Genomic DNA, 72,089 nt, shown 5'->3' with positions numbered 1-72,089 from the left:
GTCTTTTAACAAATTTGTTGTAGTGATTCCTAGTAAATTGTCTCCAGTTTGCAGAAATCTACAGGAAGATGGTCATTAGTGAAGATCAAGAAAGCTGAATTCAAATTCCTGGATTTTGAAGTGCAGGAACTGAACTTAAGTTTTTATCATCTCAGTGCCAAATGAAACCCTGTTTTAAGCTTTTGACACAAATTTCTAGTCAGTTAAACCTGCAATCATTATATTTACATTTGTTGTTCCTTCCTTTCAAAATATGCAACTTCAATGGATTGGTTTACTAAAACTAATCAGTTCCAAGAAATCAGTAAGTAGTTGGTTAAGGAAGGGTGGCATTGGAGGTGTTTCCTTGCAACAATGATAAGGAAATAAATCAAGATACAGTGGTACAGAATTCTAGATTGTTACTTTGGAAGTTGAACTGAGTTGTCCTTGTGGAGCTTCACTGCTGTAAAGTCTAGCTGGATTTAAGTCTCTGAGTTCAGAAATTGATAGGAGATTGAGAACCAGAATTTGGAACTTGCTGGAATTTTTAAGAAACAAATGCTGGTAAATTCCTTGCCTGCCCAATTTAGTTATGAAATTCAGAAATGGAAAGCTGAATTTGTTTAGAGATCAAAGCTGTTCGGATTCAAATGAAAAATGGAAATTCAAAGTGTAACCTCTCTCAAACCATTAGAGAACATGTGTAGAAGGGAAGAATTGGGAATGATAATTAAGCTAAGGAAGTTTACAGGATGAACATGTAAATCATTTTAAGTTGAAGTGGGAAAGGGAAGTGAAGATGATGTGAAATTGCGTATCAAATGAGTACCAAAATTTTACAGCAGCACTGAGATTGAAGTGTATTAACTGGTATCACTGAATTTCGTTAATCAGTTGGTGAGGAGATGTAGAGTTCTGAATTTCAGTGTTGTATAGTTATGGGTGTTACATTGGCTTCATTTGAATATACATTAGCTAGCACATTATAAAGATCCTGTTCTTGATTGATTTTTGAATTTGAGTAGATGATAAATTGTGGGCTGTTGTGTGCCAATTTGATCTGCACGTTTCTGTCAGAAACAGATTCAAATTAAATTGTCTCTAGTCCATTGTCAATTGATATCACTTCCTTTCCAAATATGCTTCGCTTAAGAATTATTTCCGATTGATGAGAAGATGATTGTGATTTAGTGGACTTGATTTCTGGCACTGTCTAGCTTCTAGATTTTCTGATAAGTGAACATACTGGAATCTGTTTCCAGAAATCAAAACTGGAACTTAATTTCTCAAACTTGATTCTATTGCTGAAGTTACAGTTTTGGAATTTAATTCTGAATCATGCTCAACTGACCTTCAATTCTAATTGCAGTTCTCAAACAAAGTGGAAAGGTTAATTGCTGAATTGTGTAAGAAATTAGCAAGGTTGGCAGAACACTATGTGATATCGGACCAGAATCTAGAATTCAAGTTTCAACAACCATGCATTGTGCCAATTCTGATTTTGACCAATAACAACATGAAATTGTTTTCCTGTCAATTTCTGAATTGATAACTATAGTCGTAATGATCTGCTGAACTTGAGAATTTTTTTTTTCAAAATGCATTTCTTGGAATTTGAAGCTGTGTTCTGCAAATAGAACTTTGATTCTGATTTCTGCTGAATTTCAAAATTGTTGCATTGCCAAACGATATTTTTTTTCCTAAGTTATATCTTTCAAATCTTAACTAGAAGTACAATAGCAACATGGATCCCATCTCTTGAAGTTGCAGCAGTTGATGATAGTTTATGCTAAGCCGAATTGTTCAATCAACAAGCTGAAATCAACAAGTATGGGGATTTTAAAACTCCATTTTAGCAGATATGCAACTGAGATGTTTATGACCAAAATCTGGATCAATGACATGTTTGATACAGAAATGGAAAGCTGAAGAAATTGCAGGAGCAGAAAAGAAAACAAATTCAGCTAGTGTGGAGATAATAGTGTATCAAAAATTCAAAACAGGAATTCTTATTACAAGGATTGATGGAAACAATTTTATTTGGCTTCATGAAGTTCACTTTTTCATGACTAAATGCTTACAGAATTACCTGAGGGAACAGAGAAAAGGAGGAATTCTGATAGTAGGCTGATAACGTCAATTCTAGAATTTTGTTAACTGAGCTTATAGAGTATAATTTGTTGTTGATTGTTGATGTATTGTTGAATAGCTAAATATGGAAACTGAAGTATATCAGTGAGGTGTTGTAATTGTGAGGATCTTGTAAATGCAAAATACCACAGAAACATGGGGAGAAAAAGAACTGAATCTGCAGGATAAAGAATGCAAATAGTGGTTAAAGGAATATCAAGTTGTTGGATACATGATATGTTTTAATTGTCCGAGACGGCCAAAGTTTAAGTGTGAGGGAGGGTGTTCTTCTCCATTAGTTGATTTGGGATTATTTGAGCTTTCAAAGTGATGGAATGAAGTGGAAAAATAGTAAAAATAGTGAAGAAAGGAAAAAATGGCACATTCAAGAGAGTATCAAAGTTGGAGATAGATTATCAAGATTCTATGTTTGCATTCAAATTAAAGGAGAGGTTAGCTTGATACTTTGAAGTGGTAATAACAAATGGTATTCATCTCTTTATACATCAAATTGGTCAACTCATCAAGTATATTCCTCCAATACTCTTATCTTCTCAATTTTTCATGGAATTCTTTTCTTTTGCCATTTCATTCACTTTACTTGTTCTTTTTTATTCCATTTCAATTCTTTATGATAAAATCCTTTTGATTTATGTATGCTATGGTTATAGTGGTGGAGAATTAGAAAATAAGCAAGCTTATGGTAGTGAAATGTTGTGAGTGACATTGAGTGAACTCCACTAATTGCATTTTTGAGTGTGAGGGCTAGAATAGGTGAATACATTGTGAGTTTGCAACTTGCTTAATTTTTCAATTGAATTAAAACTACCAACCTACTGATTATTGTTTGAATTGTATTCATGAATATTTGTGATCTTTAAGATGATTTTAGTTAATTTTTTTTTACTATCTTCTAGGTATTGCTAGGGGAATTTGTGTGGAGATGATTTTAGGTTTTCTTGACTTGAATGGGACATCCAAGATTAAGTGTGGGGGATTTGATAACCATGATTTTGGCTATATTATCTTGATTCATAATGCGTGTTTTTAATGATATTTTCATTGCTTAAAGTCATATTTACTCTACATTTCATAATTTCATTTTATCTTGGACTTAATTACAAATTAGCTTATTATCATGGTATTTGGTGCTAATATTTGATTCTTATTTTGTAGACATCAAAAGGGTCATGGACCCGATCAAATCAGACTCACTTGGGCTCAAATCTAGGGTTAAACGAGGTGATCAAGCTTTGGAGTGTTTTGGACCGTCCATTGAAGATCAAGCAGATCTGAGCCATCTGTTGAAGATCCAGCTCATCCGACCTAATGAGGAAGCATATCTGAGCCATTGATGAAGATCCAGAGGTTTTTATTCCGATCTGAGATATCTCCACCGTTGATCAAGATCAGAGAATTTTTGGCCGTCCGATCGGTTCTGAGGAGGATATAAAAAGCTTCGTGTGAGAAGCTACAGTTGGACTCGGCGTTTTCGCGACTACAGTACCTTCGTCTTCCTTCTTCCGCGACGCCGAGCTTCCCATTCCTCAATTCCATATCCGAGAGCGAGCTTCTTCATCGGCGACGATTGCGAGCTGTGACGTCCATCTCCCGAGATCAGTGAGTGCCAAAGGGAGGTTTCTCTGGTGCGATTTTGGATTTGTTCACTGCCGTGATTCTGAAAGAGGGAGGTTTCTCAATCAGCGATCTTCGCGTCCACCAGAGCTTCGAGGGAGGTTTCTTGGAGTTTCTGATCATCTTTCCGATCGTCATTCCATAGCAAGATTGGCTCGATCTGATCAATCGGATTGGTTTGCAAACCACAAATTCATTCTCTGTTCTTCGGCTATTTGGGGTTGCCAGATGATTGCGAGTTTGAGGGGAGGTTTCCAAAGACTGTGAGCGATCCCTGGTGATAGCTGTAAGCTTGTACATTGCTCGTTGGGTGTTGAGGGGAGGTTTCCGATTCACCTCTGTTTCACAACAGATTGTGGAGGTTTGAGCTTGGATTCGGATGAGGAATGTTTAGGATTTGTTTTTCTTTATCTTGTCTTTGAATTGTGTTCAAACTTTGCTCAGATCTTCAGATCTGATACCTACCTTTGCAATTTCAATTTCTGTTTGAGATTTTATGTTTATGATTTCGAATTCTTGCTTTTAAACCCGGATTATTGACCTGATACTGATACTGATATTGACCTTAGTGTTGTTAGGTTTATTCTGCTACTAATGCTGATGGTTGTAGGCTCTTGTGATATAGTTAGTAATTCTTTGCTCTGATTTTGGTCTTTGAACTTGTAATCTTGCTTAAATGAAGATGGATCAACTTTAGTTTTGATTGTTACCTCTGTTTAAGGAGTTTATGAGTTCATCTATTTCTGTGAATGAGCTTAGTTGTAGAAAACTTAACTTGAGATTTGATTGTGTACCTTGTTACTGAGATTGTAGATTGTGGAGATAGGAATTGAACCATTTGATTCAATGATGCATAAAAATCCTCATTTAAGTGATGTTCATTTGGTTGGAAGGAAGGTGATCAAGTTATGAAGAGAGTGATATGTAGAGAAGAATAAACCTTATTTGATTTTAGTTTCAATTGAAGAAGAACTCAATTTGCTATGTGAATCAATTCTAGAATACTCACACATTTATTAGTTACCCTTGGAAAAAAAATATGACTTGGGACTCGTTACTACAACACTTGTCTATATTTTAATGAGTTTCAACTTTAATTAATTTGGAGCGCCTTGTGACATGCAAAAAGGCCGACACCAGACGTCCGATCCTTGACTCGACCAGTCTTCCTGTATGATACGACAAATTAAATATAAGTGTTATTGGAGAAATAATCTTATTAAATTTTTTGAGAATTTTTTAGAAATTTTTCAAGATTTAAACAGAGGTCATATGAGATGTTTAAGGGGATGAATCGATTGGGCTCTGGGAAAGCCTATTTGGAATAATCAATTAATTGGGAGTTGATTGAACATTTAACTTAGAGTTTAATTAAGTTAACCTAAGTATAAAAGCTAAGGTTACTGTGCCCTAACCGAAGCTTCTTCTCCCCTCTCGATTCTTCTCTCTGCCGACGCCATCTCTTCCTCTTTCTCGATCCCGTCACCTTCTCTCTTGCGACTTCACTCGATCATCGGTCGCCGCCACCCCTCTCCCTCATCCATCTCCGTATCTGCTACTGCCACCATCGCTTTGCGTCACTGATGACGGAAGGAAAAAAAGCCGACAAAGGGGTTAGGGTGACCAACCCTTGCTTCCAGATCCAAGTGGAGCAGTAGCGATTTCATCAAGGAGGTTCATCACTTCTTGCTCTCCACCAGATTTTGATTCCTTGTCCTCACAGTAATAGATCTAAAGCCAATCCTTTAAGAGGGACGGATTGGCCATCTTCTTCTCTGTTTTCTCGATCTCCCCATTCCACTGTCGGTTCCTTCTTCACCTATCTCTTCAGTTACCTTTAGTTTAGTCTCCGGCAAAGAGGAAGTGGCCAACACCAATTTGGGTAAGGCATATTTGGTATTTGGAATGGTGAAGTCCTCAATTCCATTTTATGTTTGGGATTTCAAGGACTTCTCTAGGGCGTGACAATTTATTGGTATAAGAGCCATAGGTTTACGAGGCTTATTTCTTGTGTTTATCTTTTATATTTTATTTTCTTGATGTAACTTTTGTCCCGTACCTCTTTTATTCATTGTTTTTGTAAAGTGTTTGTCTTATTCAAAGATGTAAAGCCAAGAAAGGTGTCTGTTTGTTTTATATTGTGTAAGGTAATTCACCCCCTTTTGTCGACCGCCATAGGACCAACAAATTGGATGATACCCCTTGTAGGATTGTAAATACACTAGAAAGGGGGGGGGGGAGTGAATAGCATTTTTAAAAAATTGAGAGCGAATTAAAGCGAAGTATGCAGCAAAATAAAGAAAGCAACTAGAAGAAAGATAATCACATGCTATGACAAGTAATTTTACTTGGTTCAGAGCTTTTAACGACTCCTACTCCAAGACCCGCACTCGTTGAGTGCTTTCGTTGGGTAATCACTATCAGTTCATAAATGTATTACAAAAATTGAGTACAAGAACTAAAAATAACAAAGTTACCGACAAACAAAAAGGAAATCTGAAAAACCTAATTCTTTGAACTTCGGAGCAGCCTTTCGGTGTCGTTAGAGTCTTTTTACAGTAGCGCACAGGAATGAAAGTTATAGCAATTATTATTGTGAAGCTACTGGTCGAAGGCATTTATATAGACCCATTCTGGGCGTTTGGAACCCCTCTGGGCGCCTGTACTATACTAACGTAGCTTGGCTAGTCGACGTGCTCCAACTCAGCTCCTAGATAAATTTTCTGGTCCAGGCTCCCGGACTGCCAATGGACGGCCGGACCACCTCTGGGTGCCCGGACTCCCCATTTATGCACTTCTCCTTCCTACTAAAAAGAGTTAGTCCATACAAATAAAAATATATTTATCTTACAAAATAGAGTTATAACAACATTAATAAAGTAGGAGTAATAATTATATCCTATCACTCTAAGACCAGGATCTAGTCAAGGTCTCAGCTTAGGTTTCCCAAACGGACCTAAGCTGGACTGACACCTACAGTTCCTCAATGGAGAATGTGCCCTCACTAGATATCTCCTCTAGTTACTTACCTCCACTTACCAACTATAGTCGCTTGACTTGCCTTTGACCCACCAAGTCTTCCCGCCAGTTATCAGGTCTGTAGACCTAATTGGACTTCGACCAATTGTCAGGTCTCGTGAACCCAACCGAACTTCCTGCTAGATATCGGGTCCCGTGGACTTATCTTGACTTCGCACCAGCTATCGGGTCCCGCGAACCTAGATGGATTTCAACTTAATGTCAGGTCCTTTAGATCAGTCAACTCCTATACACTTGGTAGAAAGGTTAAACAAACAACACATCTAACTTTAATCTATTTATCATATATCAAAATTAGATTATTAGTGCAACCTGCACCAACACCCCCTAGTGACAATATGAGAAATAATCGATATCAAATCTCTTAAAGACAACACAAAAAATTAAAAATGATAATGCATGTGTATGTGAGCATATTCAAAATCCAATACAAAAAGAAACTATAACCATAAGAAACAGAAAAAAAATAAAATGAAGTCACTCAACATAAATCCAACTCGACCGGGATTGGTAGTCAGGACCTCTGAGTGACACACATCTTCTATTTGCTAACCTGAAAGTCAAAGGAAAGGTAAAGGGTAGTGAGTACAACAACTCAGTGGATAGAAGAAGATAGTGCATAAATAATATACTGTTAGGAGATCAGAGGATGGAGTTTTAGGTAAAATGCTTACTAACCAATGTAAGTATCCCAACGAAATCACCAGCTAACCAAAAGTATAACAAATTGTAGGACCGTTGGGCCGGCTAGAAGGGGGGTTGAATAGCCCTGAATAAAACACAACTCTTTCTCGAACAATTAAGCTAACACTTGAAAAATAGATTAAGCAGAAGATAAGGCATAAAAACGAGGCACCGGATTTGACTTGGTTACAACCGGGGAGGTTGTTAATCCAAGGAAGATGGTTGCACTAAGAACTCCTTCAGGCGGAGAAGCCTCGTTTACAGCAGTGTAGGCACAAAAAGAAAGAAGCTAATCAAAGCAATGGAAGCACACAAGTGTTGTTACAATTTCTGAATGGATGAAAAGCTTCTGGACTAAGGCTATATTTATAGCTTTGGTCGGGGCGCCTGAAAGGGTTCCGGGCGCCCAGGGGGGAGATAAAATTTATCCCCCAACGGTTGGATCAAGTCAAAGCTCGATCCTGTGAAAAAGTCACTTCCGGGCGCACGGAAGGGTTCCGGGCGCCCCGGACAGCTCCGGGCGCCCCGGAGCCAAAAGTCAACCCAGTTGACTTTTGGTCCATGCTCTCTTCTCCGGTTCAGCTCACCTCTGGTCCGGGTCTTTCTACTCCGGCTCCGCTTTGCTTGGGTGATCTCTAACATCCAGAATAGGGCTCACCCAAACCCAACTTCCGGTCTTCTCGAGCGGGCTTCCCTCCGGCTTCTCATCCCTCGGAATCGCCACGTGTTTCCTTCTCATCCGCCGGCGTACTCATCCGCAGTCTTCGTCCCTCGGACGCATCGCGATCCGTCCTTCTCGCTAGCTGCGTCTCTTGCTCCCCGAGCAATCTTCCGCTCCGGCTTTCGTCCTTCGAAACCACTGCACGCTTCCTTCTCGTCCACCGATGTACTCTTCCGCAGCATCTCGTCCCTCGGACTGCCGTCCTTCTCGCTAGCTGCGTCTTCCGCTCGACTACCTGTGTTCCTAAGCTCCTGCACACTTAGACACAAGGTTAAAACAAACAGGACCTACCTTAACTTGTTGATCACGCCAAAACAACATTGGGGTTCCAACAATCTCCCCCTTTTTGGTGTGATCAACCCAAGTTAAGCTAGGGTTAAAATAGACATAAAATAGAATTAAGTAAATTAACTTAAATTGTAATTTAAGTGCAAAAAGATAGAAAACATTAAATCTATCTACCTTCTCCCCCTAGACTTATACTTTCCCTTCTCCCCCTTTGATCACAAAAAAAATGGGGTTCCAAAAAAAATAATCTAAGGGTTAAAAACTTAGAAAAAATATTTCTAGAAAAGTTTTAAGTTTTTAAGAAATTTTAAAAAAATTTCTAAGTTTCAGAAAAAAAATTTTAACTTAGGAGAAAATGATTTGACAATTTTTTTAATAAAAAATCCTAAGTAACAAAATTAAAAAAATCTAACATGAATTTTTGAGAATTTTTAAGCACACATTTTTTTAAAGCAAATGACTTAGGCAATTAAAAAAAAGTAAGTAAATTGAAATAAAATATTTTGAATAACCTTTTTAAAGCACTAATTAATGCTTCATTAGTAAGTTAATTAAACATTTATTTCAATATTTTGGCTTCCAGGTCGTGGCGAGGCACTAGGCCTTCTTGGTTATTGGAGCAACAACCACTTCCTTGACAAAGCTTCATAAAGAAGTTCTTTGTTTAATTTTCTCAATTAAAGCGCTAATTTTAATTTATCTAATTCTTCTAAGGGACAAGACTTAGCTAGAATTACTTTTAAAATTTTATTTTCACTTTCTAATTTGCAGCAGTCTTTTATTAAAAGTTTAACAAACTTAAACATTTTATCGGGAGGAAGAGATCGTACCTGACTTACCTTTTCGATCTCGTTGTCCGTTTCTCCCCCTGAACTGCTGCTTTCTTCCGACGTGTCTCCCCCTTTATCGATGCTCTCGATGCTCATTTCAGAAGAGCTTGAATCGTAGTCGTCGTCTTGATGACTCGCCATCAGTGCGAGTCTGGAGAATGCTTCGACTTCCAATTCGGACGACGTATCGTCCCACGTCGCCTTCAGGGCCTTTCTTTTCTAGATAGGCTTCTTACCCTTCTCCTTGTCTTTGTTCTTCAGCTTGGGACAGTTGTCCTTGACGTGCCCTTCTTCGTTGCAGTAGTAGCAGCGGATCGTCCTTTTCTTCTTCCCCTGCGGATGGTTAGTAGATCTAGATTTACAAAGTTTCTTGAATCTTCTTACCATCATTACCATTTCCTCGTCGTCGAGAGAGGATTCCGACTCAGGTTCGTCTCTCGAAGCTTTGAGGGCGACGTTGTTCTTGGGCTCCTTCATTCCTGCACATCTTGACTCATGGACTTCAAATGTTGAAAAAAATTCTTCTAATGAAATTTTTTCTAAGTCCTTAGAAATGTAAAAAGCATCTACTAGTGATGCCCATTTTGAATTTCTCGGAAATGAATTTAACGCGTACCTGAGCGAATCTCGGTTACTTACCTTTTCTCCGAGATTCGTGAGTCCGGTGATGATTTCTTTTATTCTTGAGTGCAGATGTGCGACTGTCTCGTCTTCCCCAAGTCGCAGGCTGGTGAGCTGATTGCGAAGCAGATCTCTTCTAGCGAGCTTGGCTTCGGACGTCCCTTCGTGCAGCTCAAGGAACTTCTCCCAAAGTTCCTTTGCGGAGTTGTATTTACCGATCCTGTTGACTTCTTGAGGCGGAAGAACGCTTAGCAGATGGTACTCTGCTTTGTCGTTCGCCACGAAGTCGGCCTGCTCCTTTTTTGTCCATTTATCTATTTCCTTGTCCTCTGGAGCTTCAAAGCCAGATTTCATTGTTAAAAATAATTCAATATCTGTTGTAAGAAATACTTGCATCAATTTTTCCAGGTAGCGAAGTCCCCTTCATATTTCGGTGGGTGGATGCTTGGTCCGGCCATCGCGTTGCTTCGTTCGGTGGCTAGTCCTCTTGAAGCGCCTCGGCTCTGATACCACTTGTAGGACCGTTGGGCCGGCTAGAAGGGGGGTTGAATAGCCCTGAATAAAACACAACCCTTTCTCGAACAATTAAGCTAACACTTGAAAAATAGATTAAGCAGAAGATAAGGTATAAAAACGAGGCACCGGATTTGACTTGGTTACAACCGGGGAGGTTGTTAATCCAAGGAAGAAGGTTGCACTAAGAACTCCTTCAGGCAGAGAAGCCTCGTTTACAGCAGTGTAGGCACAAAAAGAAAGAAGCTAATCAAAGCAATGGAAGCACACAAGTGTTGTTACAATTTCTGAATGGATGAAAAGCTTCTGGACCAAGGCTATATTTATAGCCTTGGTTGGGGCACCTGGAAGGGTTCCGGGCGCCCTGGGGGGATAAAATTTATCCCCTAATGGTTGGATCGAGTCAAAGCTCGATCCTGTGAAAAAGTCACTTCCGGGCGCCCGGAAGGGCTCCGGGCGCCCCGGAGCCAAAAGTCAACCCAGTTGACTTTTGGTCCGTGCTCTCTTCTCCGGTTCAGCTCACCTCTGGTCCGGGTCTTTCTGCTCCGGCTTCGCTTTGCTTGGGTGATCTCTGACATCCGGAATAGGGCTCACCCGAACCCAACTTCCGGTCTTCTCGAGCGGGCTTCCCTCCGGCTTCTCGTCCCTCGGAATCGCCACGTGTTTCCTTCTCGTCCGCCGGCGTACTCATCCGCAGTCTTCGTCCCTCGGACGCACCGCATGCCGTCCTTCTCGCTAGCTGCGTCTCTTGCTCCCCGAGCAATCTTCCGCTCCGGCTTTCGTCCCTCGAAACCACTGCACGCTTCCTTCTCGTCCACCGATGTACTCTTCCGCAGCATCTCGTCCCTCGGACTGCCGTCCTTCTCGCTAGCTGCGTCTTCCACTCGACTACCTATGTTCCTAAGCTCCTGCACACTTAGACACAAGGTTAAAACAAACAGGACCGACATTAACTTGTTGATTACGCCAAAACAACCTTGGGGTTCCAACAATCTCCCCTTTTTGGTGTGATCAACCCAAGTTAAGCTAGGGTTAAAATAGATATAAAATAGAATTAAGTAAATTAACTTAAATTGCAATTTAAGTGCAAAAAGATAGAAAAAATTAAATCTATCTACCTTCTCCCTCTAGACTTATACTTTCCCTTCTCCCCCTTTGATCACAAAAAAAATGGGGATCCAAGAAAAATAATCTAAGGGTTAAAGACTTAGAAAAAATATTTCTAGAAAAGTTTTAAGTTTTTAAGAAATTTAAAAAAAATTTCTAAGTTTCAGAAAAAAAATTTTAACTTAGGAGAAAATGATTTGACAATTTTTTTAATAAAAAATCCTAAGTAACAAAATTAAAAAAATCTAACTTGAATTTTTGAGAATTTTTAAGCACACATTTTTTTAAAGCAAATGACTTAGGCAATTAAAAAAAAAGTAAGTAAATTGAAATAAAATGTTTTGAATAACCTTTTTAAAGCACTAATTAATGCTTCATTAGTAATTTAATTAAACATTTATTTCAATATTTTGGCTTCCAGGTCGTGGCGAGGCACTAGGCCTTCTTGGTTATTGGAGCAACAACCACTTCCTTGACAAAGCCTCATAAAGAAGTTCTTTGTTTAATTTTCTCAATTAAAGCGCTAATTTTAATTTATCTAATTCTTCTAAGGGACAAGACTTAGCTAGAATTACTTTTAAAATTTTATTTTCACTTTCTAATTTGCAGCAGTCTTTTATTAAAAGTTTAACAAACTTAAACATTTTATCGGGAGGAAGAGATCGTACCTGACTTACCTTTTCGATCTCGTTGTCCGTTTCTCCCCCTGAACTGCTGCTTTCTTCCGACGTGTCTCCCCCTTCATTGATGCTCTCGATGCTCATTTCAGAAGAGCTTGAATCGCAGTCGTCGTCTTGATGACTCGCCATCAGTGCGAGTCCGGAGAATGCTTCGACTTCCAATTCGGACGACGTATCGTCCCACGTCGCCTTCAGGGCCTTTCTTTTCTAGATAGGCTTCTTACCCTTCTCCTTGTCTTTGTTCTTCAGCTTGGGGCAGTTGTCCTTGACGTGCCCTTCTTCGTTGCAGTAGTAGCAGCGGATCGTCCTTTTCTTCTTCCCCTGCGGATGGTTAGTAGATCTAGATTTACAAAGTTTCTTGAATCTTCTTACCATCATTACCATTTCCTCGTCGTCGAGAGAGGATTCCGACTCAGGTTCGTCTCTCGAAGCTTTGAGGGCGACGTTGTTCTTGGGCTCCTTCATTCCTGCACATCTTGACTCATGGACTTCAAATGTTGAAAAAAAATTCTTCTAATGAAATTTTTTCTAAGTCCTTAGAAATGTAAAAAGCATCTACTAGTGATGCCCATTTTGAATTTCTCAGAAATGAATTTAACGCGTACCTGAGCGAATCTCGGTTACTTACCTTTTCTCCGAGATTCGTGAGTCCGGTGATGATTTCTTTTATTCTGGAGTGCAGATGTGCGACTGTCTCGTCTTCCCTAAGTCGCAGGTTGGTGAGCTGATTGCGAAGCAGATCTCGTCTAGCGAGCTTAGCTTCTGACGTCCTTCGTGCAGCTCAAGGAACTTCTCCCAAAGTTCCTTTGCGGAGTTGTATTTACCGATCCTGTTGACTTCTTGAGGCGGAAGAACGCTTAGCAGATGGTACTCTGCTTTGTCGTTCGCCACGAAGTCGGCCTGCTCCTTTTTTGTCCATTTATCTATTTCCTTGTCCTCTGGAGCTTCAAAGCCAGATTTCATTGTTAAAAATAATTCAATATCTGTTGTAAGAAATACTTGCATCAATTTTTCCAGGTAGCGAAGTCCCCTTCATATTTCGGTGGGTGGATGCTTGGTCCGGCCATCGCGTTGCTTCGTTCGGCGGTTAGTCCTCTTGAAGCGCCTCGGCTCTGATACCACTTGTAGGACCGTTGGGCCGGCTAGAAGGAGGGGTTGAATAGCCCTGAATAAAACACAACCCTTTCTCGAACAATTAAGCTAACTCTTGAAAAATAGATTAAGCAGAAGATAAGGTATAAAAACGAGGCACCGGATTTGACTTGGTTACAACCGGGGAGGTTGTTAATCCAAGGAAGAAGGTTGCACTAAGAACTCCTTCAGGCGGAGAAGCCTCGTTTACAGCAGTGTAGGCACAAAAAGAAAAAAGCTAATCAAAGCAATGGAAGCACACAAGTGTTGTTACAATTTCTGAATGGATGAAAAGCTTCTCGACCATGGTTATATTTATAGCCTTGGTTGGGGCGCCTGGAAGGGTTCCGGGAGCCCTGGGGGGATAAAATTTATCCCCCAACGGTTGGATCGAGTCAAAGCTCGATCCTGTGAAAAAGTCACTTCCGGGCGCCCCGGACAGCCCCGGGCGCCCCGGAGCCAAAAGTCAACCCAGTTGACTTTTGGTCCGTGCTCTCTTCTCCGGTTCAGCTCGCCTCTGGTCCGGGTCTTTCTGCTCCGGCTCCGCTTTGCTTGGGTGATCTCTGACATCCGGAATAGGGCTCACCCGAACCCAACTTCCGGTCTTCTCGAGCGGGCTTCCCTCCGGCTTCTCGTCCCTCGGAATCGCCACGTGTTTCCTTCTCGTCCGCCGGCGTACTCATCCGCAGTCTTCGTCCCTCGGACGCACCGCGTGTCGTCCTTCTCGCTAGCTGCGTCTCTTGCTCCCCGAGCAATCTTCCCTCCGGCTTTCGTCCCTCGAAACCACTGCACACTTCCTTCTCGTCCACCGATGTACTCTTCCGCAGCATCTCATCCCTCGGACTGCCGTCCTTCTCGCTAGCTGCGTCTTCCGCTCGACTACCTGTGTTCCTAAGCTCCTGCACACTTAGACACAAGGTTAAAACAAACAGGACCTACCTTAACTTGTTGATCACGCCAAAACAACCTTGGGGTTCCAACACAAATAACATGACACTTGACTAACCTACTCAATTCAGTATAACCAATAAATCGGGAGTACATACAGTACATCTAAACCTGCATGAACAAATACAGGACCAACATATAATAAGCACATAACAAATACTGACTGTAAGAGAATTTTTACCACGAATGGTCCCATGGACAGTTAGGATATGTAACTAGTCACTATCTATGGAAGAACACTCTACCACATATAGTCTCCTGAGCAGATAGGGTAAATAACTAGTCACTGTTTATAGGAGAACGCTCTACCACAGATGATCCCGTAGGCAGACAAGGTATATATCAATAATCACTAACAATTTTCTCGACCATGAATGAGAGATAATGATCATTAGTACATAACAATGTAACGATAAGTAGAAAAAGTATAATCACATTCGATATAATACTCTATAGTCATACATTGGTCTAACCTCACTAATGTATAGGCATAGGCTTAAAAAACAATAAGGGTCTATTAGGATACTCAATACCCTACACTATGGTATGAAATAATAAACAAAAGTTTAGCAAGATGCTCGATATCCTATGCTATGGTATGATCGTCCTAACCCTATGTACAAACTCAAATCATCTACCAAGGGATCTAGCAGAATATCCAACATCCTACACTATGGTATGGTAATATCATGCAAACATATAAACATAATTATGAATAACAAACATAACTAAATAGATATCAATAATATGGCAACATATAAGGACAAACAATAATGTATCAAAGTCAGGAACAACATAGGGCAGTTGTAAGGTAAGCGAGTAACTGTGACCTTATCAAAATATGATAGTAAATAAACATGCACTATGATCAAAACTACCCATCTCAAATGTAGAGTATCCAAATCACCTTCTAGTCAGAGGGTTTGCTTCAAACTCAAATCCTACAAACATAGGATATGAACTAAAACTAAGTGTTAACATAATTCTAATAATCATAAATAACCAATGTATGTTAATCAACTGTTCTCATTTTTCTAGTGATTGTTTAACCTTCTTACATGTGGTGTAATAAATTCTTGATTGATTGAATAATGATAATTATTATTCATTTAATCAATCTTAGCTCAATTAATTCATCTTTAAAGTCATTGTTGAATAAATTCAACACTCAATTACTAAACTTATTAATGACTCAATTAATCATTGTTGAATTTAATAATTTATCAAGTGAAAAATCTGTTGATTCTTTAATCAAAGTAATAAATTAACTATTTAATTAATTGATTATTTAAACACAATAATCATATTTTAATTGGCCTAATTAATCCATTAAATCAACCAATTAATCACTCTACAACTTATTATTAGTTAATAAGTCAATTAACTGACTCATCAATAAATTATCCAAATTAATTAATTTGTTAACAAGTTAATTTGTAAATTAATCAAACTATCTTTAATTAAACATTAACCTTAATTAATGGAAAACCACTTTATTAATCAACAAGCTAATTATTAATTAACCCACTCATTAACCTAAATGTCATTTGGATTAATTAATTAATCTCCATTTAAATGTTTGATTAAATTTACTGTTAGGATGCATGCATCTATGAACTTTAATTAACTTGTTAACCTAACACCCAATTAATCAATCCTAATCAACACAATCTGATTTTTAATTAACATTGTTAATGAAATCGATTACCCAACTGGGCTAGCGGCTCCCTCTTCGGCAACTCACGATAGAGTCTAGAGGTTGGCAGCGGGGAGGGGCAAGGCAGTGACCATCGACAGCTATAACATGTGGCAGAGGGAAAAACAAGAAAGCCCAACAGGCGGCGGGGATGCGACAACAAGAACAATGACGCTCCATGTACGCGGTGGCTCATCGCTGAGAGGAGAGGTCAGCAACAAAGGTTGCTCTCTAACGTCGTCTCGGCTCTTCGGCGATGACCCATAGCATTCGACGGCGATCTACTGTCCAAGACATGGAAGAAGTATGACGGGATGGCAATGGGTAGGATTTGGACAGGATTTCATATCCTCCGTACTCATCCCCATTTATTATATCTATACCCATACCCATCCCCATATCCATCGGGTATTTAACTTTCATACCCATCCCCATACCCGTCGGAGTTTCAGGTACCCATATCCTACCCATCATCCCATTATTCCCTACCATTCTCATTTAAAAAAAAATATTTCAATATACTTGTCAGCTCTTCCTCGTCTCGCGCTCCTTCGATCAGGTGAACATTTTCCGTCGAAAAGAAGATGAGATGCGTGTTGATAACAGGATAAAGAGACAAACTAAGTTTTTTTTTCTAAGACGGAAAGTGAGCTAAAGTTTTTTCTTTTCCAATAAAAAATGAGGCTTATAAATAAATAAATAAATATATATATCGGGTATCGGGTAGGGTATGGGTAGGATTTTACCACATCCGCCTCCATACCCATACCCGAAATACCCATACCCGAAATACCCATACCCGAATACCCATTTACTATAATCGGGTACAAAAATTCCCTCCATATCCTCCTCCATTCGGGTCGGATGTCAGATTATCCATCGGATTCGGGTGAAATTGTCATCCCTAGAGTATGTGCGGCGCCACCGGCTGGGTTGAGGGCAGTGGCGCGCGGACGCGCAGACGAGAGAGGAAAGGTGGCGACAAAGACGTCTCGGCAGGGGTCGGGTCTCTCTTTCGGAAGACTGCCAGGGGTACCAAGTCCTTGGCGACGACCATAGTAGTGTCCTGCTTAGATTGCCAGGACGATGATGAATGGGGAAGGAGTTGGGAATACATCATGCATTGGGTAAGGGAAGTGGCAGCAAGCTTGTGCGGGCAGCGACGACGACGAAGGTGGTTCGCGTCGCCGCATCGACACTTGGGTGGGAGGAACAGCGACAGAGGAGACACATTTAAAACTTAAAACTTAGGTTAACTAATTAAAACCTAAATTTATATTTCAATCAACTCCCACGTATTTCTAAACAAACTTTTATCTTACCCATTTATTCCCCTTAAAACCTAAAAAGATTCCTGTAAAATCAAACAAATTTATAATAAATTTCATAAATTCATATAAACTTAATTCTTAATAAATTATCTCTAAAATATATTTATTCCCCTTAATAAAATTTAATTATGTCATATTTTAATTATTTTCATCTTTATCTACATTTTTGGTATATTACATTCTCCTCCACTAATAAAAATTTGGTTCATAAATTTACCACTTGGGTTGTAATACTACGATATCCTCATCTAAGGTGACAACTATGCAATACACCCTTCTACTCATCTATTCTAATAGCATGAGAGGTCTTAACTATTAGAGAATAAGGGTCTCTTATAGTTATTTGATGATCTATTCCAAAGTGGAGAATCATTACTCTATGGGTTATGAGCACACCTACTGCAGCTACACCCATATTATCATCTAGTTAACTATTATAGATAAAATTCACTAGGTATAAATGATCTTCTAGTTGCCTTCGATGTTTATCTTGCATGCTTGAAGTAAGTTCTCCAGTTAGTGAATGGTGCACTCCGTCCATCTGAAATTATTCACAAAATAAAGTTTTGTGCACATGACTCATTGGACAATCCACTAAGTAATTCAAAGAGTCGGTCTAGTGGGTCAATAGGAAATGGTTAAACTTTGTTAATCAATCAACGATCACCCAATTTGAATTATGTACCCTCATTGTACTATGCTTCTTCATCCTACGTTGGTACAAGAATATTCCAAAGTAAGTCTACTAATTGTTAATGCTCTTTGTGGGTTATGTGCCCACCACGCTTCCGCTGTGCAACTTTGATATTCTGCTTTCACTTGTTGACACACAAAGCATCGAGCTGCAAAGTTCACAATATCTTTCTTCCTACCCTTGTACTAGTAGGAGCACTTTAGGTCTTGATACCTACAAGTATCTCCCATGATCCATGAATCATGAACAATGTGTTTCTCGGTGTAGATCTTCTTTAATCGGGTGTGTCTCGGGACTACACAAGCTTTTTTGAAAATCAAGAAGAGTCTCATTTACATCTCTAAAATTAGTGTTTAGTCATGAATCTCATTTACTATTTCAGAATTTGAGGTGTTGATCACCAACTGGTTCTTCCTTGATGCATGCGACCAAAAAGGTAGCTAAGCAACCATAGACACTCGTCGGTGCTTTAACTTCCCAACTTGTCATAGCTTCTTCTACGATCTTGCATATATCACAATGTCCTCTATGAATGAAAATAAATTGATCCAAATACTCTACAGACATCATATTCATCAAATCCATGAAAGTGGCTAGAGTATCGGTAACCCCACACAGCATCACCAAGGACTCACAATGCTCGTACTGTATGAAGAGCATCATCTTCTATATGTATATAACCTTTACTTTAAGTTGATGACCGCTAAATCTTAATACAATCTAGGGCATACCTATGTGTCCTTGAGTTGATCAACAAATCCTATACCCGTGGCTAAGGGTATTTGTTCCTGATGGTCTTTGTATTAAGTTGTCGTGGTTGAGAGAGGAGATCATTTTGGATATATGCTAAGAAACTAAAATCAAATATTTGAAGGTATGCATCAATAGAGCAATACATCAGCTCTAACAACCATATAAATGGTAGGTTGGAATGAGGAATTGACGATGGAATGAAACTAGAGGAAGCAAGAGTATTCCTCGATAGAAATAATGACAATCGAGACAAAATCAAACTATGTGCTAGTAGAGGATTCAATTAGTGGAAGCAACTTAGGACAACATGTGCATTATGGAGGGGATAACCAAGTGGGGCCCGTACTTGTTGAGTGTTTCATTGGGAAATCACTATCAGTTCATAAATGTATTACAAAAGTTGAGAACAAGAACTGAAAATAACAAAGTTATCAACAAACAAAAAGGAAATTTGAAAAGCCTTCGTTCTTCAAACTTCGGAGCAGCCTTTCGGTGTCATGGGAGTCTTTTTACAATAGTGCACAGGAATGAAAGTCATAGCAATTATTGTTGCGAAGCTGCTGATCGAAGGCATTTATATAGGCCCATTCCAGGCACTTGGAACCCCTTCGAGTGCCTAGACTATGCTGACGTGGCTTGGCTAGTCGGCGCGCTCCAACTCAGCTCCTAAATAGATCTTCTGGTCCAGGCTCCCGGACCGCCTACGGGCGCTCGGACCGCCTCCGGATGCCCGGACTCCCCATTTTTGCACTTCTCCTTCCTACTTAAAAGAGTTAGTCTATACAAATAAAATATGTTTATCCTACAAAATAGAATTATCACAACATTAATAAAATAGGAGTAATAATTATATCCTATCTCTCTGAGACCAGGATCTAGTAAAAGTCTCAGCTTAGGTTTCCCAAATGGACCTAAACTGTGTTGGTGCAACATCCCTCAGGTCAAGGTTGACCTGGTTGACCAAGCTGAGTCTTGGTTTGAGTTTAGATGTTTGACAATAAGAATTTGATTGAGGAAGAGTCAAGTAGGTCAAGGTTGACCGGATGCTTGACTGGGAAGTCCTAACTGGGATGTTAGGTAGAATGAAAGTCCTGGTGAGTGAAGCCAGGCAGAAGGAAAGTCCTAGTGAGTGAAGCTAGGCAGATGGAAAACCCTAGTGAGTGAAGCTAGGTGAAAGTCCTGGTGAGTGAAGCCAGGTGAAAGACCTAGTGAGTGAAGCTAGGCAGATGGAAAACCCTAGTGAGTGAAGCTAGGTGAAAGTCCTGGTGAGTGAAGCCAGGCAAGGGAAAATCCAGATGGATCAAAGATGATCGGACATCTGGTATTGGAAAGTCCAAGTAGGTCAAAGGATTGACTGGATACTTGGCACGAGGAAATACAGATAGGTCAAAGGGATTGACCAGACATCTGATGGAAGTCCAAGTAGGTCAAGGGAGTGACCAGATACTTGGCATGAATAGAAAAGTCCAAGTGGGTCAAAGGGATTGACCAGACACTTGGTGGGAAGTCCTAGCAGGTCAAAGGAGTGACCAGATGCTAGGCATGATGTACCAACATGTCAAGGTTGACCGGATGTTGGTTTGAGAGGCTTGGGACTTGGTTTTGGGCAAAAACCAAGTGCTGGATCGATCAATGGATCGATCCAGGAGATGGATCGATCAGTGGATCGATCCAGGAGATGGATCGATCAGTGGATCGATCTAGGCCTTTCCTAAGCGAACAGAGAGCCTCTGGATCGATCCGTGGATCGATCCAGATGTCCCAATCGATCAGTGGATCGATTGGGACGCGGCTGCTTCGCGCGATAAGCGCTGGATCGATCCATGGATCGATCCAGGCGTTTTTCCCAGAGCACAGAGGCGCTCTGGATCGATCCGTGGATCGATCCAAAGCCTCCCCGATCGATTGAGAACATTCGAATCGATCGGGATCCGACCGTTGCGTTGGCTTTATAGCCGCAGGCGAACGTTGTCTTCGCAATCTCTTCTCCGATTCACTCCAGATCTCTCGCCAGCTCCTCCACAGCACTCACAAAGCTCAGATCGCCAGTTCTTGAAGGATCTTGGAAGTTCTCCAAGTCAAGAGGCGGATCAAAGCCAAGAAGAGAAGCTAGGGTTAGAGTTTATACTCATTGTAAGCTTGTATTTCTTGTATCCTTTCCCTCTCTTCTTGTATTGAGTCTTGTAGGGCTTCTCCGCCCTTGGTAGTTACCATAAAGGAGAGTTTTATTTAGTGGAGGGTGTGTGTGTTGGTGTGGATCCTTGGATTAGTCACCTCTTGTGAGGTGGATACCAAGTAAACCAACCGTGTTAGCGTTGTGTGATTGTTTCTTTGTATTTCCGCTGCACATCTTTGAAGAAACAAGCAACGCCGAGCAACGAGCGAACGCGACGAGCTATTCACCCCCCCCACCCTCTAGCTACTTTTGGTCCTAACAAGTGGTATCAGAGCAAGGTTGCTCTTCACCGGAATCATCGCCGGAAGGGTCAAGCATAACAAGAAAAGCTAGAGGGTGAAGAAGTTGAAGCAAATTCATCAAAAGTCAAAGATTTCAAGAAGCTCAACTTCAAGATGCAATTCCAAGATGGACTTCGATTTGACACAAGGGTGGCTCCACCATACACTTCCACGAGCTTCGATTCTTGGAAATCAAGAATCGAAAACTTTCTTATGATGGAGATAGAGCAATGGTTTGCTCTAATGGAAGGATTTGAAGTTCCAACAAACTCCAAGGGCAAGCTTCTCAAGAAAAGCAAATGGAGCTCGGAGCAAGTCCAAAGGTGCGATGCAAATGACAAAGTGACCAAGCTTTTGGTCAATTTATTGCCAAGCACCATCCTTTGCAAAATTGGAGAATTTGAAGATGCAAAGGAATTATGGAGCAAATTGGCCAAGCTTCATGAAGAGATTGTTGGTGCAATATCCCTCAGGTCAAGGGTGACCTGGTTAACCAAGCTGAGTCTTGGTTAGGGTTTAGATGTTTGACAATAAGATATTGATCGAAGAAGAGTCAAGTAGGTCAAGGTTGACTGGATACTTGACTGGGAAGTCCTAACTGGCATGTTAGGCAGAAGGAAGTCCTAGTGAGTGAAGCTAGGCAGAAGGAAATCCTGGTGAGTGAAGCCAGGTGAAAGTCCTAGTGAGTGAAGCTAGGCAGAAGGAAATCCTGGTGAGTGAAGCCAGGTGAAAGTCCTAGTGAGTGAAGCTAGGCAGAAGGAAATCCTGGTGAGTGAAGCCAGGTGAAAGTCCTAGTGAGTGAAGCTAGGCAGATGGAAAACCCTAGTGAGTGAAGCTAGGTGAAAGTCCTGGTGAGTGAAGCCAGGCAAGGAGTAAAAGTCCAAGTGGGTCAAAGGGATTGACCGGACACTTGGTGGAAGTCCAAGTAGGTCAATGGGATGATTAAGTTAGTTGAGTAAAAGTCAAGTAGGTCAAAGGGATTGACCGGACACTTGGTGGGGAGTCCTGGCAGGTCAAGGGTGACCGGATGCGAGGCATGATGTACCAACAGGTCAAGGATCACCAGGTGAGTCCGTGGAAAGTCCTAGTGGTGAAGCTAGGCGAAGGAAATGCTGGTGAGGCAGTGGAAAGTCCTAGTGAGTGAAGCTAGGCAGATGGAAAACCCTAGTGAGTGAAGCTAGGTGAAAGTCCTGGTGAGTGAAGCCAGGCAAGGAGTAAAAGTCCAAGTGGGTCAAAGGGATTGACCGGACACTTGGTGGAAGTCCAAGTAGGTCAATGGAGTGACCGGATACTTGGCACGACGAGTAAAAGTCCAAGTGGGTCAAAGGGATTGACCGGACACTTGGTGGGGAGTCCTGGCAGGTCAAGGGAGTGACCAGATGCGAGGCATGATGTACCAACAGGTCAAGGTTGACCGGATGTTGGTTAGGGAGGTTTGGGACTTGGTTTGGGCAAAACCAAGTGCTGGATCGATCCGTGGATCGATCAGATCGATCGATCGGTGGATCGATCCATTCTTCCAGTGACGAAGCTCGGATCGATCCGTGGATCGATCAGAGGTCCCGATCGATCACCGATCGATCGGACGATCGTCCAGTGAAAGCTACTGGATCGATCCGTGGATCGATCCGGTAGTTCCGAAATCAGGCGCTCGGATCGATCCGTGGATCGATCAGCCTCGATCGATTCGGAACATTCGAATCGATCGGGATCCGACCGTCGGCGTGTTTAAAGGAAGCGTGGTCTTCGGCATCTCTTCACGAGCTCTTCTCAGATTCATTCCAGCTCCTTCACAGCTCTCTACAAGCACGTGATCGCCAGTTCTTGAAGGTTCTTGGAAGCTTTCCAAGTCAAGAGGCGGATCTATTGCAAGAGGAAGAAGTTAGGGTTAGGGTTTTTACTGCACATCTTGTAAGCTTTTGCTTAACTTGTATTTCCCTTTCTTCTTCTTGTACTGAGAGTCTTGTAGGGCTTCTCCGCCCTCGGTAGTTACCGAAAAGGAGTGTTTCATAGTGGAGGGTGCGTGCGTGGTGTGGATCCTTGGATTAGTCACCTCCTTTGGAGGTGGATACCAAGTAAAATCCTAGTGTTAGCGTGGTTGTATTTGTTTCTGTATTTTCCCCTGCATATTCTTGAAGAACCAAGCAACGCCAAGCACCGAGCGAACGCGACGAGCTATTCACCCCCCCCTTTAGCTACTTTTGGTCCTAACAAGTGGTATCAGAGCAAGGCCGCTCTTCACCGGAATCATCGCCGGAAGGGTCAAGCTCAACAAGAAAAGCTAGAGGGTGAAGAAGTTGGAGCAAATTCATCAAAGTCAAAGAATTTAAGAAGCTCAACTTCAAGATGCAATTCCAAGATGGACTTGGATTTGACACAAGGGTGGCTCCACCATACACATCTACAAGCTTCGATTCTTGGAAATCAAGAATCGAAAATTTTCTTATGATGGAGATAGAGCAATGGTTTGCTCTAATGGAAGGCTTCGAAGCTCCAACAAACTCCAAGGGCAAGCTCCTCAAGAAAAGCAAATGGAGCTCGGAGCAAATTCAAAGGTGCGAGGCAAATGACAAAGTGACCAAGCTTTTGGTCAATTTATTGCCAAGCACCATCCTTTGCAAAATTGGAGAATTTGAAGATGCAAAGGATTTATGGAGCAAATTAGCCAAGCTTCATGATGAGATCCCCTCCACTGTACCAAATCATGAAGAATCCAAAGAGGGCGACTCATTGGAGCGAGATCAAGAGGAGGACTCCGAGGTTGAGAGATGCTCAACATCCGAAGAAGAGGAAATCCAAGAAGCTTCATCCTCAAGGGAATGCAACGAAGGGAACAAGGAGGGAGCATACTCCTTGTTTCATATTCAAGATGATGAAGCCTCCACCTCTAGGATTGAGGGGGAGCAATCCTTGGTGACGCCGGATCAAGAAGAAGGAGAATCCTCCACATCCGGGTCAAGAGAAGAAGAGGATGAAGAAGCTTCTACCTCCACAAGTCAAGAAAAATCAAATGGAGGAGAATCAAGATCGAATCAAAGGGAAGCTTCTACCTCCGGATCCAAAGGAGAAAGTGTCATCCCTACACATAAAGGTATAAACATTTCAATAAATAATAAAAATCATATAATATGTTTTGAGTGTAGGGAAAGCGGGCACTACAAGAGCAAGTGCCCTAAATTGGCCAAGAAGAAGGGTCAAGTGGCACAAAAGGGCAAGGTGAAGCCCAAGGAGACCATCCCCAACACAAAGAAGAGCAAGGAGCATATTATATGCTTCTCTTGCAATCAAAAGGGGCATTATCGTAGTCAATGCCCCAAGGGGAAGAAGAAGGTCAAGGCTCAAGGAGGCACTAGTCAAGGGGGAGCCTCCAAGGTAAAAAGGAAGGTAACTTTCATTGAGCCTATTCCTTTGCAAAATGGTAAAAAGCATGATAGTTCTAATTTTTATCATTTTAATGCAATTTACCATAAGAATAGAAAGCATGAGGGCTTTAAGGAAAAGCATGTGGCCCTACATGCTAAGACTATCACTCCTAGGGTTAGGAATGTAGATAAAAGTCTAGGCAATAACTCTAAGGATTTTAGATACAAGCCTAGAAACCAAAATGCTCATGGACTTAATGAAAAACCAAATTCTAAGGATTTAATGATAGAAAATCAAGTCTTGAGATCAAGACTTGATAAAATGGAAAAGACCCTAAAAAGGATGGAAAATATCCTAAAAGGGCAAAATGAGCAAAACCTAGGGCTAGGAAAGTCAAAGTCATCAAATAGCCATAGAGGTTTGGGATACAAACCAAAGGCTAAGAAGGATGTGCCTAGTTATCATAGGGTTCCATATAGTTATGGAACAAACCCTAGGTTTAGTGGTCAAGTCAAGGATACTAGGGAAGTCATCCCTAAGAGTATTTTTACAACCAAAGTGACTAAGACTTCTAAGAAGTCTAAGAAAGTCACTAACAAGGTCACAAGGGAGGCTATCCCTAGGGTTGACCTAGAAAATGTGACCAAGGCTTCTAAGAAGCCCAACAAGGTCACTAGGAAGGTATCTAGGGAAGTTATCCCTAGTGAGTACCTAGAGCATCCAAGGAGCACCAATAGGTGTTGGGTTCCTAGGAGCATCTTCTCTACCCCATAAATGGGTTAGAGAGTGTCAACTCCAATTAGAAGGGTAGTTAACCCAACTTTGAGGAAATTGACACTCAAGGAGCATTTTCAAGGTTTTTGTTAACCTTTGAAAATGAAATGGAACTATTATTTACTCCTTGAAAGAGTAAAATGTGCCTAGTGGTGAAAATTTGATTTTAATCTTAAAAGGCACATATTGGGAAATTCATAAGAGCTACCAAGTTGGGATTTTGGTATGTTCTTAGGAAATTTAAGGCATCCGGGCCTTAACTTTAAAGTGCTACTCTTGTGGAAAATGAAATATGCCAACATTTGAGGAATATGCTTAATTTCAATTGGCATAAATTAATCAAGGGAATTAGAAATGCCAATTTAGGTTTTGGCGTTTTCTTGACGCACTTAAGGGCAATCTAGGTTTAAGTTGTAAGTTTAGCTAAGGTTTTAAGGATACTTAGATAGTTAATCTAGGTATATTTTATTTATGCTAAATCTTGCCATGATTGTTTGCCCATCATATGCCATGACATCATGTCTACTTTTGCATTCATGACTTATTATGAAAAATACAAAAATACCATGTCATGACATTCATACATCATGTAGTTATAGGATATTTTCTTTTGAAAATTATTTCCTTTTGATGTATGCCATAACATTATCATGCATTAGTTTAATTTCTTATAATTAAGGATAAATGGCATTTAACAACACTTATTAACAAGTGACATCGTAGGTGGATGTCTAATATCTTTGAAATGCCTAGATAGATATGCATGATCCCTAGAATAGGGCAAAACCAAAATCTTACATCTCACAAGGACTATAAGATGACTTGTATGTGTTTTAGTGCACATTAGATACAAGTGAGATGTTAGGAAGATGAACAAAACTCAAAATGTTGATTTAGTGCATTCTTTTGAGTTTTAGGTTCATCAAAACACATAGTTATGTGTTTTCCCATCATTGGGAAAGCTAATGTACAAGTCATGTGCATTATGCCCAAGGAACATGATGGGATATTGGTTTTGAAAATGTTTTGAAAATGTTTTTGGAAAACCTTGGTGAAGGCTATCTTTTGATAGTAATCACCATTGAATAGTTAGACACAAACTTGAAGAAAACACTAAAGTTTTTGCAAGTTTTCAAGTTTGTGTCAATCTTTGAAAATATGATGTATTTTCATAGAAAACTATTTTCCTTGATAATATATGCCCTAAACAATGTCTACACGAAATTTCATAATTTTTGGATTTTGTAGAATTTTCTAGGGTTTCGAAGTTGACTGAAATGGAATTTCAGCAACTATCGAGCTCGATCGATCCATGGATCGATTGAGTGCTGAATCGATCCATGGATCGATTCGGAAGGCAAATCTCGTGAGCAGTAGCTCACTGGATCGATCAGCCGATCGATCCGGGTAGTCTGAATCGATCGGTGGATCGATTCAGAAGGTTCAATCGATTGGAACCCAACTCCAATCGATCCAAGTTGCTGATTTTGGCTGGGAAAGCCTGATTTCAACACTTTGAACCTATTTTAGTCTAGGTAACCATTCCAAACCCTTAAAATACATTTGTATACATTAAAAGGGTGTTTTCGTGTTGAAAACAAGGATGGAATGGTAAAGGAAGACTTCATTGAAGTTTAGGTTGAGTTTGTTTCAAATTTTGAACATTTGAACCTCAAAACTTCTAAATCTGGGTTTCCTAAAGGTTTAGGGATTCCAAGTCATTGTTGGTGCAATGACAGAAGTTACCACCATGTCTTTAGGGGGAGGGACTCTTTAAAGACATGAAAATTATTTTTCATGAACCTTGGAAGGTGGTTAACCTTCTGTTGTGAACTTGCTCAAGGTTGAGCATTTAAACTTGAAATGGGGGTAAATGGGGAGTGGATATCCTCATCATTTCAAGTGGCAACTCAAGTGGTTGAAAATGCTCAAGGTTGGGTATTTGTCAACATTGGGGGAGAAGTTAAAGATAATGAAGGGTATGGGACCTTCAATATTGAGTTGATCACAATGAGTGAAATTGTGATCACGATGAGCAACTCTTCAGGGGGAGAGTCTTCAACAAATGGAGTTGTTGAAGTGTGCCCAAAATTGGAGCATAGGTTGATGTGTGTCCAAAGACGGGTTGATGTTTTTTGTAGTGGGTTGATGTGTGCCAATAGGGGGAGAATGAAAGGAAGTAAGTTAGGTTTTCATTACCTAGAGGGAGTTTGCCCTCTTAGGGGGAGAATGAAAAGCTTAATTTATGGGTTCATTACCTAGTGGCATGAAGAAGGAGGCTATAGGATTAGCCTAACTTACATGTGGGATTGTAAGTGTTATTGTGGTATTGTCAAACATCAAAAAGGGGGAGATTGTTGGTGCAATATCCCTCAGGTCAAGGGTGACCTGGTTAACCAAGCTGAGTCTTGGTTAGGGTTTAGATGTTTGACAATAAGATATTGATTGAAGAAGAGTCAAGTAGGTCAAGGTTGACTGGATACTTGACTGGGAAGTCCTAGTGAGTGAAGCTAGGCAGAAGGAAATCCTGGTGAGTGAAGCCAGGTGAAAGTCCTAGTGAGTGAAGCTAGGCAGAAGGAAATCCTGGTGAGTGAAGCCAGGTGAAAGTCCTAGTGAGTGAAGCTAGGCAGATGGAAAACCCTAGTGAGTGAAGCTAGGTGAAAGTCCTGGTGAGTGAAGCCAGGCAAGGAGTAAAAGTCCAAGTGGGTCAAAGGGATTGACCGGACACTTGGTGGAAGTCCAAGTAGGTCAATGGAGTGACCAGATACTTGGCACGACGAGTAAAAGTCCAAGTAGGTCAAAGGGATTGACCGGACACTTGGTGGGGAGTCCTGGCAGGTCAAGGGAGTGACCAGATGCGAGGCATGATGTACCAACAGGTCAAGGAAATCCTGGTGAGTGAAGCCAGGTGAAAGTCCTAGTGAGTGAAGCTAGGCAGAAGGAAATCCTGGTGAGTGAAGCCAGGTGAAAGTCCTAGTGAGTGAAGCTAGGCAGATGGAAAACCCTAGTGAGTGAAGCTAGGTGAAAGTCCTGGTGAGTGAAGCCAGGCAAGGAGTAAAAGTCCAAGTGGGTCAAAGGGATTGACCGGACACTTGGTGGAAGTCCAAGTAGGTCAATGGAGTGACCGGATACTTGGCACGACGAGTAAAAGTCCAAGTGGGTCAAAGGGATTGACCGGACACTTGGTGGGGAGTCCTGGCAGGTCAAGGGAGTGACCAGATGCGAGGCATGATGTACCAACAGGTCAAGGTTGACCGGATGTTGGTTAGGGAGGTTTGGGACTTGGTTTTGGGCAAAACTCTTTGGATCGATCCGTGGATCGATCAGGGATCGATCGGTGGATCGATCGATTCTTCCCCAATCAGAAGCTCGGATCGATCCGTGGATCGATCGGAGGTCCTCGATCATCCGGACGTCTTCGGTCGCGAACAGAAGCGTACGGATCGATCCGTGGATCGATCCAGCGCTTTCGCTCGGAGTGCCCGGATCGATCCGTGGATCGATCCAAAGCCTCCCCGATCGATTCGGAACATTCGAATCGATCGGGATCCGACCGTTGCGTCGTGTTTAAAGCCGCAGGCGAGCGTGGTCTTCGGCATCTCTTCACGAGCTCTTCTCAGATTCATTCCAGCTCCTTCACAGCTCTCTACAAGCACGTGATCGCCAGTTCTTGAAGGTTCTTGGAAGCTTTCCAAGTCAAGAGGCGGATCTATTGCAAGAGGAAGAAGTTAGGGTTAGGGTTTTTACTGCACATCTTGTAAGCTTTTGCTTAACTTGTATTTCCCTTTCTTCTTCTTGTACTGAGAGTCTTGTAGGGCTTCTCCGCCCTCGGTAGTTACCGAAAAGGAGTGTTTCATAGTGGAGGGTGCGTGCGTGGTGTGGATCCTTGGATTAGTCACCTCCTTTGGAGGTGGATACCAAGAAAAATCCTAGTGTTAGCGTGGTTGTATTTGTTTCTGTATTTTCCGCTGCACATCCAAGAAGAAACAAGCAACGCCAAGCAACGAAGCGCACCGAGCGAACGCGACGAGCTATTCACCCCCCCTCTAGCTACTTTTGGTCCTAACAGAGATCCCCTCCACTGTACAAGAGCAAGAAGTATCCAGAGAGGGTGACTCTTTGGAGCAAGACCAAGAGGAGGACTCCGAGCTTGAGAGATGCTCAACCTCCGAAGAAGAGGAAATCCAAGAAGCTTCATCCTCAAGGGAATGCAACGAAGGGAACAAGGAGGGAGCATACTCCTTGTTTCATATTCAAGATGATGAAGCCTCCACCTCTAGGATTGAGGGGGAGCAATTCTTGGTGACGCCGGATCAAGAAGAAGGAGAAGCTTCTACATCCGGGTCAAGAGACAAAGAGGAGGAAGAAGATTCTACCTCCACAAGTCAAGAAAAATCAATTGGAGGAGAATCAAGGTCCGATCAAGAGGAAGCTTCTACCTCCGGATCCAAAGAAAATGCCACTCCTACAAGCAAAGGTATAAATATTTCAATTAATAATAAAAATCATATTATATGCTTTGAGTGTAGGGAACATGGGCACTACAAGAGCAAGTGCCCTAAATTGGCCAAGAAGAAGGGCCAAGTGGCACAAAAAGGCAAGGTGAAGCCCAAGGATATCATCCCCAACACAAAGAAGAGCAAGGAGCATATTATATGCTTCTCTTGCAATCAAAAGGGGCATTACCGAAGTCAATGCCCCAAGGGGAAGAAGGTGGTCAAGGCTCAAGGAGGCACTAGTCAAGGGGGAGCCTCCAAGGTAAAGAAGAAGGTATCTTTTATTGAGCCTACCCCTTTACATTATGGTAAAAAGCATGATAGTTCTAATTTTTATCATTTTAATGCGATTTACCATAAGAATAGGAAGCATGAGGGCTTTAAGGAAAAGCATGTGGCCCTACATGCCAAAACTACCCAACCTAAGGTTAGGAAGGTAGATGGACACTTGGGCAAGAACACTAAGGATAATAGATACAAGCCCAAAAACAAAAATGCTCATGGGTGTAATGAAAAATCAAAATCTAAGGATTTAATGATAGAAAATCAAGTCTTGAGATCAAGACTTGACAAAATGGAAAAGACCCTAAAAAGGATGGAAAATATCCTAAAAGGGCAAAATGAGCATAACCTAGGTTTAGGGGTACAAAAGCCATCCAATGGCCATAGAGGTTTGGGATACAAACCCAAAGCTAAAAAGGATGCTCCCTCTTACCATAGAGTTCCATACAGTTATGGAACAAACCCTAGGTCTAGTGGTCAAGTCAAAAATACTAGGGAGGTCATCCCTAAGAGTGTTTTTGCAATAAAAGTGACTAAGGCTTCTAAGAAGTCTAAGAAAGTCACCAACAAGGTCACAAGGGAGGATATCCCTAGAAATGACCTAGAAAATGTGACCAAGGCTTTTAAGAAGCCCAACAAAGTCACTAGGAAGGTATCTAGGGAAGTAACCCCTAGTGAATACCTAGAGTACCCAAGGAGCACCAATAGGTGTTGGGTTCCTAGGAGCATTTTCTCTACCCCATAGATGGGTTAGAGAGTGTCAACTCCGATTAGAAGGGTAGTTAACCCAACTTTGAGGAAATTGACACTCAAGGAGCATTTTCAAGGTTTTGTCAACCTTTGAAAATGAAATGGGCTTATTATTTACTCCTTGAAAGAGTAAAATGTGCCTAATGGTAGAAGAATTGATTTTAATCTTAAATGGCACATATTGGGAAATTCATAAGAACTACCAAGTTGGGATTTTGGTATGTTCTTAGGAAATTTAAGGTGATCCGGGTCTTAATTTAAAGGTGCTACTCTTGTGGAAAAATGAAATATGCCAACATTTGAGGATATGCTTATTTTCAATTGGCATGCATTAATCAAGGGAATTAGAAATGTCAATTTAGGCTTTGGCATTTTCATGAAGCACTTTAGGGCAATCTAGGTTTAAGTTGTAAGTTTAGCTAAGATCTTAAGGATACTTAGATAGTTAATCTAGGTATATTTTATTTATGCTAAATCTTGCCATGATTGTTTGCCCATCATATGCCATGACATCATGTCTATTTTTGCATTCATGTTTTATTATGCAAAATCCAAAAATACCATGTCATGACATTCATACATCATATAGTTATAGGAATCTTTCTTTTGAAAGTTATTTTATTTTGATGTATGCCATAACATTATCATGCATTAGTTTAATTCCTTGTAATTAAGGACAAATGGCATTTAACAACACTTATTAACAAGTGACATCCTAGGTGGATGTCTAATATCTGTAAAATGCCTAGATAGATATGCATGATCCCTAGATTAGGGCAAAACCAAAATCTACATCTCACAAAGACTATAAGGTGACTTGTATGTGCTTTAGTGCACATTAGATACAAGTGAGATGTTAGGATGATGAACAAAGCTCAAGATGTTGATTGAGTGCATTCTTTTGAGTTTTCAGGTTCATCAAAACACATAGTTATGTGTTTTCCCATTATTGGGAAAGCTAATGTACAAGTCATGTGCATTATGCCCAAGGAACATGATGGGATATTGGTTTTGAAAATATTTTTAAAATGCTTTTGGAAAACCATGGTGAAGGTTATCTTTTGATAGTAATCACCACTGGATAGTTAGACACAAACTTGAAGAAAACGCTAAAGTTTTAGCAAGTTTTCAAGCTTGTGTCAATCTTTGAAAATATGATGTATTTCATAGAAAACTATTTTTCCATGATTAAGTATGCCCTAAATAATGTCTACACGAAATTTTATGATTTTTGGATTTTTGTAGAATTTTCTAGGGGTTTCTGAAGTTGACTGAAATGGAATTTCAGCAACTATCAGAGCTTCGATCGATCCATGGATCGATTGGAGTGCCTGAATCGATCCGTGGATCGATTGAAAAGTCTCCAGCAGAAGCTCGCTGGATCGATCACCGATCGATCCAAGTAGTCTGAATCGATCGGTGGATCGATTCAAAAGGTTCAATCGATTGGAACCCAACTCAATCGATCCAAGTTGCTGATTTTGGCTGGGTTCAGCATCTTTGAACCTCTTTGAGTCTAGGTAACCATTCCAAACCCCTAAAATACATTTGTATACATACAAAGGGTGTTTTCGTGTGGAAAACAAGGATGGATTGGTTAAGGAAGGCTTTATTGAAGTTTAGGTTGAGGTTTGTTTCAAATTTTGAGTATGTGAACCTCAAAACTTCTAAATTGGGTTTCCTAAAGTTTTAGGGATTCCAAGTCATTGTTGGTGCAATGACAGAAGTTTACAACCATGTCTTTAGGGGGAGGGACTCTTTAAAGACATGAAAAATTTATTTTTCATGAACCTTGGAAGGTGGTTAACCTTCTTTAAAGAAAATGCTCATGTATGAGCTTTTGAACTTGAAATGGGGAGTGGATATCCTCATTATTTCAAGTAGGAACTCAAGTGGTTAGAAAATGCTCAGGGTTGGGTACTTGTCTACATTGAGGGAGAAGTAAGGATAATGAAGGGTATGGGACCTTCATTATCGTGTTGATCACAACGAGTGATGTTGTGAACAACGATGAGCAACTCTTCAGGGGGAGAGTCGTCAACAAATGGATTTGTTGATGTGTACCCAAAATTGGGGCATGGGTTGATGTGTGCCCAAAGATGGGTTGATGTGTGCCAATAGGGGGAGAATGAAAGGACCTGTGAATGGGTGTAAGTTAGGCTTTCATTACCTAGAGGGAGTGTGCCCTCTTAGGGGGAGAATGAAGAGCTTAATTTATGTGTTCATTACCTAGTGACATGAAGATTGAGGCTATAGGATTAGCCTAACTTACATGTGGAATTGTAAGTGGTAGTGTGGTATTGTCAAACATCAAAAAGGGGGAGATTGTTGGTGCAACATCCCTCAGGTCAAGGTTGACCTGGTTGACCAAGCTGAGTCTTGGTTTGAGTTTAGATGTTTGACAATAAGAATTTGATTGAGGAAGAGTCAAGTAGGTCAAGGTTGACGGATGCTTGTGGGAAGTCCTAACGGGATGTTAGGTAGAATGGAAGTCCCGGTGAGCGAGGCCGAAGGAAAGTCCTAGTGAGTGAAGCTAGGCGGATGGAAAACCCTAGTGAGTGAAGCTGGGTGAAAGTCCTGGTGAGTGAAGAGGAAAATCCAGATGGATCAAGGATGATCGGACATCGGTGTTGGGAAGTCCAAGTAGGTCGAAGGATTGGATACTTGGCACGAGGAAATCTGAGATAGGTCAAAGGGATTGACCGGACATCGATGGAAGTCCAAGTAGGTCAAGGAGTGACTAGATACTTGGCATGAATAGAAAAGTCCAAGTGGGTCAAAGGATTGACCGGACACTTGGTGGGAAGTCCTAGCAGGTCAAGGGAGTGACCGGATGCTGGCATGATGTACCAACATGTCAAGGTTGACCGGATGTTGGTTTGAGAGGGGACTTGGTTTTGGGCAAAACCAAGTCTGGATCGATCGATGGATCGATCCAGAGATGGATCGATCGATGGATCGATCTTCTCTAAGCGAACAGAGAGCCTCTTGATCGATCCGTGGATCGATCAGATGTCCCAATCGATCGGTGGATCGATTGGGGCGTTAAGCGCTGGATCGATCCATGGATCGATCCAGGGACTGCGCGATAGGCGCTGGATCGATCCGTGGATCGATCCAAAGCCTCCCGATCATGGGAACATTCGAATCGATCGGGATCCGGCCGTTGGCTTTATATTTAGCTAACGTTGCCTTGTAATCTCTTCTCCGATTCACTCCGGATCTCTCGCTCCTCTCACAAAGCTCGGATCTTGAAGGATCTTGGAAGTTCTCCAAGTCAAGAGGCGGATCAAAGCCAAGAAGAGAAGCTAGGGTTAGGGTTTATACTCATTGTAAGCTTGTAAGCTTGTATTTCTTGTATCCTTTCCCTCTCTTCTTGTATTGAGTCTTGTATGGCTTCTCCGCCCTTGGTAGTTACCATAAAGGAGAGTTTTATTTAGTGGAGGGTGTGTGTGTTGGTGTGGATCCTTGGATTAGTCACCTCTTGTGAGGTGGATACCAAGTAAACCAACCGTGTTAGCGTTGTGTGATTGTTTCTTTGTATTTCCGCTGCACATCTTTGAAGAAACAAGCAACGCCGAGCAACGCCGAGCAACGAGCGAACGCGACGAGCTATTCACCCCCCCCCCCCCTCTAGCTACTTTTGGTCCTAACAAACTGGACTGACACCTATAGTTCCTCAATGGGGAATGCGCCCTCATTAGATCTCTCATCCAGTTGCTTACCTCCACTTACCAACTGTAGTTGCTTGACTTGCCTTTGACCCACTAGGTCTTCCCGCCAATTATCAAGTCTGCAGACCTAACTAGATTCGGCCAATTGTCAGGTCCTGTGAACCCAACCGAACTTCTTGCTAGATATCAGGTCCCATGGACTTATCTAGACCTCGCACCAACTATCGAGACCCCCGAACCTAGATGGATTTTAACCTAATATCATGTCCTTCAGACCAGTCAACTCCTACACACTTGGTAGAAAGGTTAAACAAATAACACATCTAACTTTAATTTATTTATCATACACCAAAATTAGATTATTAGTGCAACCTGCACCAACACCCCCTAGTGACAATATGAGAAATAATCGATATCAAATCTCTTAAAGATAACACAACAAATTAAAAATGATAATGCATGTATATATGCATGTACATGTGAGCATACTCAAAATCCAATACAGAAAGAAACTATAACTATAAGCAACAGAAAAAATAAAATAAAGTCACTCAACATAAATCTAACTCGAGCGAGACTAGCAGTCAGGACCTCTGAGTAATACACATCTTCTATTTGCTAACCTAAAAGTCAAAAAAAAAGTAAAGGGTAGTGAGTACAACAACTCAGTGGATAGAAGAAGATAGTGCATGAATAATATACTGTTAGGAGATCAGAGGATGCAGTCTTAGGTAAAATGCTTACTAACTAATGTAAATATCCCAACGAAATCACAAGCTAACCAAAAGTATAACCAATAACATAGCACTTGACTAATCTGCTCAATCGAGTATAACCAAAAAATTGGGAGTACATACAGTATATCCAAACCTGCATGAACAAATAGATGGCCAACATATAAAAAACACATAACAAATACTGACTGTAGGAGAACGCTCTACCACGGATGGTCTCGTGGGCAGTTAGGGTATGCAACTAGTCACTATCTGTGGAAGAACACTCTACCACAGATAATCCCCTGGGTAGACAGGGTAAATAACTAGTCACTGTCTGTGGAGAATGCTCTACCATAGATGGTCTCGTGGGCAGACAGGGTATTTACCAATAGTCACTAACGATTCTCTCAACCATAAATGGGAGATAATGATCATTAGTACATAACAACGTAACGACAAGTAGAAAAAGTATAATCACATCCGATATAACACTCTATATGTTGATGCAGAAAGCATCCGATGATCGAATCTAAGTTTTGACAATGGCAAAGGGTTCAAAGTTAAGGTTAGCTGTTATCTAATATGTGTGAATGAGTTTGCAGGAAAGTCCTAAGTGTACTTAAGTAAAAGTCCTAACTGTGGTTAGGCAGGTGGAAAACACTAAGGGGAGGTAACCCTAGGTCCTAGGGGGTGATAACCCTAGGCAGAAAGTCTTAGCGGGTCGAGGACTTCAGGCAAAAGTCCTAGAGTCGAGGACTCTAGGTGGAAAGTCCTAGTGTCGCGAACCAGGTGAAAGACTGAGCGAGTCGTGGAGCGGACATCCAGCGGAAAGTCTTGGAGCCTCGGGCGCTGAGCAAAAGTCTAGTTGGTCTGGAGGATCAACTGGCAACAGGTAAACTCTCCTGAGTAGAGTAGGTGAGGACACGTTCCCGGTGAGGGAACAGTAGGCGTCAGTTCGACCTAGGGTTTTCGATCGGGAACCGAAGTCAAAACCGGACAGTCCGATGACTATTAAATACTTTAATTTTACATATCTCTATTATCCTAACTTTGTTTTGCAGGGTATGTTGGACTAACATATTTTGCAGGAAATGAACCTGGAGAAGCAACCTCACTGCAAGGCGCGAGGGCACCCTCATGGAGCTTGAGGGCGCCCTGGAAGCAGAGCAGAGGGCGCCCTCATGGAGCTTGAGGGCGCCCTGGACGCTGAGCAGAGGGTGCCCTCATGGTGCTTCAGGACGCGTGCTTCAGGGCGCCCTGGACGCAGGTGGAGGGCGCCCTCCATGTAGTTGGAGGCGCCCTCAGGAGGATAAGCTATGAAGAAGTCAAGGTTTATCGACGCTGCATTTTTGGCGGGGTTGAGGGTGCCCCAATGGTGTTGGAGGCGCCCGCCACAGGCTATAAAAGGTAGTCTTGAGCAACATCAAGGAACAATAAAGAAAATGTGATCCATCTTCCGTGCACTGTTCAAAGGACCACCCGATAAAACTATAGCAAGACACCGACAACTCGAAGCTTTGAAATTCCTATTTGTAAAAGTTGTTGGTATTCTTTTTACTATACTTAATTGTTGTACTCTAAAATTGTACTCTTGTGAACTTATAGTGATTGGCTAAAGTAAACGTTCAACGAGCGTGGGCCTTGGAGTAGGAGTCACCTCAGGCTCTGAACCAAGTAAATCTTAGTGTCTATGTCTTCAGTTGTTTGTTTTTATTTTCCGCTGCATTTTACTTTGAGTTTTTCGAAACGAAAGTGAAAGCCACGAGTGCTCTTCACCTCCTCTAGCACTTTCGATCCAACAATTAGTATCAGAGCGGGGTCGCTTCGAATTGGTGCAACCACCATTCAAGCAATATTTTCGTGGTAATTTTTTGATTTTTCGGAGTCGATCGGAATCAGTATAATTGTCGCATTCTGATCCGTTTTTTCACAATTGGAATTTTTTGCTCGAAGTTAGTGCAACACCAATCGAGTTCGTGGTTTATTTTTCTTTATCCCGCACTACTAATCCAAGACTAAGTCTTGGAATAAGTTTTTGTTTTTTTTGTGTGCAATATCTCCCTTTGCTATAATGGCCCATCAAGAAGGCTATAGCATAGCCCACCGTCCGCTCTTCACCGATGAGGACTTCGGTTACTGGAAGGGCCGAATAGAGTCATACCTCCAAACTCAGTTCGAAATGTGGATGATAATCAAGACTGGGATCACACTTCCACTTGACGGCTCAGGAAAACCTATATCATGCGAAGACTGGGATCCTAGCATAATAAAGAAAGATTCCTTAAAGGATTATTGCACAAAGTATAGAAGATGATTTCATCTCCTAACAAACTCTAACGAATCGGGGACCACCTCACGACTACGGAGGTCACGTGAGGTGGTATAAAAGGGGGATCTTCTCCGTTGGCAAGGTACACAAATTCTAGAATCTAAACTCTGTTTTCACTTCAATTACTGTTCTTCTTCTTCTTCTTCTTCTTTCATTTGTGAGAGGGATTGACTTGAGCATCGGAGGGTCTAGCCAGGGATCCCCACCCCGGTCTTAGGTCACTAACACTTTGTTGCCTCGTCTCACTGTGCGCAAGAGTGGTGAGGAGTCTCTTCAGATCTTCAGAGTTCGTCTTCATCGGAGGTCATCATCACTCATCGAAACCAATGTTCATCTTCACAGTTCTCAGACAGGATCAAATTTGACATCGTCTGTGGGGTTCTATTCACCTGGATCTGAGGCTACGAAGATGGAGGAAGCCGGTAAACCCAGGACCATCACTATATCATAGGATAATCTGGAGTTGCTTATCAACGCCAGAGTACAGAAGATACTGCAACAACAACAAAAACAAGTGAATACTGGTGGTACATTGCCTGTAGTTCCACCTCTGACAATGTCTGTAACCTCTCATCACCGAGAGAAGGAGATCAGGGGAGGGGATCTGGCTCATCTATTCTCTGTTCCTCTCTCCCACTCGACGTCATTTTTGAACACCTCTAGAATAAGGAGGATGAAGAGCAACCCTGTAGGAATCCTCTGGAGAAACCCCTGTAAGGGAAAAGAAAAAGGGGAAGATGGTGGCTAGTGATAGTTCTCCTGAAAGGATCATCACTCTATTCTCTCAACGGGTGTTGGATGATCTGCTGCCAAAACATTATCAGAATTTAAATGTTGGAGAATATTCAGGAACAACTAATCTCGAAGATCATCTTCTCAAGTTTGAGCATGTAGTGCTTCTCTAACAGTTTACTAATGGAGTTAAATATCAGATGTTTCTTTCTACTTTTGGGGAGCAGCTCAAAGATGATTTAAGTGACTACCGAAGAATTCAATTCATTGCTTCAAAGATTTCCGCAAGGTATTCTTACACCATTTTTCTAGTAATTGGAGGTATCATAAAACTTTGTGGAGTCTCTTTTTTATCAAACAAGGCCCTAAAGAGTCTATTATGACTTATATTAAGAGATTTAATCAGGTGGCTATTGATGTTCCATCGGCCACTACAGAGATTTTGGTAAGCGCCTTCTCTCAGGGGCTTAATGACAATGATTTCTTCAAGGATTTGGTTAGGAATCCTTCTACCAATTTTGATATATTAATTGAATGGGCTTTGGAGTTTATCAATATGGAAGAGGCTCAAGCTGCCCGCAGGAAAGAGGTTAATACCCCTGCACCAGTTCCAGTAGCAGCCCGCCCGGGGGGACCTGCCCAACCTCCTAAAGGACCTCGGGCAGACCTGCCCCATCGTCATCCTGAGCCACGACCCCAAGCAATGCAACATGTGGGAGTTCCTCAACATTTTCCTCAAAGATGGTGCACATACCATCTGAATAATACTCACGATACGGAAAATTGCTTTACTTTGAAGAATCAACAGGCAGGCAACACTCGATATCGTCGGCATTCTCCAATTCCAAATCACCAGCCATGTAGATCTACACGGACGTGTTCTGATTATACTTCAAAAGTGACATGGCCGTGTGAAACCACACAGCCATGTCAGCCCCCTCTTATGCTGATTCTACACACCCAGTCTGCTATTAACGTTCCGCAAGTGTTCGGATACTTCGTCAGTAATAAAGAAAGATATCGTATCCACAGGAACTGATTATAAACACTAAAGATATCTCAACACGAATTAGCTAAACAACTAATCAATTGATTTATAAAAGCAAGGTACAACTATGAAAAGTAAATCATAGAAGTAAAAGAAGAAAAACAGGAATAAGGGCTATGATAAAGGGATGTTCTAGGAGTTTCGGTTTCTTTATAATATTATTCAATGTAAATGATCTACCAAATCTTATTCCTCAATTGTTCATCATTTGTAGAAGATTACCGATTCTCTCTTGCAATAGACAATCAGCCTAGGACTAAAATCTATATCTAATGTGATCAATTAGGAATGATTCCTATAATGTCCTTACACGGGCTTGCCTGTTATATGTGTCCCTCGGATAATCAACATAGAAATTTATTACTTCTCAACCATATCAAGATATAAAAGATTAATACATACAATCTATCCTATCTCCTTGAATGACCTTATTTCACCTTCAAGATTATCCCTCAATTGTCTTTACACGGGCTTGTTTGTCACGCACGTACCTCGGATAATCGAGTGAGGAATTATCTCTACAAGATCCATAAGATACTAAAACATTCAATCAAGTATGGTAATTAAGTTCAATCCACATAAGATCAAATAGATACAAACAAGATAAAATCATTAAAATAGGAAATTGACAAATCCACAAGAGTTTACATCAAATCATATTACAAATACTCCCTCCATCCTAGAACAAAGAGATCTAATCCATAGAACAAGAAAAGAATCTCAAAGACAAGAAGATCTTAAGCATCTTGATCCCAAAATCCAAGAAGAGAAAGGGAAGAAAAGCTTATCTACGATGAAGAACAGTCTTCGGATCTAATCCTCGATCTCGGAGTCGATTCGTTGAAGATCTTCCCTTAGATCATCGGAAAATCCCTCTAAAAATGTGAGGAATCGCCCAAATCTTGCTTTCTCCCAAAAGGGAGAACTCCCCCTTTAAAAGATGGAAGAAACCCTTATATAGAGCAGAGCTTTTAAGCGCCACACGACCCTGAGACCCGGCCGTGTGTGAGACACGGCCTAAGTCACTCTCTTCACTGCCCATCTCACACGGCCGTGTGATGAACACGGCTGTGACCTGTCCTGCCATTGCCATCCTTGCACGGCTGTGTAGATCTACATGGCCTGTACTGCCTCCAGCTCTGGAACTCATGCACGACCGTGTCTGGGACACCGCCAGGGCTTGTTTGGCTTCTGGAAAATTGCACGGCCATATAGATGTACACGACCGTGTACTGCTTTGGCTCTGGAAGGCTTCAAAATTAGCATGGCCGTGTGATGCACACACGGTCGTGACCTTCTCCTTTTCTGCAGAGACTACACGGGTGATCATCACCACACGGCCTGGACATTGCCCTGCTCTGCCAATGCTGCATGGGTGAGCATCACCACACGACCTAGGTCACTCTCCCAGACATGGTCGTGTGGCACTCTAAGACGGTGTCTTCCTCCTTACGTTAGCTTACAGATTTGGCCTTGATCATAAATTCTTCTCCAAATATGACTCTTGCGTACAGAAAACGCACCAAAGCAGATATCCGAACAAAAAGAGTGAATATGCTAAAAGCAAAGCTAGAAGTACGAAAATGCATAGATAAAGCATGCACAAAATATGTGAATGTACGTCAAAACATGCTAAACAAGTGTATACAATCTACGCACATCATCTGCTCCACACGACCAAGACCATTTTCCTTCCTGTTCCTTTGGCATGGCCGTGTGGCACACTTGGCTGGCGTTGACTTCCTTCGTTTGTTGATTAGATTTGGCATGAACATCATTTCCTCTCCAAATTTGACTCCTGTAGATAGAAAATACACAAGAGCAGATCTCCGAACAAAGAAGAGCAAATATGCTAAAAGTAAAGTAAGGAGTATGAAAATGCATAGATAAAGCATGCATAAAATATAGGAATGTGCGTCAAAACATGCTAAACGAGTATATAAAATCTACGCACATCAGATATCCTCGACAAAACAACCCACTCAAAATTGAATATCAATCGAGCTATTCGCAAGTAAGAATATTACCTCTCCCTGTGGTACAAGCTCAAGCACCTGGCCAAGCACAATCAAAGCCATCATTGGCTCGACAGGAAGAAAATCGTAGTAACGCCGCTCGGGGCAACATTAGCATGATAGCGGGAGGGCCCACTGATGATGATTCTAATCGGGCGAGGAAGTCACACGCTCGATGATTAACAATTCATGTCGTCGGATATACTACTGAGAAGGCGGCCGGGCCAGAGATCAGTTTTGGACCCAGAGATTTGGTGGGAGTAGAAGTACCTCATAATGATGCACTGATAATCAAGGTTGTTATAGTCAATTATAATATTTCATGTACTTTTATTGATATTGGTAGTCCTGTTAACAATATCTTTAAGCAAGCTTTTGACTAGTTGCAGATCGACCCGAGCGAGCTTCAGCCTATGGTTACTCAATTATATGGGTTTATAGGCAATGAGGTACAACCACCGAGTCAGATAAAATTGGCTATATCCTTAGGGGAAGAGCCTCTTATGCGGACGCGCCAATCGGTCTTCATAGTTATGGACGCTCCATCAGCTTATAATATTATCTTGGGTCGATCGACCTTGAATGAATTCAGGACGATCATTTCTACTTTCTGCCAGAAGATAAAATTACCTGTGGATGATCAAGTAGGGGAAGTCAAGGGAGATCAGATAACAGCATGTAAGTGTTATGTGGAGATTGTAAGAGCGGAAGCTAATGTCATCCGAAAAACTCAAAGGATGGATATCGACGCCATTCATGATAGGCCACCCACCCTCATATATGAAGAATAGGTCCTTCCCTTCTTGCATCAGTTCTCCATGGCTCTGCAGAGACTTACCTCTAAACCACATAATATTCTTCTTAAAGCCTGATGCTAAATGCAATTCAAGCAACTGTTGTGCTCGTTGATTAAAACAACTAACAACAGCTGACATCTCATTCAATAGGGAGGAAAAGAAAGAGTGTTCACAAACTACAATATGATAGCACAACATCAAGAAAACAAAAAACAAAAACAGAAACCTAGAAGAAAACTGTATATTGTGCATTTGGACGAAGAAGCATGTAATAAGCACTCGTATGCCGATTGCCGAACTACGGGTGTATCAAATTCAATTAAGTCTCTACGTTAATGTAATATAGAAATGACTTGAGTCATTTTCCAACGAATGTAACGATAAGATGATAACTTTAGGATTGAAGTATTACTTGAGGTTTTTAGCTATGGAAATGGGAGGTTTGAATTTGAGTTGTTAAGACTAGGAAATGAAAATCAATGCATAAAATGAAAATCTAATCTAACCTAAACTACAATTGTAGAAGATGAAGGACAACATGAATAAAGTAAAGCATTTTACTATCCTAAAGCATTCAATAAGAACCTAATCTAATCGAACTGACATGCATCTAAATTAATGACAAGAACGAAAATTAACAAAACATGCATGAATTAAATAAGTGAAATGCATTATAAGAGTAAACAAAATGTAAGGGACATTTAAGCAAACATGTTGTGTGCATCACCCAATTCAACCCTCGTGAATGAATTCCTAACACGAGAAGTTAACACTTTTACAATGCATTCAATATCAACAAAAACAACCAAATACATGAAACAACCAACAAGTATAAACCACGTATGAAGAGAACGACCCAAGCTCACGGACGAACGACAGTCGTAGGCACGTGCGAAGCTGCTGGTGTCGGAATAGATGGATAGATCTCCTCTTCTAACCTGAAGAGGAGAATAATTGTTGTCATGAAGAGGAGGGGATTGCGACGGCAGAGTTACTTTGGTTTGGACCTCGAGCATCTCTTTTATAAGTCTCGTTCAATCGACCAAAAAGTCATTCGATCATCTAATCGTTTTGACCGACTGATTCTCCTATCGGTCGATTGAGCACCTTGTTGTTCTTCTTCGTCGAGATCTGATTTTGCGTATTTATGAGCATTTATGGTTCGGTCGATTGATCAACTTGATCGATCGACCAATCCCCTGAATTTCCATTCCAGCGAAAGATTCGATCTAATCTTGTCATTTCCGTTTTAGGTTCGGTCGACCGATCCTCAATTTCAGTCGACCGAACATGTTGTGATACCATATTTGCGAGTCTGATCTGTTTCTCCATTTTTGCCTGTTCGGTCGACCGAACCTCCGTTCGATCGACTGATAAAATGCCCTTATCGATCGATAGTGAACCGAACCTCTTGTTCAATCAACCGAACCCTTGTTCAAATGAAGATCTCTAAGTTGTGGACGTGTGGCTATTGACAGAGTCAAATTTAGAGTTCTGAATCAAAAGTTATGACCTTTAAGTTTGAGAGATCATACGATCCTGCAACACAGAGTTAGATAATAGATATTGATCCTGCAAAATAGAATTAAATAATATATATTAAATATACATGAGTATGGCAGTTAGGACTGTCTTGATCTTAATTTAGAAACCTCCGTTGGTTTCTTCAGTTGGATCAGCGACCTAGGGTCTTTCCCTTCCCAAAACATGACCTCCCCGTCACTCCACTCCAGTTATTTACCTTAACCTATCTACCAAACATTGGGTCCTCCATACATATTTGGACTTTACCGTCTAACCGTGACTAGAACTTTCCCGGTTGAGTAAATAGCAATCACACTTAATCAAATCATCAGATCAAAACAAGATTTAACTTGAACCTTCAATAACATCAAAACTCATGTTTGATTCTAGTGCACCTTGCACAAATAAAAATATGCTCCTATGTCTCCTCCTCTGCCCCTAGTAAGTAACCTCTTGTGGGCTAGTAACCTTAGAGTGAATCTATGACTGTGTTGTGCGTATTTCTTTCATACTACCCATGGTTTACCGACTGCAGTATTTCAAAAGAAGTCATATGTCTGGCTAATGTCCCTGTGGTGTTATTGATGTAAAACTAAACCACTCTGCCAACTTCTGTCGTGCCTTCAATATAGTCCTGATTGATGATAGTATTTGATTCCGTATTTGTGCTAATTTTTTTGATGAGCGGGGAGTTAGTGTGCTTTGATTGTCAATCCCATATGTATGTTGTGTATTAGTATGTGTGATGCACCCATCTAATCTAAAGAGCATTCTATTTATCCTGTATGCACCATAACAATTTTGATAGTAGTGAAATGTTATAAACCTTTAGATCCCCAAAACCCAAACCTTCATTCCCTTTTGGTTTGCACATCTTGGTAATCCATAGGAAGTTGCGGCAAAGACTAGATACAGTCGATGACTCTGTTAAGCAGTGACAATATGGACATTCAATAGTATTCGACCCCCTTAACACATACTTGATCAACTGGGCTTTCTCTACATATGACAGTGTATTTTTGGGTCATGATTTAATCTTTCTAATTAGGGCATCTATCAGAGGAGTAATAAGTGATCTCTAACTTCTTAGAAGCTAGTGAAATCCCTAGATGTATGAAGACATCATCCATCAGTGAGCTTCATTGAGTATTTATTAAGAGATGCCTCAGGTCAAGTTTCAGAACTCTTTTTTTTTGTGTGTTTTTCTTGACCATTAATTTGTACTAGCAACACAACCTATGGATTTTTTCACTTTTCAAATGTAAAATGGACAAAAGGTTTACCAATCACGTGTTAATGTTCCTTTTTGAACAGTAGGATATCACCTTTCATTTAAGAGATGATACATGTAAATTTCAATTGCAGTCTACGCTGATGTTTTTTAAGAGTGAGGGAATATATCACCTTTCAATTGCAGTCTCCGAGATCAAAGTAGTTTAAACTTTCGTTCTGATTTAGAAAAAGGATATGCTGTTCAAATTGCAATCTAGTGCACTGCATGACAGCACAAAGAAGATAGGCTTTTACAGCTCAAATGAGGCAGTTTTACGTAAAAGGCCATCAAGTTAATGTAAAAGGCCACCAGTTCACAGAGCCATGGAGATTGAAGGATTTCAATATGCATACTTGGAACTTTAGAACTGAACGCCTGCCCTTGCTTTGAGAAATGAATCTAAAAGGGAAAAGCTTTGATTTAGGCAAAATTTCTCTGCACTTAAATTGCAAGTAATATTTCATTTGCAGATGAGAAAGTTGGAAGCACTGTAATAGATTGTGGTGAATTCTATTAATGGACAAAAAAAAATGTATAAAATTTGCATGATGCTTGATGTCACATACCTTGTCCTATTTTTAAAACATCTTCCTCATGGCAATGGAGTTTATGATACCATAAGCAACTAGGTTCTTCCCTTCTTGCATCAGTTCTCCATGGCTCTGCAGAGACTTACCTCTAAACCACATAATATTCTTCTTAAAGCCTGATGCTAAATGCAATTCAAGCAAGTGTTGTGCTCGTTGATTAAAACAACTAACAACAGCTGACATCTCATTCAATAGGGAGGAAAAGAAAGAGGGTTCACAAACTACAATATGATAGCACAACATCAAGAAAACAAAAAACAAAAACAGAAACCTAGAAGAAAACTGTATATTGTGCATTTGGACGAAGAAGCATGTAATAAGCACTCGTATGCCGAACTACGGGTGTATCAAATTTAATTAAGTCTCTACGCTAATGTAGCATAGAAATGACTCGAGTTGTTTCCCAATGAATATAATGATAGGATGATAGCTCTAGGATTGATGTATTGCTTGAGGTTTTTAGCTATGGAAATTGGGGGGTAACCTAAACTACAATTGTAGAAGATGAAAGACAACATGAATAAAGTAAAGCATTTTACTATCCTAAAGCATTCAACAATAACCTAATCTAATCTAACTTACATACATCTAAATTAATGACAAAAAAGAACATTAACAAAACATGCATGAATTAAACAAGTGAAATGCATTAAAAAGAGTAATGAAATGGAAGGGACATTTAAGAAAACATGTTGTGTTCATCATCCAATTCAACCCTAGTGCATGAATTCCTAACATGGGAAGTTAACACTTTTCCAATGCATTCAATATCAACAAAAACAACCAAATACATGAAACAACCAACAAGTATAAACCACGTATGAAGATAACGACCCAAGCTCACGGACGGATGACAGTTGTAGGCATGTGCGGAGGTGCTGATGTTGGAAGAGATGGATGGATCTCCTCTTCTAATCTGAAGACGGGAATAATTGCTATCCTGAAGAGGAAGGGGCTGCGATGATTTGGAGAGGCTGCTGGACGTGGAGGAAGAGCTCCTCCTCTTCTAACCCGAAGAGGGGAGGAAGAAAATGAAGCCCCGGTTCTCCCTCTTCTAACCCGAAGAGCGATGGCCGGAGATGGTGGATGGTGGCCGGACCACCCTCTTCTAACCCGAAGAGGGAGATGATGGCTCGGGAGAGATTGGAGCCGGTTGTAATGAAGAAGAGATGGACCTCTCTGACGGTGGCTGCCGGTTCCTCCTCTTCTAATCCGAAGAGGAGATGGCCGGATGGTGGTGATGAAGTGGAGAAGAGGCTCTCCTCTTCTAATCCGAAGACGAGAGGTGAGGGAGAGGATTTAGCCGGAGCTTGAGGGAGATGATGAGATGGAGGCTTGAGCTTGAGTCGGCGTCGGGTTTCTCTCTTCCGTGAGGTGAGGGAGATGAGATGTGGTGGAGAAGGATGATGATGAAGGGAGGGGTTGGAGGCCGGCGGCGATGAGGAAGTGGCGACGCCGCCTGCCTTGGTGGTCGATGGAGAGGAAGAAGAAGTGGAGGTGCGGCGTCGGCTCCGGAAGCAAGAAGGCGTGAGTAAGTCTGTCCGTCCGATTTCGGTGCGTGAGAAGAAGAGGAAGAGAACGATTAGGGATCAAATATTAGTGAATTTTTATGCACCCTTGGATGATCCAAATTTAAATCGACGGTCAGAATTCAGATCTAGATGAAAAGAGCAGCTGTGGATCCATATTGTGGATTGATAGAAAAAGATCTGAATCCATTAGGAGACGTGGATCCATTGGAACGTAAAATTAGGTTTGAAAATTGATCTAATGGATTGATAGTTAGGGCTTTTGAAATTGGGCTCTTCTTCCCTTCCATGAGGATTAATATGGATCCGGGTTGACGAGGATTAAAACCAATCCAATAAGGAATGAGATTTGGCATGAGATTGAGTTGAGGTTGTATCTTCTTGATCCAAACTGAGCTTTTCTTACTTAGATTTGGATTCATCGGATTGGAGGTCCACTTCTTAAATGAACCTTTAGATGACTTGACTTCAATCAACGGCCAGATTGCTTCTTATCTGGGTGAACGATCCAGATGACTTCAGATCTTCATCAAGGGCTTAGATCGCTCCAGATTGAGTTGGATAATTATGACACTGTAGATCTCCATCCACTGTTTAGATCATTCCCCTACAAAATAAAATGCACATTTTTAAATAAAATTTCAAAAAATATAGAAAAAATTACATCAAGACTCTAAATAAATCTCAACTTATAAAATATAATATAAAATAAGATTTACGCATATGAAAAGATAAAAAAGTTAAGTATAAAAGTGAAAATAACACGTCAAAATATTCGTTCTTACTATATTAGTGATTCAATACCAACAAAACTTACATTTGGTTCAATAGGGATGGGTGGAAATTGCCACTACAAATAACATGAAACCATAAAATCACAAATGGAAAATACTAGAAGAAAAGTGCATATTCAGAAAAACTATATACATGTTAAAATACATACAAAGAATCAACCCAAATTTTTAGAACAACCAAATATAATATCTACAAACTTTCATTTGTTGCTAACCAAAAGATTAAAGTATCGGGACTTAGACGTCTGCTAGAGGGGCGGTGAATAGCTTCTTACCCAAATCATCGCTTTCTATATCTGTTAGTATGCAGCGGAAATACAAAACAAAATACTAACAAAGTAGATAAACCCTAAACAATACAAAGACAAGAAACACAAAGTCAATGATACGTTTATGTAACATGGTTCGGAGATTAGAGCTCCTACTCTATGGTTGTCCGTAAGGTGGATGATCCTGATCCGTCGATGGATAACTCCTCGGAAAACTCTAGCTAACTTAAGTAGCTCCTTGTGGATGGAAAAACCTAGCCACAACCTCGCGCAAGCATGCTTGATCACATGAGAGCTTAAAAGAATATTGGTTAACCACGTCTATTTTGTCAACCATGACCGGCCACCTATGCTCTATTAAATAGAGTTCGGGAGAAAACACAAGCCGGTCGACTAGTAAAATCATCAGTCGACTGGCCTCTATAAAAAACTTGACTGTTATACCCCAACGACTCGATATCAGTCGACTGTCATAATTACAAATTGACTACTATAATAACTGCTACAATATCGGTTGACTGCTACAGTACTAGTTGATTGGTTTTTGCAACCGTCGGACACAGAAACATTCTGTGCCCTAGCCCAGTCGAATGGTTTAGTTGTCTATCGACTGGTAAAATCCAAACCTAGGATTTTATATTGAGTACAATCTCTCATGCACTCATCCTTACCCGCACAACTTCGACCTCGCTTTTGAGCCTCCTCCATCAGTCTTGCGTCCCTCGGATGCTTCCCCATCCTTCATGACTTGCCTTCCAGAGCCTCCTTCGACCTTGTCCTTTGTTGTCGGGTCTTCCATTGCCAAGAGACTTCTCATCTCTGGGACTTCAACCTATTAGGATGTATACTAAAAATCTAGCTTTTTGTATGAACATTTATTTTGAAATGAGAATCAGATTAGTCAAATATCTGCATTTAGTTAAATGCAGTTATCCATTTAATTTATATTGTAGATAATATGGTGTGTGGTGTCACACAGAAGATCATATTATCAATTCCTTATAAATTATAAATAGTAGCTCACAACCAAGATGGATTGGGACAAACCATTGGAATGGTTGTAGTGTAATTTGGTATTAGTTTATCTTGACTATAAAATTACACTAGTACACTATGTGTGTATTGAGCAGGACTATTTGAGGTTGTTCCTTTTATACTGACTGCATAAAAGAACAGAACCTCTGTTATTATGGATGTGCGTACTCTTAATCCCGATATAATAACAAGCACATATACTTAGTATTTATTTATTTAATTTATCAATGGGTGAGATTTATTCGTTAAATTAATAGACCCGATAAGTTGAGAAATAATATTATTTATATGGTGTGTTATTGATTATAGAAGGAAACTGTGTCCTAGTTATCTAGGTTGATGATGTCCCCTTGAGGAGCTCATAAGGATTGTTATGTAAACCTTGCAGGTGGACTCAGTCCTACATGACAATGAAGTTGAGTGATACTACTCTTGGAGCTAGATATTAATTAAGTGAGTTGTCAGTAACTCATTTAATTAATGGGCATTCGATATCTTAAACACAGGGAGATTATCGCACTCATGATAAGAAGGAGCTCATAATGTAATATGAAATTGGTGTGGTAGTTCAATAATAACTCTTTAGTGGTATGAATTATTATTGATGAACTTGAGTTGGGTGTTCGGGTCGAACACAGGAAGCTCAAGTTCATCAGGAGGCCAAAACCAATTCCTCCTTTCGGTCCCAATTGTAGCCTCTATAAAGCCTCGCGTTCACCCGTTTTAATTTTGCTTTTTACCCAAATGAGGGGTTGGCCACATCCTTGCTTGGTGCCTAAAATGTGGGCTGGCCAAGCCTTGCTTGGTGTCCAAGCAAGGGGCCGACCATACCACATTGGAGAAGAGAAAAAGGAAGTTTTTATTAAAACAAAACTTTGTTAAAATCTTTCCTTTTATAGCTATCAATGGATTAAAAGAGATATTTTAATTTTTATTAAAATCTTTCTTTTTTTGTAGTTATCTACAATGGTTAAAAGAGAGATTTTAATTTTGTTAAAATCTTTCCTTTTTGTAGTTATCTACAATGGTTAAAAAGAGAGATTTTAATTTTGTTAAAATCTTTCCTTTTTGTAGTTATCTACAATGGTTAAAAAGAGAGATTTTAATTTTTTTAAATTTTTTTCTTTTTTGTAACCATCCATAGGAATAAAAGGAAGATTTTATTTAAAATAAAATTTTGTTATAATCTTTCCTTTTATAGCTATTTACGATGGTTTAAAAGAGATTTTAATTTTGTTAAAATATTTCCTTTTTTGAAACCATCCATAATAGCAAATAAAAGGAAAATTTTATTAAAAACTTTCCTTTTTACATTCACCAAGGATTATAAAAAGAGAGGTAGATGGTGTCTTATGGGGTAACACATAACCTAAGTCTCCTCTTCTATTCCTTGGTGGTCGACACCCCTCTCTCTATTCTTTCCTTGCTTGTTCTCCTAGGGTCGGCCCCTATTTTAGCTATTCTTATTTTCATCTTGCTTGGTGGCCGAAACCTTGCTTGAAGGGAAAAAACATAAAGGCCGGCGGTTCACTTGGAGGAGGAGAAGAAGAGAGGAAGGCTCCCAATTGTGGCATCCCTTAGTGGTCGGAAGCTTGGAAGTAAAGAAAGGTTCAGGTGTCTTCATCTTGGTAGATTATCGCCCACACGATGTCCAAGAAGAGGAGAGGAATATAGCAGAAGATCAAGAGGTTTTTAAGATACAAAGAAAGGTATAACTAATTATTTGTTTCCACTGCATAATTAGTTTGTGTTCTTTGTAGGGATCCTGAAATACCAACACAAGAGGCTATCGATTTTGTGTTTCGATTTTGTGTTTCTATTATGGTCTCTATAGTTAAACCTAAGGTTACTGTAAGAAGTTTAAATATTCAATTTCTTTGAAAGACTTTGGCTAGGAAGTGGTGGATGATCCCATACCCAAGAAGACAGAGTGCTTCGCTATGTTTAACCTAGAAGCCAATCTTTGAAATAGATATTTAATCAACTTCTATAATATGGTTTAACTTCTGAAAAACATATGGGTTGAACTTGGAGTAAAAATGTTAAGTTCCGTTTCCAATCTAAGTTTAACTTCTAAAGAACAACTTGGATTAATAATGTTAAGTTTTGTTTGTAATCCAAGTTTAATTTCTATAGAGCACATGGGCTGCTAGGAAAAGTCCTATTCTTGTACAAATTTTTGTACAGGGGAAACAGAACGGAATTCCAAGTAGCACCCAACACAAGCTTGCCAAGTTACACTTGGACTTACGTTGTCAAGATTACATACTTAAACTTACACCGTCAAGACTCCACTTAGACTTTCACCATTGCCAAGATCACACTTGGACTTTTTCGTGTTGTACCTGTATCCTGTACATTCACAAGCGTATATTAAATACAACAATAAGTCTAACTTAAATCTTTGCTCAAACATCAAAATCTAGGGCACCTAGATTGCTCTAACAATCTCCACATTTTTAATTTTGACAACTCATTTTAAGTTAAGGAAATATAAATGCAATAACAATGCAAATAAACATGCATATCTACTCATGCATAAGTCATGGAACATAATCCTGTTAGATCGAGAATTCACTAGAGGGGGGTGAATAACGATTAAAAAAAAATCGTATAGAGTAAGCAGCGGAAAACCGAAAACACAACACTAACACAAGTTGTTTTACTTGGTTCGGAGCCTTTGTCGACTCCTACTCCAAGGCCCGCACTCATTGAGTGCTTTCGTTGGGCAATTCACTAGCAATTGGAAATGATTATTACAATTAAAGTACAAGAATGCTAATAGAAAATTAATACCGACAATAAGAAAAGGAAAATAGAAGCACTTTGTCGGAGAGACGTCGCAAGAGCACGGGAGAGCAGATCGTTCGTTGTTGTTCTTTGGCTCCAACCTTTACCCTCCTTATATAGGAGGTTCGGGGTACCTGGATCCCTTTGGGCACCCTGAATGTGACGTAGCCGAGTCAACTAGGGTGCTCCACGTGGCGAAGCTCGTTGGGGATAGATTTTGCATTCCGGGCGCCCGGGCCCGTTCCAGGCACCCGGATCCCTTCTGGGCGCTCGGACCTCCACTTTTCAGCAACCTACAAAAAAAGAGTTAGTCCGGGTGCTCTCTTGTAGATGAAGAAGTCATTTGGGCTATTTGGCTATCTATAATTTTCTGATGTTTTTCAGAATTTTTCATTCTTTGATTAAATTACTTGATATCATTCTTTATTTTCATTTGAGCTGCATGGACCCCTTCAAGCAACTTTTCAATTCTTGGCTATTGATAGCCTTGTGATGGGTGTTGTTATTGTTGGTTGCTACTCGGAAAACCTAATGGTTCCACTGTACAAAAATTTTGTACAAAGGTCTGAACTTTTTCCTAGCTACCATGTGTTCTTTTAAATTAAACTTGGATCGCCTGCGGAACTTAACACGTTTGATCCAAAGTTTAATCTATTTGTTCTTTTAGGTTTTGACTTGGATCTCCTGCGGAACTTAACACGTTTGATCCAAATCACCTAGGTTATTAATTCCATTAAATATTAGTTTCCAAAATTGGCTCCCAGTACTGACGTGGTGAGGCACATGGCCTTCTTGGATATGGGAACAACCACCACCGACTAGACAAAGCCTTTTAAGGAAAGTTAATATTTAATTTCCTTAAATAACTTTAGGTCAACCGAAAAGAACAATCAAATCACAAGGAAAAGAAAAACTAAAAAAACACAACATCGAAAATAAATTCGAAATACTAGAATTGCATGCCTCTTGTATTTGGTATTATTTCCTAAAATAACTAGTATGATGCGGAAAAGAAAAATACTAGTTATACCTTTTAGAAAGACCTCTTGATCTTCTACCGTATTCCTCTTCTAACCTCGGACGTTGTGTGGGCAACGATCTTCCGAGATGAGAAACCACCAAAGCACCTTCTTCTCCTCCTTACTAGGTTCGGCCAAATCAAAAGCTTCACCAAGGATGAAGAAAAAACACCAACCAAACTCAAGGGATGAAAGTTTTCTCTCATTCTTCTTCTTCTTCTCCAAGTAGTATCCGGCCACCACAAAAGCTCCAAGCAATGAAGAGTTTCGGCCACCACAAAGAGGAAGAGAGGGAGAGAAGATGGTTGGCCACAACACCAAGGAAAAGAGAGAGAGAATAATAGAGGTTGTGTCTCATGAAGGCACCCCAACCCTCTCTTTTATATTCCTTAGCTTTGGTAAATAAGGAAATTTAATTACAATAAAATTTGCTTAACTTTCCTTGACATGAATTAATTAAGAAAAATAAAACAAAATTTCCTAAATCATCATGTCTTGGCCGGCCACATCAACAAGAGCAAACAAGACAATTTTAATTCAACAATTAAAATTCTTTATTTGTCTTTGGAGATTTTAAAAAATAAAATTTCCCTTTAAAATCCCTTCATGGTTGATAAAAAGAAAATTTTATAATTTTAATTCTTCTACATGTGAATAATTTATAAAGAAGAAAAATAAAATATCTTTCCAATCTACAAATAAGGAAAGAGATGTAATCTCTTTCTTTAATCTTTTGTAGATCCTTTTAAAAAAATATTTTAATTTTTAATCTCTCCAATAAATTATATCTTTCACATAAGAAAATTTTAAAATTAATATTCTTTTTAATTTAATGGGGGCCGGCCACCTAAGCTTGGGTTCAAGCTAGGGCCGGCCACCCATGAACCAAGGCTTGGCCGACCCTAGCTTGAACCACAAGCTAGCTTGGTCGGCCCCTATATCATGGGTACGAAGGTGGGTATAGGTGGGTATAGTACTCTATAAATAATAGGCTACGATAGGGACCGAGAGGAGGAATTGGTTTTGGTCTCCCGATAAAATTAAGCATCCCGTGTTCGCCCCGAACACACAACTTAATTTTATCAATAATAATTCATTCCACTAAAGAACTATTATTGAACTACCGCATCAATCCCAAATTACATTTTTGGGCTCCTTCTTATTATGAGTATGTTAGTCTCCCTGTGTTTAAGATGTCAAATGTCCACTAATTAAGTGAGTTACTGACAACTCATTTAATTAATATCTTCATCCAAGAATAGTACCACTCAACCTTATTGTCATGTCGGACTAAGTCCACCTGCAGGGTTTAACATGACAATCTTTATGAGCTCATCTTGGGGGCATTATCAACCTAGATTACTAGGACACAGTTTCCTTCTATAATCAACAACACACACTATAAGTGATATCATTTCCCAACTTATCTGGCTTATTGATTCATCGAACTAAATATCACCCATTGATAAATTAAAGAAATAAATATCAAATATATGTGCTTGTTATTATATTAAGATTAAGAGCACACACTTCCATAATAACTGAGGTTTTTGTTCCTTTATAAAGTCAGTATAAAAGAAAACAACCTATGATGGTCCTACTCAATACACTCTAAGTGTACTAGTGTAATTATATAGTTAAGATAAACTAATACCTAATTACACTACGACCTTCCAATGGTTTGTTCCTTTCCATTTTGGTCGTGAGCCACTGTTTATAATTTATAAGGTACTGATAACATCATCTTCTGTATGTGACACTACATACTATGTTATCTACAATATAAATTAATCGAACAACTACAAATGGATGTAGACAATTTGACCAAATGTGATTCTTTATTTAAAATAAATGTTTACAAAAGCTTAGGCTTTTAGTATACACTCCAACAGTTATTGTTGTTGAAAATAGCCATGTGATTACCCTGGTTGGTAGCTTTGCCTTTAACTAATGGGTTGGCCTTGGTCTTGGTTGTTCTTGTAGGAAAAATTTGGGTGGATCCTCCATCCTAGATTGTAAGTGTTAGAGTACGGATTTCCTTGCTTGAAGTTGAAGCTTTCTATGGCATAGCATTGCTTGAAATTCTCAAGTTGAGACGATATGGCCCCAAGTGGGCAAGCTTTTTGGACATGCTCCGCACTTCCACATGCATCACACACTCCTACAATGACGTTCATCGTGCCGGTTCCCATGGATTCTAACTTCTTCATCAAGGCATCAATCCTTGCTGACATAAGTGTTACTGCATCAACATTAAATTTCCATGATGCTTTAGTTGGGTTTCTAAAAAAGGAGCTTCCACTTATTTCAGATGCCCACTGATGCCGGTTAAGATCCTCACTCTCAACAATTTCTTCAACTTCATCTAGATCTTTATTCATTAGTGCCCCTCCAATAACAGAATCGAGGAAAACTTTAGTGTGATAGTTGATGATGCTATAAAAAGTGTGGATGACTAACCATTTCTCTAGTCCATGGTAAGGGAAAAGTTAGAGCATATTCTTGAGTCTATCCCAAGCTTCATATAGAGATTCTGCATCAGCTTGTCTGAAACTAGCAATCAAATTTTGCATATGTGTGGTTTTGATTAGATGATAGAATTTGTCAAGGAATAATTGTTCACACTGCTCCTATGATGCGATATTATTTACAAGCATAGAAGTGAGCCACAACTTGGCTCTATCCCTCAAAGAAAATCAAAGAATATCAATCTCACTGCTTTGGCTGAGACTTCGTTCATTTTCATTGTCCCACATATCTCATAAAATATCTCTAGGTGCTAGTTTGGGTCTTCATGTGGTCCACCCCCAAACTAATGTTACTACACCTTGTGAATCATCACAAGCTTTATCTCAAAATTATTTGCTTCAATGGATGGCCTGATGATGCTTGACTGAAGCCCACGAACATATTGTGCTGCATAATCCTTAAGAGGTTTGTTTGTCATTATGATGCATGTTCTTCTTGTTGTCTTTGCAGGTTTCTTCTTCTTTGATAGGTTCTATCAATTTCAGGATCAAGTAGAAATAGATCTCTTGCAAGATTAGATCTTTCTATATAAGAACAAGATTACATGAATTTCAATCGCAGAATTTAAATGCAAAGAAAAATAGAGTTTTCAAATATAAAGACAAGAATCAAAGTGCAAGAAATTCAAAGTGCAGAATTTAAATTGCAGGAAGGAAATTGCAAGAATAAAAGTAAGCAAATGCAAGATATATCTATAAAAGTATAATTGAAGAAATATTTATAAAATGTGAAAGAAAACAAGTTTAGATTAACTCAAGTGTTTATCAACTAATGTTATATGTTCAGTCCCCGGCAACGGTACCAAAAACTTGATGTGAGTCGGCAAGTATACAGGTGTCGTCAAGTACTAAAAATACCAATCTCACAGGGATTGGATGTAAGTACTAGAATCTAAGCACGATGAATTAACTAAACTATTGAGAGGTTGAAGATCACAATCACAAATATAAAGAGAAGTAAGAGAAAGAGAGAGAGAAAGAGAAAGAGTGTTGAGGAACTTGATTTGGGGAGATGTTCTAGAGGTTTGGTTTCATTGTGATGTTAATCAATGTATCATGAATCACCTATCGCCCATCTTTTATTCCTATGCACTTGTAGGAAGTTAGATCCATTACCGGCTCTTCCCCGTGGAGGTCAAGCCGGAATGCTATCTTAATCCATATCCTATGCTAGTAAATGGAAGTGATTCCTATGAAGTTCGGTAATAGGGGATACCCCTATCACTAGGGCCCCTCGATCATATATCACAAAAACACACTAACACTCAATAACATCGAGATAGAAATAATAACTATGGTCAATTCTCTACTTCCTTATAGATAATTGCTTCTTCCTTCAAGGCAATGCCCTAGATGTCCGGAAATGGGATACCTTTGTTACTAGGGTCTCTTGGTCATACGATCTAAGACATTCTCCCTATGGGATTAGTAATTGTACATAAACATTCAATCAAACATGAAAATTAAGCTTAAACACACTACACACACATAAAATCAAATAGATACAAGTCATAGCAATGTCATATAGATAAAAAATTGGCAAATCCATGAGTTTTATATCAATACACATCACAATTACTCCCTTAATCCTAGAACAATAAATCTACTCTATAACTAGAAGGAAAGAATCCAATGACATAAATATCTAAGCCAAAAACTCAAGAAGAGAAGGGGAAGAAGGCTTATCCTATACGAAGAGTGGTCTTCGGATCCAATTCAAGCTTTCGGAGTCATGGAGACACTAAATTTGGCTTCAGATCATCCAAAAAAGTGATGAAGAAGTCTATATCTCATTCAAGTTGGATTCTCTAAAGGGGAGAACCTTCCTCCCCTTGAGAAGGGGAAGAACTCCCCTTAAATAGAACTAGGCATGGGTCTGGCACGACCTGTGCCACAACTGTGTGGAATCCACACAGCCGAAAGTTGCCTTGGCTCTGGTCCGGTGGCATGGCCGTGTGGATTCCACATGGCCGGAAGCTACTTCATCTCTAGAAATTTCACACGGTCGTGTGGATTCCACACGACCACAACCTACTTCTTCTCTCTTTCATTGACACGTTCATGTGGATTCCACACGGTTGGGGTTTGATTGCTCTATTTTGTGGCTGGAAATTCCACACAATCATGTTGATTCCACATGTCTGTAGCCTGCTTCTTCTCTGTTTTAGTGACACAGCCATGTAGATTCCACACAGCTAGGGCTTGATTGCTCTATTTTGTTGCACAGCCGTGCAGATTCTATATGGCCAGGCCATTTTTCTTCGTTTGTTCTCTGAGCCATCTACCAGCGTCATTTTCTCTCCAAAAGCACATCCTGCCCATAAGAAAATACATAAAGAGCATATTTCTGATAAATAAAAGTAATTATGCTAAAATTATGATAAGAAGTGTAAAAGTGCATAGATCAAGCGCAAATAAAGTACATGAATATGCATCAAAATATGCATAAAAGTGTATATAATCTATGCACATCAAATGACAACTTGGGTTTAAGTCGAGCAGACCTACCCAATTTCGACTTCGAGTTCCACTTCTGTAGCTGTCGGACTCCTAACCCTGATTCCAAGCACCTATATTGTATCCTCATCTCCATTAGCACAGTGGACAAGGTTTTAGTGGTCGTGTTCTTCAACCGGACAGCGAGGGTGCTCTTGGGTGCCCCACTGACGAATAGGCTACCTTTTTAGGGGCACAACATTCAGCGAGGGAGATGCTACGGATGATATTAAACCTCGACTATTAAGGAGGGGCAATGAGGAGCACATGTGAGTGGCGTCGGTGACACCTCTCCACGCAGGATTTGGCCTTGTCATTGACGGGTTGAGAGGATGTACGCAGCAAGGATAGGGACTATAGTCGAACGAAATAGAATAGAACATAATAGAACAAAGAGGCTAGCTAATATCGTTGTATGCTTTGAACAAACTAGGTACTCGTGTTCACGTTTAATGGGTAATCAATAATTTTTTAGTGCTAGGCTACAGCCCAGGATAGTCCTGCTATCGATCCATCTATGGTGCTAGGCACTCTTCCTAGTGCTTCCCCGGTTGCACGAGCATAGCTTCGATATCTGTTTCGAACGCAGAGATAAAGAGTAGAATGTGGATTGATGATAGAATTTTGATAGCGAGGTTCTTTTATAGGCCTAGTTCAGTAGACCAATAAGTCTCGTAATGTAAATCAGACTTGGTCATGATAAAATTGTAATAAGCAAAAAGAGAGAAAAATAATAATTGCTTTCTTATTGATTATTGTAATAAGCTAACAAGTTTATTTATGCAGATGGTTAAATAATATATGAAAAATATTATGATAATATCGGTAACATATTATGATACCTATGATAATAATAAGTATAGAAATAATGATAAATATAGTTGTGATTGCAATTTAAATATAGTAAGCTATCAATAATTGAAATCAATTCTTGATTTCTATCTGGAACATGATAATTCTTCTGATTATTATCCTAAATTGCTATCTTTATTGTCATTACCCCTCGACAAATTCAATGGGATGTGTCACACGTTGAGTTTGGTTGTCAATCTATGAAACCATTGTCTGGATAATGGTTTGGTGAATATGTTAGTAACTTGATCCTCTGTAAAGATGTATGAGATTGAAAGTTGTTTAGCCACTACACATTCTCATACAAAGTGAAAATCTATCTCCAAATATTTTGTGTGAGAATGAAAAACTGGATTTACAATAAGATATGTTGCTCCAATATTATCACACCATATCTTAGGTATAGCATCAATAGAAAGATGTAACAACTCTAAGAGAAGGGATTGGAGACAAAATGATTTCAGATGTTATATTAGCAACAACTTTATATTCAACTTCGATACTAGATCAAGATATAGTAGGTTGCTTTTTAGAATGCTATGAGATAAGATTTCATCCAAGAAATATTGCATATTATCTAGTAGAATGTCTGTCTTTAGGAGAGTTTGCCCAATCTGTATCACTAACTGCATTCAACTCATGAGGAACATCTATATAAAAAGAGACCATGAAGAATAGTGCCTTTGAGATAGCGAAGGATCTCTTAACTCCTTCCCAATATTTTTCAGTGGGAGAATGCATATATTGATAAGCCTGATTGATAGCAAAAGATATATCAAGATGTGTGATAGTGACATATTATAAGGCTCCAACAATACTCTTATAGATTTGAGGATCGACCAAAGCAGGAGATGATAATGGCGCAAAAAAGTTTCCTACAACAATTGGTATTGAGATAGGACGTGCACCATCCATTTTAGCACATTGAAAAATTTCAGTAATGTATTTTACTTTGTGAAAGGAAACAACCATCAATATTTGAAAAAAGTGCAATATCAAGAAAGAAACGGGTCATACCAAGATCTCTAATAGGAAATTCTTGATTAAGAAGACAAAGTAGAGAAGTGATGCCTTCTTGATCATTACCGGTTAGAATAATATCATCCACATAAATAAGGAGAAAAAGCATGGAGCCGATATTACACTTATAAAATAAAGAGGAGTTCGTTTTTGAGCCAGAGAACCCATTAGTGTATAGCCAAGTAGAGAGATGATGAAACCACACACGAGCAGCTTGTCAAATACCATATAATGATTTCTTCAACTGACAAATATGTGTTGAAAGGTGTGGATGAATAAACCCAGGCGGTTGCTCCATATACACGGTTTCCTCATCATGATCATAAAGAAAGGCATTGGAAACATCTAATTAGTATATTGGCCAGTTGGAGTTAATAGCTATAGATAGTAATAATCTAACGATTGTAATTTTAATAACCAAATTAAATGTATAATTAAAGTCAATACCTAGCTGTTCATTGAATCCTTTCGCCACAAGATGAGCTTTATATCGTTCAAGAGAGCCATTAACATGATACATGAGACGGAAAACTCATTTGGAACCCACAATATTCATAGAGGTAGTTTGAGGAACTAAGCACCAAGTCCCCTTGAGAAGGAGAGCATCAAATTTTGTAGTCATTACAGTATGCCAATTTGGATCCTTAACAACTCGTGTAAAGCATGTTGGTTCAATGGATTTTGAAGAGACAACTAGAGCCAGTGGAAGGGGATATCAAGTGGCTTCTAGTGGACATCATGCATAGATATTACTTAAGGGAAGTGTGTGCCGAGGAGCATCTTCATCAGAATCACTTGTTGAAGAAGGCGAGGGGCTAGGCTGGGAATGCAAAGATGCGATTATTGGTCCCGATTCAACTAGAAAGATGGGGTAAATTGCCTGAAAATACAAAAGTACTCTTCTTAAAACTTTTGACTGTAATTTAGACAAACACTTAATTGAATTAGAATGAAATAAAAAGAGTATGAGACAATCGGGTTTACTTGGTTTGCAACCGATGAGGTTGCTAATCTAAGGTAAATGAAGCGCATTTACTAGACTCCTTCTTTGACACAAGTCGGAGGCAGAGAAGCCTCATACAAAATGTTGATAGCTCATAGAGTAATGAATATAATAGAAAATTTGAGTACGGTAAGTGTTGTGTTAAAACTAGGTGAACCAGGGCTCTATTTATAGTGCTCTGGTCAATCCTATCTGTTGCTGATGTGGTGGACTCTGGGCACATGAATAGTGATCCAGGCACCCCCAGCGTGGTAAAGTATATCTCCACACAACAACTTCGTAATGGCTAAAAGATAAAAATTTTCATGTCTGAGTGCCTGAACCATATTCGGGCGCTCGAATCATTACTGACGTGGACTCAAAGAGTGATCCACTACGACGAGGTGTCTGTTTGGCACCCTAGTGATCCAGGCACCTGAACTAGGTGGTTCGGTTGCCCGTACTAGTCAGCCCAATGCTGACTCTTCCGGCACCTTCTCCGGTCGTTGGCTTCTTCTCTGGTCACTTGGGTGATCCTTCGGCCTTACAGAGTTGAGCTTATCTAAACCCAACTCCAGTCTTCTTCTCGAGTTGTCTTACGCTCCAGCTTCTTGTCCCTCAAAAGTGTTGTGGGCATCCTTCTCGCTCCATTGATTTACTCTTTTAAAGCTTCTTGTCCCTCGGATGCACCGAGCCGGTTGACTTGATTCCCGTGTCATTCTTCTCGTCTGCTGCGTCTTCTGCTCAACTTCTTGCATTCCTAAGTCCATGCACACTCACACGCAATGCATCAAATATGTAAAGCATAACTTAACTTGGTTGACCACATCAAAATCAATAGGGGATACTTACAATCTCCCCCTTTTTTATGTGAATCAGCCCAAGTTAAGTTAGGGTTAAACCAAAATAGTAAGGTAAATGAATATGTAAATTAAAACATTTAATAAAAAAAATTTTTTACCTCCCCCTAGATCCCTTTAGTCACATTAAAAATAGGAGTAAACATCAAAAATAAATTTATAAAAAATTCTAAGGGTTACTTAAACAGTAATACGACTTAAAAAATGTGGAAATTATTTGTTAAAAACTTGAATTGTTACAATTTAAAAATTAGTTTTTGAAAAAATATTTTTAAAATTATTTTATTTTCTAAAAATTTTTATCACTATTAAACACAGTAATCCTGAGTAGTGATAAAATTTTCATGAATAAATAAAATTAATATAAGTAGTAATAAATTATTTTATACAAAGAGATATAATTTCTTAAAAACATATTTAAAAATATATTTTGAGGTTAACAAAATTTCACAAATTTTTATAAGTATGTAAAATAGAAATTATATCGACGAAAAAATTAAATTTTTTAAAATTTGATTTCTAATAATTTTTAATATTAAAAATTAATATTTTTAGTATAAAATTCATGAAAAACTCAATATTTAATCAAAAAAAATTTAAAAAAAATTCAACAGATAATCTATTGCCCTATCAATATTAAAAATTTAAACAAAAAATTCAAATAAAATAATTAGAAAAAAATGTATTGCAAAGTTAAGAAATTCTATCCTAATGAATCATTTTTTTTAAATGAAGATTTAGTTTAAACATGTTTTTTAAACTAATAAAGGTTCCTATCTACTAGATTTATCAAAAAATTTAGTGGAATATAATTGTTAAGGATTTTTCTAATTCAACTCTTATAAAATCTATAATACTAATTTAGCCCTTAATTATTTCTTAAATTTGAAGTAGTAAAAATTTAAACATGCAGAATTTTTAAAATTTTTATTTGTTCTTTCAATTTTGTATTTTCATTTTTAACTTTATCAAATTCTTCTAATAGATATGTTTTAGCTAAAATTATTTTCAGACTCATATTTTCCTTTTTCAAATTTATATTCTTAGTTTTAAGTTTACATAAAGATTTGGACATTGATTTTATACCAGAATATAACTGATAAGGAGATAGAAGACATACTTCACTTATCAGATCTAATCTGAAGCTAAATTTTTCTTCTTCAGTATTGCGTTCTTCAGATATAGCTCTCCCTTTATCAATACTTTTTTCTTGGTGACTCGCCATTAATGCTTAGTTTAGCATAGACTTTAATGTCTGACTCAAATGATGACGATTCATTCCACGTCGTTTTAAGGTTCTTGTCTTTCGATTTGTTTGGCTCTTTATTATTTTCCTCCCTTTTAGCTTTGGATAGTTATCCTTGATATGCCCCTCTTCATTACAGTTATAGCATCGTACCCTTCTCTTGTTCCATGGAAGCTTCTTGGCCTGAGACTTGTTGAATTTGTTAATTCTAAAGAACTTGGAAAATTTTCTTACCACGTATGCTTTTTCTTATTCGTCAAGAGTTGTGTCAGAATCTGATTCAACCTTTCTCATGTTTAGGGCAACATTGTTATTTGGCTCCTTTTCCTTTCTTATTCCTGTACATTTAGATTCATATAATTTAAAAGTGGAAAATAAATTTTCTAAGCTACTTATCTCAAAGTCCTTGGAGATATAGTAGGTGTTTACGATTGATGTCCATTCGACAGTTCTTGGGAATAAATTCAATGCATACCTTATCGAGTCTCGATTCGTTACAGCTTCTTTGAGGTGTAAGTACCCCAAGGTATTTTTGATGTGATCAATCAAGTCAGGTTAAGTTCTATTAGTATTTAACCCCTGTGTCTAAGTGTGCAGGAACTTAGGAGCACAGAAAGTTGAGCAAAAGACGTAGCTAGAGAGAAGGATGACACGAGAGAGTCGATGGGCTCGCTGCGTCCGAGGGACGAGGCACTGTGGAAGAGTACGCTGACGAACTAGAAGGAGACGTGCGACGTTTCCGAGGGACGAGAAGCTGGAGCAGAAGACTGCTCGAAGGCTGGAAGATGGGTTCGAGTGAGCCCTATTCTGGATAGCCGAAATCACCCAAACAAGCGGAACTGTAGCGAAAGACCCGGACCCGAGCCAGTGAAACTAGAGCGGAAGTCCCAGACCAAAAAAGTCAATTGGCATTAACTTTCTTGGTCCGGGTGCCCGGACCACCAGGGGCAGCCATGGCGCCCTAGTACACACCCTAGCCGCGCCCTAGGTCAACTCGGCCCAGACACCCAGAATAGCTCTGAGAGCCCAAATCAAAAATTTTATCAAAATGACAGATGTTGTGAACCGTTACAATACGAATAAAATTCTATCCACGTCCAGGCGCTTGGAACCCTTCCAGGCGTCCCGATCAGGATTATAAATATAGCTCTAATCCTAGAAGCTAAACACAACACTTATAAATCATTCCTTTCTTGTTCTACTACTGTTTGTGAGTCATCAATGTTGTAAGATACTACTTCGCCCAAAGGAGATCTTCATAGTATGCTTCTCTTGCCTTGAATTAGTAATCCTCTAATTACAACCAAGTAATTCTTTTTATCTCTTTTTCTTTCTCTAATTAATTAGTTTCTTTTTCTACAAGTGTTAGTTAATTAAGTTGTAAAGTTCGAGAAGGGTTTGCATTTTATTTTTGCAGGGCAAGCTGTTCACCCCTCTCTAGCCGGCCGCCAAGGGTCCTATAAGTGGTATCAGAGCGATGTTCACTTCAGAAGGACTAATCGTCGACTGAAGTAAAATCAATGGCCGGACCAAGCCTCATCCCTCCAAAGTTCGAGGGGAAGTTTGCGCACTGAAAACACCGAATGGAGGTATTTCTAAAACCAATTTGAAATTCTTTTAATTATTAAATACAGTTTTGTAGTTCCAAAAGATCAATAAGGCATAGAGAAAGAAGAGTACTTCTAGATGAAGAAGGAACAAAGTGATTTTGTCGCTAACAGTATAGCAAAATATCACCTGCTAAGCATGTTGCCACCTCAAGAAGTCAACCACATCGGAAGCTACTCGTCGGCCAAAGACCTCTGGAAGAAATTCTTGGAACTCCACGAAGACACATCCAAAGCGAAGCTCACACGACGAGACATACTTTGGAACAAACTAACGAATATCCGTTTGGAAAAAAGTGAGAACATAGCCGAACTACACGCGAAGATTAAGGAGCTGATCACCGGACTGGTAAACATTGGTGAAACAGTAACCAATGGGACTTGGTACGCTACATGCTCAATGTCTTTCCTATGACTCTAGAATGGACCTCAATAATCAATGTCTACTACATCTCGAAGGACTTGGAGGTAAGTACACTAGAAGAATTATTTTCAACTTTAGAATTACATGAATCCAAATGTGCAGGATCAAGTAAAGAGCCAAGCCAGAACCTAGCACTGAGAGCCACCAAGAATGATGAACCCGAGTCAGACTCAGATCTGAAAGGAGACCAAGAAACTTATATGGTAAGGAAGTTTAGAAAATTTTTAGATCTAATAAATTTAAAGAAATGTAGAACAGAAAAACTTTAAGAAATATAAGAAAAGTTTGATACTACCAATGTCAAAAGGAAGGACAAGAACACATAAAGGAGGACTGCTCGGATCTCAAAAAGGAAAAAAAGACAAGGGGCTCAATCTAAACAAACACAAGAATCTCAAGACTACTTGGGACAAAAGCTCATCATCCGAGTCAGAAATAGAAGCATACGCTAAACTGGTACTGATGGCTATCCACGAAGAACAAAGCACCTCAGAAGCCAGCATCACTGAAGGGGAGGGAGCGACATCAGACGAAAGCAGCGAAGCAGGGGGAGAATCAAGCTTCAGATCCGACGTGGTAAGTGAGGTATGTCTCTTATCTCCTGATCAACTTTATTTCGGTATTAAGTCCATGACTAAATCAATGTACAAATTAAAATATAAAAATGATAATTTGAAAAAGGAAAATTTTGAAATAAAAAGAATCTTAGCAAAGTCATGCTTAACAGAGGAGCTTGATAAATTGAAAATTGAAAATGCTAATTTAAAGGAACAAATAGAAAACTTAAAAAATTATGCATGCTTAAATTTTTCTGCTTCAAATTTTAGAAACTATAAAGGATTAAACTGGTATTATAGATTTCATAAGGGTCAAATTAGACAAATATCATAGAAATATGTTCCTAAGAAATTTTTTATTAATCCTGTAGGAAGGAATCTATTTTGGGTTCCCAAAATCATATTTAGATTAAATTTTTTAAAGTTAAACCTAGGGCTTTCAGAAAGAAAATTAAATATTTAATTTCTTTAAGAGGTTTTGTCTAGAAATAGTTGTTATTCCAATAACCAAGAAAGTCTAGCGTTTCGTCACAACCTTGAAGCCGGTTACTCTAATAAATGTTTAATTGACTACCTGTTAAACATTTAACTATTATAAAAATTAACTAATACTTTCGAATAAATTATTTTGCATAACTTCTGTTAAAAGTTAATTTTTCAAGATTTTTCGTGTTTAATAACTATTTTTAAAGTATTGTTTTTGAAAATGTGTATTAAGGTAGAAAAGAATTTATTTCTGTTGGATCGAGACGCGCTAGAGGGGGGAGGGGGGGTGAATAGCGCTCGCGGCTATTTCTTTCGATTATCGGAATCGTAAAAACTCGTTCAGAAATAACGCAGCGGAAAGTAAATAAAAAGGAAAGCAAACACACATAGAGGGACACGGAGAATTTACTTCGTTTGGAGCCTGTAGCGACTCCTACTTGAAGGCCCGCGATCCTTGATCGCTTACTGTGGGTAACAACTATAGGCTCGAATAGATTTACAAGTTTAAGTACAAGAGGTAAAATAAAGAACGTAAATAAACTTTTATACCGACAACTAAACTGCTAGATTGAAGCTCCAGGTCGTCGATGTCGAGTTGCAGCACTTCGGAATGAGTTCGTTAGCCGTTGAATGCAGAAGAATCGCTTGGTCGTTGTTGTCCCTCACTGTTGCTCGAAGTCCCATTATAAAGGGCATCCAAGGCGCCTTGAAAGCCTCCGAAGGCGCCTCCACAGCTCCGAGTCCATCGTGCAGATGAGCGCTGACCATTCTGCGCTTATCGCCTTGAATGCGCCTTCATCCACCTTTAAGGCACCTCCAATAGAGCATCCAAGGCGCCTTCGTGCACCATGAAGGCGCCTCCAGTGGTTCTGCGCAGCCATGTCACCTTAGCACCCGAGGCGCCTCTAAGCTCCATGGAGGCGCCTCGGACACTGTTCATCCGAGGCTATTCTTCGCACTTTGGTCCCTGCAAGATACATTAATCCCAAATATACCCTGCAGCACAAAGTTAGCACATAAAACATAATAAATATGATAATGAGTAATGACAGTCTCCGGACTGTCCGGGTCTGACTTCGGATTTCCGTCCAGAAACCCTAGGTCGACCCGACGCCTACTGTTCCCTCTACGAGGAACGCGTCCTCACCTACCTGCTGCCGGTGCGATCCTCCAGATCGACTGGACTTTTGCTCAGCACTCGACGCTTCCAGACTTTCTGCTGGACATCCGCTTCCCGGCTAGTCCAGTCTTTCACCTGATTCGCGACACCAGGACTTTCCACCTAGGGTTACCACCCCCTAGGACTTTTGCCTGAAGCCATCGACCTGCCAAGACTTTCCGCATAGGGTTACCACCCCCTAGGGTTTTCCCTTTGCCTAATCGCAGCTAGGACTTTCCTGAAACACTCAGTCATACACATTAGATAACAATTAAACTTAACTTTGAATCCCTTTGCCATTATCAAAACTATGATTTGATCGTCGGATGCTTCCTGCACCAACAATTTCTACTTAAAATAAATTCAACTTTTTTGTGAAAATTTGCCTTATATATGTCCATTCAACCCTTATTAAAATTTTTAAAAATTTTCAATAATTAAAACTATTTTTTCAAACTTCATTTATTCAGACTTTTCGAAGTTTAAACTTTTATATTTTTTTTGGATAAGAGTATTTTTTTCTTAGACTTTGTTTTAGAGTTTTTCTAAGTTATTTTATCATACCCTATTTTTAATGTGATCAAAAGGGAAGAAGTGAAGATTAAGTTTAGGGGAAAGGTAATTCAATTTATTTAATTTTTGCACTTTATTAAATTACAAAATTGATTACCTTGTTATTATTTATTTTTGTGATTACCTTAACTTGACTTGGGTTGTTCACATAAAAAGAGGAAGATTGTAAGTACCCTAAGATAGTTTTGATGTATCAACCAAGTCAAATTAGGTCCTATTGGTATTTAAACTCTGTGTCTAAGTGTGCAGGAACTTAGGAGCACAGAAAGTTGAGCGAAAGATGCAGCTAGCAAGAAAGACGGTATGGGAGAGATCCGACGGGCTTGGTACGTCCGAGGGATGAGGCGTTGTAGAAGAGTACGCTGGCAGACAAGAAGGAGACATGTGGTATTGTTTAGGGACGAGAAGTCGAAGCGGAAGACTACTCGAAGGCCGGAAGATAGGTTCGGGTGAGCCCTATTCCGGATAGTCGAAATCACCCAAGCAAGCGAAACTAGAATGGAAGACCCAGACCCAAGCGAGTGGAACCGGAGCTAAAGTCCCAGACTAAAAAAGTCAACTAGTGTTGACTTTCTTAGTCCAGGTGCCCCCGATACACACCCTGGTCGTGCCCTGGGTCAACTTGGTCAGGGCACCCAGAATAGCTCCAAGCGCCCGGACCAAAAATTTTATCAAAATGATAGATGTCATGAACCGTTACGACGTGAATAAAATTCTATTCGAGTCTAGGCACCTAGAACCCTTCTAGGCACCCCGATCAGGGCTATAAATACAATTATGATCCTAGAAGCTAAATACAACACTTGTAAATCATTCCTTTATTGTTCTACTACTGTTTGTGAGTCATCAACGTTGTAAAAGGCTATTCCGCCCAAAGGAAATCTTCATAGTGCGCTTCTCTTGCCTTAGATTAGCAATCCTTTTATTGCAACCAAGTAATTCTTTTTTTTCACTTTTTCTTTCTCTAATTAATTAGTTTCTTTTTATATAAGTGTTAGTTAATTAAGTTGTAAAGTTCGAGAAAGGTTTGCGTTTTATTTTTGCAGGGCTATTCACCCTCTCTAGCCGGCCGCCAAGGGTCTTACAGGAGGTTGTTGAGTCTGGTGAGTAGCTCCTTAATCTTAGTGTGCAGCTGAGCTACGGTTTCTCCCTTTTCCATCTGTAGATTTGTTAGTTGATTCCGGAACATATCCCGTTTCGCTAGCTTTGCCTCCGAGGTTCCTTCATGCAACTCTAGGAATTTCTCCTAGAGTTCTTTAGCTGACTTCTAGGCTCCGATCCGATTGACTTCTTGGGATGACAGAACACTCAGTAGATAAAACTCTGATTTGTCATTGACCATGAAGTCCGCTTGCTCCTTCTTGGTCCAATGATTTTCTTCATTTTCATCGCCATTTTCATCATGAGGTGCTACAAAACCACACTTTATAATTAACAAAATATCAAAATCTTTTTTAAAAAATACCTCTATTTTTCTTTTCCAGTTGAAAAAATCCCCCTTGATCTTTAGTTGATGAATGCTCGCACCGACCATTTCTTCACTACTTTAGTTGGTGATTAATCCTTCTGAGGAAGTCTAGCTCTAATACCAATTGTTGGTCCCGGTTCAGCCAACAAGATGGGAGGTAAATTGCCTAAAATTACAAAAGTACCCTTCTCAAAACTTTTGATTGTAATTTAGATAAGAACTTAATTGAATTAGAATGAAATAAAAAGAATACAAGACAACCGAGTTTACTTGATTTACAACTGGGGAGGTTGTTAATCCAAGATAAATGTGTTGGATTGAAAGCGCTAGAGGGGGGGATGAATAGCGCTCGTGGCTTTCACTCTTTTCGAATTCGTAAATCGCGAGTAATAAAGCAGCGGAAATAGTAAAATGCACAAATACACAGAAGACACAAGAAGTTACTTCGTTCGGAGCCTATCTCGACTCCTACTCGAAGGCGCACGCTCGTTGAGCGTTTACGTTGGGCAACAGCTATATCTCGTAAAGACTATTACAAACTAAGTACAATTCAAAAAAGTAATAATAAAAATTATACCGACAACAAAAGACTAAATCTGAAGCTCCGGGTTGTCGGTGTCGAGTTGAGGCTTTGTTGGAACGTCTCGTTAGCAGCAGGTTGCAGAAAGATTGCTTGTGCGAAGTTGTCTCAAGCTGCTGGTCGAAGTCCCCTTTTAAATAGTGCTCAAGGCGCCTTGAAACCCCTCCGAGGCGCCTCAAACTCAGCGAGTCAGCCGCACGGATCAGCGCAGACTCCTTCTGCGCTTATCCTCCTCAAGGCGCCTTCAGGCCAATCCAAGGCGCCTTGAACCCCAGCTCCAAGGCGCCTTCAAGCCCTTCTGAGGCGCCTCCAGCATCTCTAGACAGCTGTCTTCGGCTAGCACCCGAGGCGCCTCCAAGTCCCATAGAGGCGCCTCGGACACTGTTCATCCATGGCTGAGTTCTGAATTTTGGCCCTGCAAAACATGTTAGTTCACAAATACAAAACACATCTTGCAAAACCAAGTTAGCACAGAAATAATATGATAAATGAAATTGTCGACAGTCATCGGACTGCCCGGGTCTGACTTCAGATTTCCAACCGAAAACCCTAGGTTGACCCGACGCCTACTGTTCCCTCTACGGGGAACGCGCCCTCACCTACTCCATTCAGGAGATTTACCTATTGTCAGTGCGATCCTCCAGATCGACAGGACTTTTGCTGATTACCTAGAGGGCAACAGCTTTCACTTGGTTAGTCAAGTTAAGTCTATAGATCCAGTTAGATTTGACTAGCGCTGGCAGACTTGACTTGATTATTGTTAACTAGGTGTTTAACGCCCAGACTCATATTGATGCACAGATATAAACATTCTTGAGTCCAAGCTGTACCCTATACATCTCACACCGTTCTATGTTTTTCAAACACAAGCAAGGTAAGCCTAGGTGTTTGTGAGATGCTCTGGCTGAATTCTAGGGGAGCATGATTTCTAAAATAGAGCCTAGGCTAAATCCATATTTTGAAAATCTAGTAAAGTTGGAATTTTAAAACCAATATTTTCCTAGAATTTAAAAGATAAGGAAAACAAATGTAGGAAACTGATTAAAAAAACTATTCTACCTAACACATGTTGGTGCGGTTAGCACTAACGATTTAACCCAAGTTTTGATGAATGACAAATCAGGTTAAGTTAGCCTGTTGTTATCTAAACACTCTGATCGAGTGTGCAGGAAAAGTCCAGACAGGTCGACGGGTTGACCAGATGTCTGGCACGAAGCCCAGTTAGGTCAACGGGCTGACCGGATAGCTGGCGAGAAGTCCAAACGGTCGACGGGCTGACCGGACGCTTGGCGAGAAGTCCAGCTAGGTCGACGGGCTGACCGGATAGCTGGCGAGAAGTCCAGACGGGTCGAAGGGCTGACCGGACGTCTGGCAGGTAAGTGAGGTAAGTCACTGGAGGGGAGTGACTGCGAGGACGCGTTCCCGGGAAGGGAACATTAGGCGTCGATCCGGCTTAGATCCATTTCGGATATCTAAGTCGAGATCGTGACTAGATTCCGGTCTCGGAAAGACGGAATCTAAGTCAAACTCTTTGCTATTACTTTGTTGAACTTTAATTATGCTAACACTTTATTTTGCAGGATCTATTTTGTCTCAAACTAACCTTGTTTTGCAGGAAAGTTGTTCGCTGGAAAAAGGTGGTCCAGGCGCTCGGAGGTCCGAGCGCCCGGGAGGCACCCGGGCGCCCTGGAGGCAAAAATTATCCTGATCGCGCGTCGCCACTTGGAGCTCGCTGGTTGGACTTGCCACATCTCACCAGGGCGCTCGGAAGGGATCCAGGGCGCCCCGAGCTTCATATAAAAGATGGGGCGGAGGCAGAGCTGAAAACACAACTATCAACTGAGAATCTATTGCTTGCTCTTCTGCGCTACACTCCTGCGACGCCGCGAGGCTATTCCGACAAAGCGCTTTCTTAAGTCTAATTCTTCTTCTCTTGTCGGTATTTTAATTTTGTCAATTCTTGTACTTAATTATTTTGTAATTATCATTCGAATTGATAGTGATTGCCCAACAAAAGTACTCACGGAGTACGGGCCTTCGAGTAGGAGTCGTCACAGGCTCCGAACGAAGTAAAAATTACTGTGTCTGTTCTTTTAAATTCCGCTGCGCTTAACTCTTTTCAACGTTATTTTTCGAATCGATATTCACCCCCCCCTCTATCGACGTTTCACGATCCAACAAGTGGTATCAGAGCAGGTACCGCTCTGATTTG

General features: G+C 40.1%; 1 long non-coding RNA gene and 1 other non-coding gene across 2 annotated transcripts; one reads left to right on the top strand and one right to left on the bottom strand.

Annotated features, from left to right (window-relative positions):
• Positions 1 to 45,193: 45,193 nt before the first annotated feature.
• LOC122024414 lies at positions 45,194 to 47,171 on the bottom strand. The gene is made up of 2 exons (XR_006123415.1): positions 45,580 to 47,171; positions 45,194 to 45,412 (listed from the first exon to the last, which is right to left on the bottom strand). It is a non-coding gene; the product is annotated as an uncharacterized LOC122024414 (long non-coding RNA).
• An 8,337-nt stretch (positions 47,172 to 55,508) lies between these two features.
• LOC122025947 lies at positions 55,509 to 55,614 on the top strand. The gene has a single exon (XR_006123948.1). It is a non-coding gene; the product is annotated as a small nucleolar RNA R71 (small nucleolar RNA).
• Positions 55,615 to 72,089: the final 16,475 nt, after the last annotated feature.

This window comes from Zingiber officinale, chromosome 9B (assembly GCF_018446385.1).
Source record: "Zingiber officinale cultivar Zhangliang chromosome 9B, Zo_v1.1, whole genome shotgun sequence".
NCBI lineage: Eukaryota > Viridiplantae > Streptophyta > Magnoliopsida > Zingiberales > Zingiberaceae > Zingiber > Zingiber officinale.
Note: the sequence above shows the minus strand (reverse complement) of the source record. Positions and strands in the feature narration are given on the sequence as shown.